Raw genomic sequence first — 72089 nt, 5'->3', positions numbered from 1 at the left:
TTGTTCCCTAAATGCTCATACCCTGTAGTGTTCCTTAGTACTCTATGGTGCTTGCCCTAATCCATAGTTACATTTTGGCTTTAATCTTGATTATTGATGTTCTGATTTGTATCTGCCTTATAATCATGGCATATTCATTCTAAACTTACTCTACATAAAGCTTTGAAAACCCATCAGGTGTCTGTGGTCATTATACATCACAAGTATTATTAAATGTACTGAATGTGTAAGGTATTCTACTCCCTTTTAGGTATCTTGTTACCTGTCCACTGCTAGCTCCTGATCCATCAGGAGTAATGTGCCTGAGGTAAGTCAGGTACATGTATAGTAAGTGGTGAGAGAGTCACCCCCTGAATTACTCATAGTAGCGTGTAAGACTCACCCGGTTCACGCAAACTCAGTCGTCAAATACACGCCAGGGCCCAGTGCGTGGAAATTGGTAAACTAGTGACCCGGGTGACCTGCGCGCTCTATCACTAGGGCACCCTGCACTCAGGGATGGTGCAAGCTGCCGCCTTTCAGTTGACTCAGCTGAGCTATCTTTAGAGTGGCGCGCACCACTTCTCCAAATTTGACACCATTCACAGCCCTGTACCTCCAAAGAGTTTGCCCTCCATAGGAATTGGACCGCCACTGACTTCTCAATCATCCTCGGGCTTGAAAACAAGTGACCCTACTTTTCCGAGCCCTCTCCTTCAACAACAGACACTCTGCCTGCAGTGCAATACACCCATCCTCTCTCTCATGCGTTTAATTAAACCAAACTTCTACACTCCATTTGTAACTCACTCTACACACCCTAGGTGTCCCGCATGTAATCATTTTTCATATATCTTTATTTCAGCAATTTTTAGCCATAAAAGATGTTCGAACATGTTAAAAAATACAGTGTACATAGGTGACAAGTAGGTTCAGTTAAAACAGAAGTAAATTAACAGCAGTACAGGAGCAGGTAAGTATCTAAAATACATCGTGCAAGTTGTTGTATAAAAATCCTAGGAATTACGGTACATCCATTTTATCATCTGTAACAATCAATTACAAAATGCTCATGTAGGTAGTTTTATGCAGTGATTGTTAAAAACCTACGCTTATGCCACATAGCTGCAAGAATTGTTGCTACAGCAAATACAATGGAACTGGTTAACTCTGTTTTGAATATTCTGTAAGCTTGCATACAATGAGTAAATCCCAAGTTTTTACAGACAGGTATGAGCCAGCACCTTCTTGACTTTTGATAAGCCGGGCAAAAAAACAAAATATGCAAGTCATTTTCTAGTTCGCAGTTACAACCAGGGCAGTTTTTTGGAGAAGATGGGGACCATTTACTAGTAAGGGCTCTATTTTGTAAGGTGCCATATCTCCATTGTAAGTATATTTTTCTAGTTAAAATAGGGAAAATGTCATCCAAGACACACTCAAAATGATAAAAATCTTTAAGTTTTAAAAGGATTCTGTTAGGGTGCCGATCTGAGAATTATGTAAAACAGCGGTTAGTCTGCTATCATAAAATAGTCTGGCCAAGTGCTTACGTGAGACTGCGTTACAAGCAGACTCAGGGTCAGGCCAAAGTGATGGTATTCCCAGCTGCCCACATACTTTCTTAATATACATGAGCCATGGGATTTTCCCTACATTGGGTAGACTTAAAATTTCTTGAAGTTCCTGCCTGTAGTTAAGGAGCTTGGGTGTTGTCCACAGTCTCTGCCAGAATCTTAACGGTTTAAGGCCCAGCTCCTCGCCTATCGATCTGAGGCCCAAATCGAGCCTCAGGGGTAGGAGAGGAGTACAGATGGCAGGGCCAACAATTGTCTGAGGAATTTATTTTCGGTGGTAATAATATCTGATCTACATGAGTAGCCCCAAAGTTTGCCGCCATAGATTACCGCCCCCCTTGCCTGCATTTTATATATCTCCAAGGGTGGATCAATGGGTTTCATGGTAGATGTGTTGGAGAGCTTGAGGATACCCCCTGCAAGTTGGGCCAGTTTTAGTTGGGATTTAATGTGTTGGGGTGCCAGGTCATGCTCTCATTTATAGTTACCCCCAAATATTCGAAAATCTGGACCCTTTCTAATCTAGTAGTGCCTATACTGGGGTTTGGGCGTGTAGTTGCTGGAGGATTAAAAATCATGAATTTGGTTTTGAGGGCATTTATCTCCAAGCCCCGTTCAACACAAAATGCCTCAAATCCATCCAACACAGGTTGAATTCCCATTGGAGATTTTGACAGCAGAAGCGTATCGTCTGCGAACATAATCGCAGGCACCCTGCTGCCAGCAAGTTTAGGGGTATCGGTGTTCGGTACGCCATTCAAATGGGTGATTACCCCGTTGACGTAGAGGCAAAACAGGGTGGGTGCCTAAACGCACCCCTGCCTTACCCCCCTTTTAACGGGGAATCTGGATGACAACAATCCATTCTTCCCATACCTAACCCGTGCGAAGCTCTCCTCATGGACCCTCATCAGTATATTCAAAAGTTGAGATGGAATGCCCAACTCAAGAAGAACAGACCAGAGTTTCCCTCGTGGGACCAAATCGAAGGCAGCGCGGATGTCCACGAAGACCGTGTATAGACTGCCATCCTCTATCCTGACAGTTTTCCAAAACAATAAGGTCAGGCGGAAAATGTGATCTGTGGTGGATGTGTTTTTTCTAAACCCTGCCTGGTAGGGACTCAGAATTGAGTAAGCATGGGCGAATTTTGCGATTTCGCGATCCGTGAATTTGGGGATTTGCGAATTCGCGATCCGCAAAATTTGCGAACTTGTGCGAATTTGCGGATTTTTTTATTTTTGTGTGTTCGCGGGGCGCTTTGCGTGTTCGCGGGGCGCTTTGCGTGTTCACGGGGTTTTTTTTCGTGCAAGACCGCGATGCGCCCTCTGGTTCATCACTGCCACCCTCTCGTTTTTTGTGCCCTTCTGCCCTCTGCCCCACTCGTTTTTGTGCCATTCTGCCCCCTGCCCCACTCGTTGTTGTGCCCTTCTGCCCTCTGCCCCACTCGTTGTTGTGTCCTTCTGCCCACTGCCCCACTTGTTGCTGTGCCCTTCTGCCCTCTGCCCCACTCTGTGACCTTCTGCCCTCTGCACCACTCCTGTTTTATTTTAGAATGGCGCCAGAAAGCTGCCAGCGCCATTCTAAAATAGTTACTAAGTTAGCTTCATCAGGAAGCACTAATAGATAAAATAAAGCAGGTGCTGGAGCACCTGCATTTTATCTATTAGTGCTTCCTGTTGAAGCTAACTTAGTAACTATTTTAGAATGGTGCTGGCAGCTTGCTGGCGCAGTTCTAAAATAGTTACAAGCTTGAAGCTTGAACTTTTGCCCCCCGGATCCGTTCCGCTCGCGGATTTTAGGCAAATTCGCGGGAGTTCGCGGATCGCGAATTTGCCGAAAGTCCGCGAGCGGAACGGATTTTGCGCCCATGCTTAGAATTGAGTAGTCATCAATCCAGTCCTGTAATCGATCTAAAATCAGCCTGCAAAGATCTTCTGTGGCACATCAATGAGGCTGATAGGCCTGTAATTGGCTGGCAGCAGAGGGGAGCCCTTCTTGAATAGAGGGACAATCTCTGCGCCCAGCCAAGTACCTGGTACCGCCATTCCTCTCAAGACTGCGTTGAAGATGGTCAATAGGTATGGGGCCCATATCTTGGATTCGTGCTTGAAGAGGTCGCCCAGGAGTTTGTCCAACCCCGGGGCTTTTCCAGCTGCAAGTTTGGATATTGCAACACAAACCTCCTCCGTAGTAAAATCGATCACATCAGGTTGTGAAATAGATTTTAGTAACGTCCCCCCTGTGTCCCCAATTATCTCACCATTATCCGCCGCATACAAGGCACGGAAGTGGTCCTCCCACACTTCAGCTGCTATGTTTGATTCAACGGCCGGTAATGGTTCGCCAGACCCTGTATTCACGATCAACCAAAATTTACGCGAGTCTCTGATCGCGAGGGCAGCGGTTAAATTAACCCACTTGTCGTGGTCCCATTCTGCCTTGGCACAGGTAGTTAGACGCTTGTATTCTATTCTCCTGGCCTGTATTTGTAATTTATTGTTGTTTTGCTTCAGAGTCAGTACTAGCTCCGCTTTTGCCTTTCTGCAGGCGGCATTACACCATGACATTCTGTTACCCATCGCGGTCCGCTTGATCACACAGGGATTAAAAACCTCTGCCAGTGTACTTGTTAGATCCACGTGAAGGGCCCAAAGCCTATTATGCAAGTTTGGGGAATGTGATTGTGTAATTAAGGCGCCAACCTCTTCAAATACAGGCACAATCCGGGCATATAGCTTGCAAACATCCTCGGGGTGAGCTGCTAATTTATCCCACTTGACTCTACGTCTATTGTTGGATAGAGTCATCCTCATATCGGGGTCATCACAGCCATTATTGGTGTCTTTGCCAATTACGGGAGGGACATTCCCAAGATTAGCGCATTGTGATCGCTCTCCACTCTTGGGCTGACCTAAAAGTCCATAACCTTGGGCCATAGACTAGTTTCGACCAGTATATAATCTAGCCGCGACTCCTGTCCGGGCTTATTAAATGTACACTTTGGCGGGATGTCAGATTGCACACGCCCATTACAGGCCCTGATTGAATGATTGAGTGTTAGTGCCGTGATTTGGACGGCTAGGGGCGTCCAAGACCTAGGCGAAGCGGCCGCAGTTGCTGGTATTGACCAGTAGTCGTCTTCTTCCAATGTTGCACCATCCCTCATACCTGTTAACGGCTCAAAGTGGCAGTTCAGATCACCCCCTACCAGGAACGAGGTGTCACTAGAGATGGTATGTGGAAATAGGGACAATTCCTCGATAGTTCTTGACTCACCTGTTATATTAGCAGGTCTAGAGTATACATTAACCAGATCGAGCTTAAAGGCGTTAGGCCACTCAAGGACCACACATTGGACATCGTCAGACATAGTAGTCACTGACTTGGCCTTGCATCCCAGGGGGAAGCCCACCTAAATGGTGAGGCCCCCTGATGGGCGTCTCTTTCCCCCCCCCAGCGAGACGGTACATTAAATGAGGCAAAACCACCACGTATTTGATGCTCTCTGGCCCATGTCTCCTGGAAAAGACATACGTCATTCTTATCTATGAACGATCCCCACTCCGGACAGGCCATATTATTGGGCAAGCCTGCCAAGTTCCAAGACAGTATCAGCAATTATCCTGGATTAGTACTGCTGGTGGTGCACCCTATCGGGACCCTGGAGCCTATTTCATTTGATCTAACAATGGTAGAAGTGTCCAATGAAAGGGGTAGGGTGTTTAGGTCTGGAGCCGAGTTAAGTTGGTCTGTGATACCAGAAGGTAAGCAGACCAGTGGCATTGTGAGATTACTAACTTCCAGATTACTACCTTGAGTCCTGACCACTTGACTACCAATGGGGCTCCTTCTAGACGTAGTTGGTAAGTTATTAAGTCCGTCCGTCAGCCTGGGTCCTAGGGCAACCCCATGCTTTTCCTGCAGTCAGACGATCATATCAAAGCAGCTGTACCGATTATAATTTGAATAATGGGTAGGCAAGTGGGGATAATCAGACCTGTCCCTATTCATCCTGCTCACCCCTCTAGCTTCCACTCTCACCCAGCCCGCCTCCGTATCTGAATTATAGCACGGAAGAGCAGGTGGGTAAAAGTAGGATAATGGGAGTGACTGGATGGTTGGCGCAGAATCGCGATACGGCCAGTCACATGTGTGGGTCACAGTCCGTGGGTCCCTGAAGTTGATCAGGATACCGTCACCATTAATGTTTTTTGTCGTTTGGCCCACCCAGGACACCCTTCGAACTATCAGGATCTCACTGCAAGTTTGGACAGGAAGCGGTCTGTTTTTATTCAGCCAATCAGCAACTTTATTTTTGAGTGACATAAAAGATTCTCTAGCCGGATCTTTTAACTCAGGGACCCCCGTTAAACCACTACAAGAGGGCTCGCATCTGGAGGTAAATCAATTATCAGTTTCTTTTTTGGGAAGCTACTCTCTTGTGCTTCTGGCATAACATTTGTGTTAAGCTTTTTAGCCAGTATCAGGGCACTAGCAGGAAGAAGAGAAGAGGAATTCCTATTAGTACACTCCACTAAGGGACATGAGGTTAATAAAGGGTTATGATTTAATGATAATCCCCCCCCTCCCTGGATGTTACATAACTCCCCGCCCACCAACATAATCTTGTCTGTTTTCAGGTAGTCTGCAGTAGCGGATGTGACCTTTGCGATTTTTGACAGCCTTAACTCTATCTGAGCAAGCCTAGCTTCTAACGGGTTGAGTAAGGACTTCAGGAGGGCAACCATATTTTCAGTAGATAAATCCTCCCTTTCCGGTGTTGTGATACTAGTATTTGACTCACCTGGAATTGGTGTAGGCGAGCTTATTAATGGGGGGGTAGCTAGTTCAATAATAACTATAGGAGCCTCCTTAGCCTTGCCCGAAGCCTCCTTAGCCTTACCCGAACCCACGGAATCAGAATGGTTAGAATGTTTAGCATGTTTAGTCTTCCTCCCACCAAATGTTTGAGCTCCTCGTTTCCTTTTTGGTATTGCCCTCTCCCGATTCCCCCGAAGCTGCCGGGTATTTGGCCTTTCAGGACTATCAACTGGCAGAGTATAAACCGAGTTAGATAGCAAATTAATCTCGGGTATAGAGGGTAAAATTGATCCACTAGATGGTGATACACTACCCACGATACGTGGAGTCTCAATAGTCAGTAAATTATCACCACGCTCAGAGACTATATTTACATACAAATTTGGGCCTCTCTCAGGTGTACTTGCGTCCGCTATATGGCCCAGCAAAGATCTCTTAGCTGTGGCAATTTCTTGGGAAAGCCGCCGCTCCATCAAAGTTATTTCATGAGATAAAAGTGAGTTGGCTAAATAATAAAATTGTCCAATGTACCTGCTACGGAGCCACCCGAGGTCAATGCTTTGCTCCTGCTCTCCCGTCCAGCCATTCCCCCTGCTTAAGGTGTAGCAATGCTTAGGGGCTGGCACAGAGCTACTCCACGTCCAAGAGTTGCCCGGCAGAACAAAGAGGGATGGCCCGGTCTGCTCTCCTCTGGTCTCGAACGGGCTCAAACGGGCCCGCCCTTGGCCCGGGCTTCACCTGGCACGCGCCCGCGCGCGTTCCGTGAAGCGGAAGACGTGCACAAGGATATACAGCGTGTGGGAGGGGCGGGAAGAGGCACACAGCATCAGGCGGCGAAGGCTGCTGGTCCTCGCAGTCCCGCCAGTGGAAACACACTGCCCCAAAGCTCACAGCCACAACAATCACCTCCGCGAGCGGCTCCCGCGAAGCGGGGGCTGCGAGGCGCTGCTTTAAAGTCCGGCGTGGGAGGGCAGGAAGAGGCACACAGCGTCAGGCGGCAAAGGCTGCTGGTCCTCGCAGTCCTGCAGGTGGAAACACACTGCCCCAAAGCTCACAGCCACAACAATCACCTCCTTGAGGGGCTACCACGAAGCGGGGGCCGCGAGGCGCTGCTTTAAGTCCGGCGTGGGAGGGCGGGAAGAGGCACACAGCGCCAGGCGGCAAAGGCTGCTGGTCCTCGCAGTCCAGCTGGTGGAAACACACTGCCCCAAAGCTCACGGCCACAACAATCACCTCCTCGAGCGGCACCCAGATGATCCTTCCATTTCATACTACAAAAAACAATGGATGGTGGATTTTCTATAACGATCTGCACATCAGTATATGTTCTCTTAGTCAAGATCACTTTAGTCCCAATTTAAAGATCAGGAAGGTCAATAAAGAGTGCAACCTCGGCGTTTGATGCATATCCACCAGGGGCATCCACAAAGTCCTCCTGTCCAAATCAAATTCGGGCAGTAAGTCACCATACAAAATATACTACACCGGTGCACATCCAGAATAGTCACTTTTATCCTTTGTGCAGTTTTAGCACTTTCTTGTCCATCAATATTGTTTTATCGAAATTGACCTCCAGTAGTCATATGGTGTTGATAATTCAAATTTTATTTTTCAATCGATAATGATCCACAGCTGACGCGCGTTTCGCCCCATTCGGGCTTCCTCAAGGCTCTTTTCTTCGCGTGTCACACAAAATCCCTTGGAGAATGCCGCTAAATTTGTCAAATCCAATATTTCCCAAAGTGAAGTTCTACTGCTATGTAGTTCCAATTATGTCACCAATATAAGGCCTAGAATGTAGGTCCTCCACCATTTTTTAGAGTTCCGTTCCCGTTCCGCGGAACGGGAACGGAACTCTAAAAAACTATCAAAAAGATGGAACTTATTATGGCTCCATAAATCATTCTATGGTGGAGGACCTACATTCCAGGACTTATATTGGGGACATAATTGAAACTACATAGCAGTAGAACTTCACTTTGGGAAATATTGGATTTGACAAATTTAGCGGCATTCTCCAAGAGATTTTGTGTGACACGCGAAGAAAAGAGCCTTGAGGAAGCCCGAATGGGGCGAAAACGCGCGTCGGCTGTGGATCATTATCGATTGAAAAATAAAATTTGAATTATCAACACCATATCTCTACTGGAGGTCGATTTCGATAAAACAATATTGATGGACAAGAAAGTGCTAAAACTGCACAAAGGATAAAAGTGACTATTCTGGATGTGCACCGGTGTAGTATATTTTATCCTTCCATTTCATATCAGACACTCCTTCTGCAGTACTCAACACACATCCTTAGTCCAGCGTACAACTGAACACGTCTTCATCAACAGCGCAGACCCATGCTACTTTCCCCAGCTCAAACCTACTGCCAATTCAACTCTACCCTTCTCCCTCAGTTGCCACCTTTCCTCCATCCCTATACACCCCCCTATATAACATTAACAACTTAGCTTCTCCAGACCCAACCTTAGGACTCTGATCACAGCACCACTTCTGCTACTTTAGTTCTCTTCAACTTTTAGGCCTCACTCTAGCAGTAGCTGCTGGCATTACGGGCGGGTGGGGGGGTGGTGGAAATGGGGTTGTTGCGCCGCGGAGGGGATGGGGGAGGCAGGAGGGGTTTAATGGAAAAAAATATATATATGAAATAAAAGTAAATCTTTACATCTTTACTTACTGTCCCGCTTTTGGATAAGTCCCAAGACTCCCGACTCCCGTCGTCCTGCGTTGAATTCCTGGCTGCAGCGCTCTTCATCAGGAAGGCAGCCTCCCTCCCCTCCACCAATCACAATGCTGCAATGGCAGTGTTGTCATTGGTGAGGCCGCGCCCCACCCAGGTCATTTTCTCTATGTATGCTGCAGCATACATAGAGAACAGGGAGAGTGGGCGGTGTTGCTCGAGGGCAGGGTGGAGTGGCTTGCCCACTGTTGTTCATACTGACTGTTTGGGCGGCCTCAGGCTGCCTAAACAGTCAGTATGAACAACAGTGCGCAAGCTACTGCCCCTGCCCTCGAGGAGGACCGCCCACCCCCAACCAGGAACTTCTGCTTTCTCGCCCTGCGAGAAGGCAGAAACAAATGGTAGTTATTACCTTTTATGTTTCTGCCTTCTCGCACGGCGAATGCCCAAACGCCCCTATAGAGGAGCCGCCTCTGCTCACAAGGTTGTGTAGTTGTTAAAGCTGTGGTATGTACTTGCATCAAGTGGACAACTAGAACTGCTGTGGTTAGTGCATAATTTGTGCCTAGCCTATTGTGTAATCCATTATGTATGTCATGCCCTAAAATATGTTATGCAGTCACGCAATAATGATTCATAGTTCCACAGGTGTTTGTAATTTAAATTATTTATTTGAATTAAGCAGTAGAATGCCCATGCCATTGTACAGTCAAACATTTTATTGTTGTTTATCATTTTATTGTTACTTATTTGATTGTTTTATAGTAAGATTGGATCTATTTTGATTTAACTGGAGAAAAAGAAGGCCTTCACTTTCCTACTGTATTCAAGGTGAGTCGCTATGGTTCAATTTTTTTCGGAAAGTGAATTTCATACTTAAAAATGCTTGAGCACAAAATGTAGGTGTTTATCTGGAGTATAGTGATCGTTTCTGAAAATATCTCTTACATTTTAATTGTTAAGAGTAATGGTCCCTTTTGATTCATTACATTGGCTTTAATGAAGAGATCGTAAACGTAGATTACAAGAGGAAGCCAATGAATGGCCTTGAAAATGGGGGAGATAAGCTCCCTTGGATTTACATGTCGAAGTTGGCTTGCTCTGTTGTTCTGAATTATTTGATGAGATTTCCTAGTAGAAAGTGGTATGTTATGGTACAAGATATTGGCATAATCCAATAGCGATAAGATATACAAAGCAGTTGCCTGGATTTTCTCTGGGAATATTCCTAGGTGCATGAAAATGTAGAATACCATTCTTATGGTATTGAAGGAAGACTTAGTCCCCTGGTTAATTTGATGGTTCAAACAGAGCTGTGTCTATGCCAATTCATAGGTTTCCTACTTCTTTTCATGTTTTTGGTGGTTTTCTAGTTTTTTGGGGAAACTTGTCAATGGATCATAGTTATTCCAGTCTCTACAAGTTTGAATCTGTGTTTTTGATGTGTTGTATTTGAGGTGATTTCTTATCATTAGTTCAGTAATGGGCAGCAAGGGCGGTAAAGACCCAGGGCCAGTTGGTGTCCTATCGACTGGTTCAAGGCTAACGTATCCCTGTGGGGACCTATTTTGACTAGGGACTTAGGGGCTTGTTCCGGTTCTGACATCCTGGACTCATGTTCAGTGTCTGGCATCATATCTATCTTCAAGAAAGGGGACCGTTCTAACCCTGCTTGTTACCACTCTATTTTCTTAATCGATTCACCGTTAAAAGTTACAAGGAACATTGTACTGGGTCCTCTCTAAGAATGGGCCAAAGTTTCAAACATCCTTTCAGTCCTCCAGTACGGTTTTCGCAGAGGGCTGGGAATAATCGAGCAGGGGCTCAATCTCAACCTGATATTACCAAATACACCTTAATGAAGAAGGGCCAGCTGTATCTAGCCTTTGTTGACCTGTCAAGTGCATTTGACTGTGTCCTTCACAGCCAATTGTGGGCTATTCCTTCTGAGATTTGGGTGGGCCTATCGATAATTGCTTTATTTAGAGAACTGTACTCCAGGAGAAAGGCTAGGGTGCTCTTTGGCAGCATGATCAAATGCACTGGTGCCTTTAAGCTTGAAAGATGGGTGAGACAGGGCTGCTTTTCAGAGACTTTTTTTCACCCTGTGCATCGATAGCTTAGGTTCTACACTAAGTGACAATCGTAAAGATGTCGCTGCTCGTGCAAGGTGCATTCTTTTAAAATCCCACTTAACCGCACTTTTGTGTTGTGTTTACCTAGCGCCGTTCTGTTTTAGACTTTTAATTTCATTGCGTTCAGAACTCTGTGTGTTCCCTACCACTCTCTGGTGCGCCGCAGCTTTGCTGCGCAGAGAATCGGTTCCAACTGTCATGTAGTTTCCACTAATCAGCAGGAACTGCCCGTTTGGGTACAACATAAACTTAGCATGGTACCAGGCTGATTCCATGCTCACACGCAGCATGGTGTCCCTTCGACCAGCTAGCTCACATTTCAACTGTTAGCCCCCATAAACCTAGACAGGGAGCGAACACTTCTGGTAACTACTGAACATGACAGCCATGTCCCTTCAGAACTTTTCACTCAGTCACTCATATTCTCTTTTGCTCAGAGAAATATACAAAGAATACACAAGGGGAAGGTTTCAATATTTATTGAACTGTAGTTATTCTTGTATAGAAGATATGTGTTGCAATGATTAATAGACGACAGCAGCAGATAAAAGTTAATATGAGTGTCAAAACAGTGAATAAAATGAGGAGTTCCACCATCTTCTTGAGACAGCTTATATATGCATACATATACAGTATTATAACAATCCAGCGTACGCCTATAATGCAAAGCCTAACCTATGTGTCTAGGATGTGAACGGATGGTCTGCCAAGAAACCTCCTTCTGGATGATTTACCCCTTTCCCTGGTGGGTAAAAAATGTGGGACCCTGTCTTGGTCACAAACTGGACACCCCTCACGGAGATGTCAGTCAGCTGCTAGGTAAAAGCTTCAGCTTGCACGGACACCTCGTAGTCAGAAGAAGTGTCTCCTCTGACTGTGTCCAGAAACTAAAGGATATATATAGAAAGTGGTACCCTTGCCTCGGACTGAGATTGTGATCAACCTGCCTATTGTTTTTATTCCACTGATAGTTGCTTTGCCATAGGGGCGTAATAGCAAAACACATTTGCATCATGCATTTAAAAGCCTTGCACTCAATGCCAAGGCAGTGTGATAGTATCCAAATGAAGTTCTTTTGTGTCAGCAAGGTTGGCGGTTCTTTGCCCATGCGTCATAAATGCAAATGTGTGTCATTGGTCGATGTGACAAATGGAAGGCAAATTTATGTAAGAACCATATACTTGTAAATTGGCATTATTTCCTCCCAGGCCTAATTCGGGCACATGACACAACCACTCCTCACTTCATGTGGACCACTAGACCGCCGCTATCTTGGGCAGGGCAATAATCTAGACGCAGGGCTCTTATCAGGAAGCTGTATTTAAGTATCTGCAGGGCGCGAACACACAGCACTGCTCAGGCAGAGTGCCATCTTTTGATATTCCACTTGACCTTACTTTTGTGTTGTGTTTACTTTGGGTTGCTCTTTTTTGGACATTTGGTTTCATTACCCTCAGAACTTTGCAAGTTTCCTACCGCCCTCTGGTCCGCCGGGCCTCATTGCCATTTGCTATAGAGATAGTGAGTTCCAACCACTCCTCACTTCATGTGGGCCACTAGACCGCCACCATCTTAGTTAGGCCGGCAGTCTAGATGCTGGGCTCTTTCCAGGAAGCCATATTTAAGCAGCTCTAGGGTGCAAACACGCCGCAGGGATGCCACTGGCACGTCAAAGTAGACTACCTGGCAGCATGCCCAGTAGCACTGAGTGGAAGTACTCCTTTGCTAAATTAAAACCAATCCGTTCGGACCCCATTGAAGTTAATAGCCCTTCATTATCCTTAATCAGCAATTTCCAGCTTTACAGGGACCGACTACCTGTAAGAAATGCAGATTTTCCTGCTCAGGCATTTTGATTACGCCAGGATGTGGAGAATCAACAACTCTACAGAGTTTTTTCCCTGCTCCTCTTGAAGAAGTTCCTAAGCAGAATATAGATGGATTATGCTGTAATATTAAATCAATGACCAAGTACTCTATAGAAATATGGGATCTCATCTCACTGCCCCAAGTTATGCTTCTTTACCGCGACATGGCTATGTAGTACAGCACTCCCTTGAGTTTCATTGGTCATACCAGAACTCTACTCACTGGTCATATTAGATAGGGAGGAGTTTACGGGAGGGAGTGCTGCTATCGCCTCCTTGACTCTTAAGATTGAGTTGACAACACCTTACTCACAGATTGGATTGAGATGTGTATTGTTAAAATCTCAATCTCTGTTACAAAAGTCTGAAGGGGGGATCTGATCTATCGCCCACCTGGCCCTAGGAAAGATTTTAGCCAAGCATTAATTGATCAAATTGCGCCTCAGATGCTAGCTTCTGATAAGTTCCTATTGTTGGGTGATTTCAACTACGACAGTGAGAACACTGATGACCTAGGAGTGACTCAACTCCTAGCAGACATGGAGACATGAGGGCTTAAGCAAATAGCGACTAACGATACGCGTTTGGCAGGTTGCATTTGAAACTCATTTTTACTAATGTGGCGGAAGTAACAAGCAAACCCTCTCTTCCCCTCACATGGTTGGATCATTAGCTGATCGAGTTTTCCATCCCACATAAGAACACTCCAGTAAAACCCAGGAAAGAGGTCAACGGACCTCAACATTCATGGAAGATAGTCACTTCTGTCTCTTTCTCTGAGGCCTTTAAGGCTATCACATGGACATCCTATATGGATAGTAACATTGTTTTGATTACCTACCATGACTCCTTAATAACTACATTCAACCAAATAGCCCCTTTTAAAAAATCTGTATCCAAATCTCCTAAAAGTCAAGCACCATGGTATGCAGACATTCTGCATCAAAATTAATCAAATTGTAAACGTCTTTAATGTCAATGACGCCTCACAGAATCTTCTGCGGATAACGTAGCATATCGAACTATGTTAAGCAATTATCAAAATAAGATCGAGGCAGCACGGAAAACGCACATTACCTGCACAATTGCCAAGCGGGCTATTCCAAAAATGAATTATATAAAGTGTTAAACAGCTTTGTGAAACCACGTGCCGGCATCTCTTCCATTCCGGCCTTCTTAAAACTCGGTGATTCCTTAGCTGACTACTTTGAAGCTAACATTAACATCATCTACAAGAACTTTCTATCCAGCTTGGAACGACAAGAGATGGATCCTGATTTAAGGCAATTCCACCCAAATGCCACTGCTGGCTTGGGTGAATTTTTAACTCTGCTCCGTGGAGCAGGAGCAGAAGATGGTAGCCCTGCCAAACCAGGTTCCCCTCAGGATTCTTGTACCCCTATTATAACGGCCAGTTTAGCCAATCATTGGCCACCATCAGTAACGACTTTGTTCGATCTTTCACTAGTCACTACTAAAATGCCAAATTACTGGAAGTGTGCCCAAGCATCCCGCTTCTTAAAAAGTCCTCAGCAAATCTCAAAGTTCTCTGTAACTGTAGATGGATCTCGCTGCTACCTCTGCTTGCAAAAGCTCTAGAAAGCTATATTAATAAACCGTTAACACACTTTCTGGGTGAGCATAAGATTTTAGACTGCCCACAATTGGGCTTTAGAGCACTACACAACACAGAGACTTCATTTCTGGAAGTCACTGACAACATCAGACTCTCTTTAGATGCAGGAACTCTGGTCATGCTACTATTACTGGATCTATCCGCGACTTTCAACACAGTCTCCCTCTCCATCTTAATCCACGGACTACATGAAGCAGGTCTTTATGGCAGAGCGCTACATTGGCTCAGAGACTTTCTTGATAACTGCACCCAAAATGTCTGGCTCAGCCCCTTTAAATTGAGAAAGATGTACACTAACAAGGGGGTTCCCCAGAGTTGGTGCATGAACCCAACATTATTCAATATCTAGGTAGCCCCTCTGGCGCTAATGGTGAGACTATACGGTGTGGAGATCGTGTCATATGCAGATGGCATGCAATTCCTCATCTCCTTTGGACCCGATCCAGATGAAGGGAAAGCTCAATTTGTGGGCTGCATGAAGGAAATCGCTGTCTGGATAGCCAACAACTGTCTCGAACTAAACAGTGAGAAAATGGAGTGGTGGCCTGCTGAACTTGGTCCAGGCCTGCTCCTAAGCAAGTGGTGAAAAATCTTGGAGTAAAAATAGAGCAATCATTATCCATGAAAGATCAGGTTAATGCTATGTGTGGCACTTTGCTTTGCTACAGTGAGGCTCCTAAAAAGTTTTTTCCTGACTCCCGTCCACTTCTAGATAAACCCTTGTCTAGGATCTGATAATCAGTAACCTGCACCACGGGAACACATTATTGGTAGCAACAAATGACATCTTGCTTGCCAAACTGCAAGTTGTGCAGCATACAGCCGCATGGCTGATCTGCAATCTACCTCATCGGTCATCCTCTGCAGGGCCGGCTCTAGGCTCATGGTGGCCCTGGGCAGGGAGCGTAGGTAGGGGGCCCGGAAGAGGGGGTCCGGGCAGGGCGGAGCGCGCTGGCCAGTAAAGAGGAGAGTGGCCCCAGGCCGCCAAATCCTTGCCAGGGGCCACCACGCAAATATGTATCCATCCTCAGAGGATATTTATTTTAAGGATATATATTGGCGTGGTGGCCCCTGGGGTTTTGTGGCCCTGTGCAGGTGCACAGCTTGCACATGCCTAGAGCCGGCCCTGTCCTCTGCCCCATTCTAAAAAAACTGCATTGGTTGCCGATCAGAAAGCAGGCACATTTTAAGCTCTGCTGTCTGACACATAAAGTATTAAACAAGGCCTGTTCCGCCTAACTTCAACCGAGACTTAGGGCCTGATTATGAATTTGCAGACAGGATTACTCTGTCATAACTGTTACGGATATCCTGTGCACAATATTACAATTTCATTATAGCCTATGTAACTTGTAATACGGCGGACAGGATATCTGTCACGTATGTGACGGAGTATCCCAACCGCCAAACTCGGAATCAGGCCCTTCACCCTTATCAGCCTTCCAGACAGCTCAAATAAAGCTCTCTTACAGATTCCATGCATTCCACGCATTCACATATCCAGATTTGTGGGCAGATCGTTCTAACAAATGGCCCTATGTCACTGGAACAGACTCCCTCTCTACCTTTCTGCTCCCTCACTATCTGCCCTGATTGTATGAATTTTAAGATGATGTTAAAAATGTGGCTGTTTTAGAATGTACCAATTCTTCTGATCATCACAGCGCTGAGATATTTCTTTGGAAGTGAAGTTGTGTGCTATATCAAGAACAAGAAATACATATAATAAATAAGGATCTCCCCCAAATTGGTCATAGGCCAATCCCTTGTTTGCTGTACGCTGACGATGCCGTCCTTCTGTCACATACACCTTTGGGCCTATAGGGACTACTCACTTGTTTTATTACTGCCTGAGCGTGCCTTGGCCATCAATGAAAGCACCACGGCCCTTATTTATGAGGCCTTGCGTCAGTTTTGCGCCGCCGGTGCGTCACTTTTTGTGACGCACCAGCGGCGTACAAAATGCGCCTTGTTGCGCCATATTTAAAAAGTGACGCATCTAGGTAGATGCGTCACTTTTTAAACCCCTGCGCCACATTATACCTGCGTCAGGTATAATGTATGCAGAGGGGGCTTTCTCCCCCAAAATGCCTCGTAATAGTGACGCAGTGAAATCTATGAGATTTCACTGCGTCACTTTTAGGATGCTGTTGCGTCAAAATCTTGCGCCTGCCTCACAGCAGGCGTAAGACTGACGCAAGCCCTTTCACATGGGGCTTTCCGCATGTGAAAGGACGCATTGCCGGAGTTGCGTCACTTTTGTGACACACTCCAGCAATGCATCACTTTTGCGCTTACAGATGCGTCAGAAATACTGACGTATCTGTAAGTCCTTGCGGCATGATGCGTCATACATTAAATATGACGCATCATTGGTGTTGCAAGGAGTGCGCAGTGAAAAGTGACGCATCGCTGTTTTTACGCAGCGATGCGTCACTTTTCATAAATGAGGCCCCACGCTTTTAATGAAATGTTGGGGGAACACACGGAAGTGCCGGAATCTTCTGGCAGGTGATTCTAAGTTAAGTTTTGCCCCTACATTCACTTCCTGGATATGTTATTTGACGAACATGGAACATGGTCTCCTGCAGTGAACTGGAAGCTGCACTTTACTAAATCTGTAAATGCGCTTTTAAAGTTTGCTGCCAAATTAGGCGTGAAACCTGCGAGATATGCTTACTATTTATATTGCAAAATGTTTCTCTGTTGCTCTTTACGGGACTGGCATCTGGGGCTATGCTGACAGTAACCATCTTCAGACGGTTGAGAATTGCCTCCTTAAGAATCTTTTATCTGTTCCCAGAAGCTGTTCCACTACTGTACGCCATTCCGAACTGGGGGTAAGGTTTTTAGTCGCCCTGATTAAAATTCAGCCAATTTTATTGTGGCACAAGATAATGACCTCTGATATACTATTTTAAATCAATCACTTATCGATGATTGTTGTAGGTCGAATGACTTCCATCTTATACCCTGGTTTAAATTTGTTAAACAGTTTGCATCAGATATTAGACATGCAGGCTATTTTACCACACCAAAACTCTACACATAGGGGTCGATTAGGATGGTGGAAGGATCTCCACCACCAGCCATGTGGTGGCGGTCCTTCAGTCCACTGACCGTGAATTTCCCCCTGCCAAATTAGAATGTTGGGGGGAAATTGTTTCCTGACCGCGGTGGACGGAAAGACCATCTGCCACTTGTCCACCATAAGCAATCATTCAGATTGCCTGGCGGACGGTCCAGTGACCATAAGATGGTGGCGGTGCCTAGCAGGAACAGTCCACCCAATTATGATGATGGCAATTACTGGCCTTTCCATGGCAGTGATGTCGCCATGGAAAGGCATGTGAGGATTACTTAGGGGGAGCCAGTTGTGGGCCCCCATGTGTTGGGGGAGGTGAGAGTGCACTTGGGGGGTAAGGTACCCCCCTACATTTCACAACACTACTTGGCAGGCACTGTGTGGTGCCTGCCACGTAGTGCAGTGAAATGCACAACATAGTTTTTCGCTTCTTGGCAGGTGATGCTGTGAGCTGCAGCCGCTGCAATGTCAAAAACAAAAATACGACCACCATGGTGGCGGCTGCATCCTGATTTGGTATGCGGGACCGCCGCATGTATTGCGGATGGTCCTGGTTTACCACAGGATGGTGGACGGACTCCAGTCCGTCCGCCATCCTAATGAGCCCCATAGTTAGTAGAAATTACCGTAAAGGCCAATCCAGAAACTGCTCTTGTGCATGACAACAGTTTCAGGATTGGCCTCGGGGCAGTGTGGGAGCCTGTGCCTGCAGTGGAGAGGAGCAGAAGAGCGCGATGCTGGAATGAGACAGGTAAATTCTTTTTTGGTTTTATGTTTTTTATTTATCTCCATCGTCCCCCATCCACCCCCAACCTGATTCCCCCGTCCCGCCTCTTTTCCCTGAAACAAGCCGTTCCTGCTTAACTTGTAGTGTAGTTCCTATTTTCCCTATAGGCCCTGCGCATTGGAATAACATAAACAGCAGTGTAGACGTAGGACTGAGGTCTTCTAGGTCTCTACTGACTATGTTAGACTTAATTTAGGTTTGCGCCAGCTAGCTCAGAGGTCACTGGAAACTTTCTTGACTGAATAGGAAGTGATCAGCTTCCCTGGCTCAGACAAGAAGGGATTCAGCTTCCGACAACCGCATAAACATGACAACTTCGCTCCTCAGAATAAGAGTCAATCTCTAGAGTCATGTGAAACAATAGACAGCTATTTCACTCAGTCAGAGGCGCGTTCTTAGTTTCACCAGGGTGCAGAGAATAGAGAGACGGGCGTTTTCAATAAAAGATATTATTTATTGAGCAGTCTTCCTTCTCATGCAAGAGAAATGAATTGCCACAATTGCAAGACTTGTTATTATAAAAAGTGCGTACAGTAAAAGGAGTATTACGAAATAATACTGTAAAAGCATTGATATGGTTTCTTAGCCATAAGATAGTTAAAATGAATAAAATATATACATTCATATATACATTGGCTAACGACCTCAACTGGTGCTTCTAACTACGCCTACCCCGGTGTACCTGACCTAAGCCTAATACGTGGGAGGGAGTAAGTAAGTAGCAGTTTAAGTTAAGTTGGTTTTGCCAAGAGTTTGATTCAAGAATTCTCTCTAAGGGTTTAGTCAGCACCGTACCTCTGGAATAGAATGTAGGAGGTCTGATATCTCCTTCTCAGGACCCGATATCCCAGTCACCCGCAAGGGTAGGCTGGAAACGCCGGAGCTGGATTTTCTCGGCAGGAGAAAAGACAGCGTCTTTCTCAGCGCGTCAAGGAGGAGGGGCAGCTTCCGTGGGCTTCTCGCATCTGCTGGGCTATCTGCAAGGGGACAGCTGTTCTGCTCCTGTATTCACCACCACCGTGTGCTTGCTTAAGGCAACGTTGGTATATTTATACCTGAAAGGTGCAGAGTTTGACGTAGGTTTTTGGACATAAGACGTCAATAAAGATGTCACTAAGAACTGGCCGTTCTTACAGTGCTCGCAGGAGTTCTATTACTAATCAAAACAAAGCAAGCGGGGCTTTCCCAGGTTGCTGGGGGTTTGGTATGTCGAAAGAACTCGGTGTGCTCTCTAGGAATCTAAGGAAGTGGCTTCTGCTGTGTCATGGACTGCAGAGGCGAGTTACTGAAATATGGCTCTGATTATTATGCCATTATAGGGATATTTATTGATTATAGCCGTATAGGGGCATAAGGTCACAATATTGATCGGGTTCCTAGATAAAACACATCACCCACTCCACGAATTTATGTCCATCAATTACTAAAAACTCAAGCAATAAGATGCACGTGTATTCCTACCCACCCCAAAATACATTTTGCATTTGAAATGGTGTACATGAAATACATAAAAATGATAATAGGTACTGTACGTTTTTAAGCAGGGTAATCATTCAAAACATTTTTGCATATATATTCAGTTGAACGATTTTGCGAAAAATTACACATGAAACGTCTCTCAATACAGAAAAGAAGGGCAAGACTATTTCATCATATATTAATACAATTGCTGTAAAATGTGCTAGAGGCTGAGGTAATATTTTGTCTCTAGATCTAATAAAAAAAAGAAGCTCTGTCCTTTATGAATAGTTCTACTTTAAGCAAAGTACGTGTGCCAGAAAAAAGGTAAATATTTTGGAAAAAATAATTTCATGGTGAGCGGGGCAAAAATAGTTCCAAACACTTTTCAGTAGCTTTTGTTTATCAAAGCTGAAGGCCGAATTCAGAGTTCATGAGAACGCTGTGTGCCAGATTGTTTTCCAAAAAGTTATTGTTTCTGTTCAGGGGAGAACATCATTTCAGACAGGCTCGCAAAGAATTGGTCTACATAATCAGGTGACAGTTCAACCAAGTTCGATAATGCTGTAACTTGGCAGTTGTGAGAATTATTGCTATCATCGATTTCAGGATCAGCAATGCTCACAGAAGGTCGTACCTGGGTGATGTTGCTTTCATTTCTTGCTTCACTGCCACCACCTAATCGTAGCGCAGGAGTCTCAACGAATGCCGTCATCAGGATTGGTAACCGCTGGGGACAACACGATGCGTGAGCCGTTACTGGACTTAGCAAAGTATTGACATCCATTGGTACTGCTGATTGTAGTGCAAGACAGGTGTCTAACACGCATTCCTCTCCGCATAGCATACATCGAAGCACAGGTAAGATGCAGGTCTGCCATATAGGTCTAAATGAAAGAAACCAGGTCATATTCAGATCTCTTAGCCGGGCTAGTCCAAGGACTCTAGTTATGCGGTCCCGGTAGCGTATTGCTAGGATCGTTTCTTCCATCCTTGCCGGAGTCATGTCTGCGTTTTGGTTTGCCATATCGGAGCAGGAGGGTCAAAAATAAAATACCTGCTACGAGTCCCAAAAGTAGTGTTAGGCCGCCAAAGACCGAATGGACAAAATTGGGAAAGATGCCCAGGACTGCTTCGAATGGTGTTAACAGTCTCGAAAAAATTGTCTTAAATACATTCGAGATACCACTGGCATTCGACATATTTAGGATTTGGCTGAGCATTTCTGTGAAATGCACCGGGTAATTTGTTGATAAAAGTGTATGTATCTCTGCAGTTGTCCTTGCAACTTGGAGATCATACGTCTCTTTTGATGACGTGATGGGCACTGTTGTCTGTAAAAGCACAGACTTCATTCTGCTTAAAGTATCAATTCGTATAGAAGAGATATTCAAAGGAGGCCAAATCGGAGCCACTGAGTCTCCAGGGCCATTTGGATACAATGCTTGCATACAGCAAGTGACCATGGAGCTGACGCTTAAGAGATATGCTTTCCCTAGCACCAAGCCACAACAGCTGTGATCCGTTATTAGAACGTAACTCCCGTTAGAAAGTTGCCTAAAGAATGGCTCTATCTGTGTTGCAGGTGTGCCGTGCTGGTTGCATGAAAGGTTATTCGAAGTACCCTCACAGGCCCCATGCAAGTTAATACCTTGGCACAAAAGTATACCGCTTAGTGATTGTTTACACTCATTACCACTAAGAAATACATTTTTGTTGTTGTCACTATAACATGTATGTGTATAAGGTAATTTCCATGATGACTTAATGTATCCTTTACCCAACCTTTCATACTGGCCTGCCGGTATATACTCAAGGCAATTTTTAAACTGGAAAGTTGTTATTGGAATTGTGATAATCCCGTGTATTATCCATTCAATGACAGGTCTTTCTGACATTGTCAATGGTAATCTCTGAAGTTTTTTGATGCTCAGGATTGTATAGTCTGCTCCTTTTTGTGCCAAACTGATTTGTTTATCAGTAAGGTTAAAGATAGAGAACAATGACGTTGTGTTGATTAAACGCCATGGCACATAGCCTGAACGGAGGTTTTGCAACGTCCAGCCTAGCTGTACAATAGAACGTAATTGGGACTGGCCATGTTGTAACATTAGCATGTCCTGGTCTATTATATCAATAGCAGATGATACAATACTGTCCAGTGAATATATTCTGGAGGACAGAGTCATTAACCCATTGTCCACAACAGAAAGTGATTTTCCCAAATTAATACGATCAATTTCTCGTATTTTCTCTGCTGTTTCAATTTGAGTCTCTTTCCATGCCTCGTTGTAAGCAGCATATATACTGGCCGCTATGAAACATTTTTGACGCTGTTTGCGTGGTCCCATTATGAAATCTCGCAAGTCAGCACCATCTTTAAGTAAAGACAAGTGTTGCTTAATTTGTGCCAGTGTGAATGTTTGTAGCCATTCAAGGCATAGTTTCCCTACACTGTATGTTGTTACTATCCCTGGATGTTGTCTCTGGGAGTATCTAGGGTCTGGTCTGGTCATTTTTAACCCCTGTAATTTGCTCAGGAATCTGTCTTGACAGTTATTCGTGTCTGTAGGCCAGATTAACCACTTTTTCCAATCTGGATGTGTTCTGTTTACATTTAAGATATGGGATACGTCTACTTCAATATCTGTGGTTGCATTATCAGGTATTGGCTTTGGAATAGACGGTTTGTTAAGGTCTTTAATCTTGGCTAGACCAAGACAGGTTGTTTGTTGACTAGTGTCATTCAAGAACATTATTTGTTCTGGTATCATGCAGGCTCGAAATAATGCTTCTAGGCCTTGTACCTGCCAATCTTTTGTACCCCAGATGGTTTTTGTTTCAATGTTATTCTTCCAGAAATCAAAACCAAATGTAATCATTTTTTCATAAAATGCTTCTGAATAGATCAATTTAGTATTTGTCAGCATGGTTTTTGTCCCTGTTTTATCTAACAGTTTATAATAAAATGTTTCTGCATTACTTGTGTTAAACCCTGAGAAGTATTGGAATTTCTCATAGAATGTTTTTGAACTGCTTTTAGGTGGAGTAGCACAATGTTTCCATTGGTTATATCCAAAAACATTTCTAGGTTGAGCAGATTTATGTAAATAGTGGTCTGCATAATGGGTAAAGCAGTACATCTGTTCATAATTAGATGAACCTTGCAAATAATCATGTTCTGTAAATTTTGCTGACAAAACTAAATCCGACATCATATTATTTATACTTTCAAAATCCCAATCATCAGAGAATATACTTGGTTTTACAAAGTCACTCAATGAAACCTTAAACTGATGAGGATATTTCAAGAGCTCGACCGGGCCATATATTTCGTAGTCAGTTTTGTCCCAAACTACCCCGCCGGGTATTGGACTGGCTGTGACATTCCCTGATGATAGTTCTCTTTTCTCGATGTGAGATGATTTGTGAGGCTTCAGAACTAAGTTGATGTTCTGACTTGCTGTGTCCATTGTACTGTAATAAATTTTCCGAAAATTAAAACTAAAATTAGGCATAGTAGGAGTATAAGTACCCCTGATACAATCCAATGCTCAATCAATGGTGCACTTAGATATGCTTCTGTGAGTTGATGAAAGAGTTCTGTTGCTTTTTAGGTCTCGGCTAAAAGACGCGCGTAAGCGCGTCTCCGCCGAGATCTTATGTCAGGGACGATGCTTCCCAGGAGACAGGGTCTGTCGCGCGCTTTGCCTCTCTGGAGGCGATTTCCGCTGGCCACGCGCTCGCGAACGCGCTCAGCTGCTGTCTCCTGGGAAGCAGATACACCACACGCGCATGCGCAGAAACAGCGACAGACACACACGAGCGCTCATGCACGCACGCACCCACACATACAGCGAACCCAGCGTCGCATGCATACACACACACACGTGCACCGAGCATCCCCCCCCACCCCTCCGTCGTCGCACCCCTCCCCTCCGCCGTCGCACCCCGCCCCCCACCCCTCCGCCGTCGCGCACACACACACGCAGACATACAGGCATTCTCTCCCCCCCCCCCCCGCTCCGCTCACCGGTCAAAGGCCCTCCGGACACGCAGACATACAGGCATTCTCTCCCCCCCCCCCCCCCCGCCGCTCCGCTCACCGGTCAAAGGCCCTCCGACCGCGGGGCTCTCCCTCGGTGCTCCTCCAGGCACTCCGTGGGCGCGGGCTTCACAAAACGGAAGTCCCGCCCCACGATAGGTTTCGTTTTCTCAGTCCCGCCCCACGTTAGGCAAATGAAACAAGTGCATGCTCTCTCCCTGCAAATCAAAGAAGTGCAGGCTCGCTCACTGCGAATGAAAGAAGTGCACATACTCAGTGCCTGACAGTGCCTCAGAGTTTAAAGCGCTGATTGTACACCACTGAGCACGTGCACAGGAAAGCTGTCTTCTTCCACAACAAGGAGTACATGCATCACACCTCGTCCTTTATCAATAATAAATTCACCGCCGTGCAGCTGCGCACTGCATGTTTCCAGGATCGGCTTGCAGTGTAGTGCAGTGCGGCCTCGTGTGCACCAGTATGAGCTCAGGCCACTATTAAGCCAATAATTCAACACCTCGCGTTCCACATTGCCATAACCCACGCGCCACTGCAGTTAACCAGCGCCAGCACAGAGACCAGTGCAGCGGGCGATGTGAAACCACACAGCTGGACCGCCAGGCCGCACACTCAGTACTCACTGCCAGCACCCTCCTCACTTCCGCCCGTGCCCCCTCCGCCGCCCTGCTCCAGGGCACCCCAGTACTTCTCAGCGCGGAATACCCTGGTGAATGCACGCCACTGCCGCCAGTATTGCGCGGCTCAGTGACGTAGCGAGGATTCCACGGACCCCGGTGCTACCGCGCCTGCTGCGCCATTCCCAGCAGCGCCCCTGCTCTCACATAGAACTCAGTGTCTGGAAGCGATCACGAGCAGTGGGATGGACAGGCTCGCCCAGGCTGGCAGTGTCCATACCCGTGGTGCCCAGCTCCAGAATGCAGTGTCTGGAAGCCCTCACACGCCGTGACAGGCGGGCACTCTCTGCCAGTATCCCCTTGCCAACTGTCTGCTGAGCCCGATTAGCACTCTTTAATTAATCTGCGAGGCTGCAGGGAGGCGCTGACCTGTTCACACTCACAGTGACCCTGCCCCACCCGCGTCCTGCCCTCCCTCTCCAGGAATGGGGACTCCCTCTGGGGAAGCCCGCTCTGTGCCAGGCCCAGCCGCCAGACACACGGAGGTGGAGAACGGCTGCTGCCCAGACACGCAGGGAGTGACCACGGACACGGCTGCCAGCACCACACTGCGCACAGCGCGCCCTCCAATCACGCGGCGGCCGGTCAGGATGCGACCCTGCGGGCACCGGAGGGCACCCCGCGGCGCAGTCTGTGGGAGTCCCGCTCGGGCACTCCCTGCTACCAGCGCCCCCTGCCAGCTTCGAGCGGATCTTTAATGGTATTTAGAACTACATGCATACACCATCTTCAATAAAGTCATTGCACATTTTCAGTAACACCTAAAAATGCATTTAACATAGTGAAAAGAGGCACTGGGCGTCCACACAGAAAGCCAACACTCCCCACAGGGCTTTCATGAACTGCTGCCCCCTCCCGCCAGCAGCCCAACTCAGATTGAATCATTCCCGCCGGCAGGTTTACTCCGTCGGAGGCTCACGCTGTGTGCTCACTCACTGCCATGCTCACTCACCACTGGGCTCACTCCATATCAAGCTCTCTGATTGGACTCGCTCACCAACAGCCTCACTCCGCGCTGTCTTCAGTCACTGCAGAGTAGTGAGTGCAGAGTAGTGAGTGCAGAGTGCAGAGTAGTGAGTGCAGAGTGCAGAGTAGTGAGTGCAGAGTAGTGAGTGCAGAGTAGTGAGTGCAGAGTAGTGAGTGCAGAGTAGTGAGTGCAGAGTAGTGAGTGCAGAGTAGTGAGTGCAGAGTAGTGAGTGCAGAGTGCAGAGTAGTGAGTGCAGAGTGCAGAGTAGTGAGTGCAGAGTAGTGAGTAGTGAGTGCAGAGTGCAGAGTAGTGAGTGCAGAGTAGTGAGTGCAGAGTAGTGAGTGCAGAGTAGTGAGTGTGCAGAGTAGTGAGTGCAGAGTAGTGAGTGTGCAGAGTAGTGAGTGTGCAGAGTAGTGAGTGTGCAGAGCAGTGAGTGCAGGTGCAGAGTGGTGTGTATTGGCAATGTAAATGACAATGCCATTTATTTATGATTTAAAAAAAAAAAAGAAATGTCATGAGCAATGCCAATTGCTCTACCTTTAATGATGCCGAGACCATTGCATTGCAAATGCTTGTTCTTTAAAAGTCTTTGTTGCTTGCATCACTTCAGGGTCGCTTTGATCTTCAGAAAAGTTATCGAAATTGATGAAGTAGCCAGATGCAGTTCTGTCGATTGTTGAAATTGTTTTTTCAATTTGCCTTTCATTAGCACATTCTGATGCTACATCATTGTAGACTGGTGTTTCATGACAAACTGTTTCAATTTGGGTTTCAAGAGGCACAAGTTCCATGGCATTTCTGCATAGTCCTTTTTTATTCACTGCAGGTTTATCAAATGTGATTAGTCTTTCAGTTTGAACCTCTTGGATACTAGCAAATTTGGGTATTCTGTTACTTCTTGGGAGTCCACTGGGCCTACTATTTATTATAGGCCACATGATTGTGGTTTTACCAGGTCGATGGATACAACTCTGTTCTCCTTTTTACCAGCAAGGGGCGGTAGTACTACTGATCTTGTTGCGTTGATTGCTAAGACAGGTACTGCTTTTCTGTAAGAAGGCCCAAATTCCTTCTTCACCGCTATTTTCTCTCTGACCAGATCCCCAATCTGTGGAATCCAGACAGGTCTTGCTGGGACAGGTGGTGTGTCTTCAGTGGTGGTTGGCTGTTGCTTTAACTTTATGTTGCTCAGGGCTTTTCTTGTTTCATTTAAGTCCTGTAAAACAGCCAAACGATCTTTTATGTCAAAGTCTTTTTTCTTATCTTCTACCACTGAAGCAAGACTATCTAAGTCCTGAACATACATTCTAGTTCCGAACAATAGTTCGTACGGGCTGAAACCTTTTAGAGAATTTCTTGGCAAGTTGTTAAGACTACGTTGGACACTTGTTAAATGCTGGACCCACCCATCACCCGAACCTAATACCTTTGCCGTTATAGATTGCTTTATGTCTCGGTTTTTTCTTTCCACTACCCCGTTTCCCTCAGGATGGAAGGGACAAGAGAACCGCAATCCAATGCCCATGCTGGTCATGGCCTTCTTATAAGCTCGAGAGCTAAAAGCAGGACCCTGGTCAGAATGAAGCATGGCAATTGCGTATGTGCCGATAAAGACTCACAAATCTTTTATAACAGTTCTGGCATCAGCCGAGCGCTGGGGCCACATCCATATGAATCTCGTACAGGAGTCCACTGCGACCATGATATATTTGTAGTTGCCATCCGTTTGTAGGGGACCACAGTGGTCCAGGTAAACACATGCTAATGGTTTATCTGAGATGAGAAGGGGTATCTGCGCTGTTCGTTTCACTGTTGATACTTTCATTTTTTGGCATATTTCGCATTCTAGCACATATTTCCTAGTTTGTATTCTCATGCGGGGCCACCAATATCTCTGTTTTAATAATGATATTGTTGCGGAAACGCCAGCGTGTGCAGAAGCAAGCCCTTCGTGTGCCGCTGTAATTAGTCCTAACCTGTGTTCCATGTTTGGAATTACTCTATCCCCCACTCCAGGGATTTGAGCAAAAGGAACATTATTCGTATCTGTTAAATATGAGTACTTTTCTGGAAAGCCTTTTGGGAGTGTTTTTCTATCATCTTTTACTGACGCACTGACAGCTTGTAGTATATCGCTGTCTATTTTTGTTTTGACCGGGTGATAGCAGCTACGGAAGCCATTTGCACAGCTGCCTTCGCGGCTTCATCAGCCAATGAATTCCCTGCAACGTGAACGCCATCACGTTGATGACTCAGAGTGTGTATCACGTGAGTCTTTTGTAGTTCCTTCTGTAAAAGAACTACTTGTTCCCAAAGCATTTTATTCTTGATTGTGCCACCTTTTGCACCTTTGAACCCGTTTTCAACCCAATTCTGCAAGTATTCATTATAAGATTGAACGCAATAATATTTTCAAGCGCCATCTTAAATGCTAGTAGTGCAGCTCGCTGAGCTGTACAATCTCCTAGAGATTGCGTCTTAGTGACCAGTGGTCTAAAGTTTCCTTTGTGCCAACGACCTTTAACACTCGCGCACGCAGCACTGTAAGCTTGTTTACCCCCAACTGCGGGTTGTGCTGATCCGTCTGTATATATGATACTTCCATATTGTTCTAGAGGCAGGATTTCAATTGGCAGAGGACATTCATATTCATATTGTAAAAATTCCTGTGTCTTTAGGTTAGGATCAAATTCATACACTACGTCTGTTGCAGCAAGAGATTTAACCCATTGGATCCATCTTGGATGCAGAGCTTTAGCATTTGGAATGCTCGCTTTAGTCACCGCTTCTAAAGCAGGTATAGGTGTAACGATTATTATTAGTTTACCTTGTGCTAGGGCCCTTTCTTTTGCTACGGCAGTCTGAACCGCAGTTAGAATTTTTTCAGTTGAACTGAATTTTATTTCAGCTTTTGTGTACAAATGTGATTTGTAAGCTATTGGTACCGTTTCTCCCTCATTAGAGGTCAGGTACGTGAATCTGCATCTTCCTGGGATGACCCGGATTACAAGGTTGCGTGTATTGTCATGTGTTTCTAATTTTAATTTAGCTAACATGTCTGTTTGTAGTGATCTCAAAATTTCTGTGTGTTTTTGAGTCCAGTTGATTGGTTTAAAATCAGGTTTTACTAATTCGTAGAGAGGTTTAACCCTCTCTGCATAGTTTAGAATGTAAGTTCTTCCGAAATTCAGGAAGCCTAGAATCGATTGTAAGTTCTTCGGCGTTTTCGGTGCTTGGAGTACAGCGCACTACTCTAAGAAGTTGTCCGCTAGGCTTTTCCCTTCACTTGATAATTCGTATCCTAAAAATAGGACTGTTAGATGGGCAATTCGTGACTTTTTAAAGTTGAATTTGTAACCCTCTGCTGCGAACCCTAGTATTATGGTGTTCACTCTTTTCAAGTGAGTATCCAAGTCGTCGTCAGTGAGATAGATGTCATCGACATAAGATAATGCCTCATCATCATACATTTGTAGTAACTCTGTTACTCTGGCTGAGAATAGTCCTGGGCTGTTCTTGAATCCCTGTGGGAGCCTACAGAAATTTTTCTGTGACCCCATCATTGATAAAGCGGTCAAGTACCTGCTTTCTGGTGCAATATTTTGGCAAAAGAACCCATTAGATATTTCTAATGTTGTTTTGTATTTTTTGCGAACTATGTTATTCATTAGTGCCGCACTGTGCGAATTTTGTACCGCGAGTGTTTAATGTTTTGCAACATGAGTTAAGGTGTCTGTAGTCCAAGACTAGATGATACGAATTGTCCGGTTTGGAGACAGGAAACAAAGGATTGTTCATTTGAGAGGTGCATATTTCAATTACCCCTTGGTATTCAAGTTGATCTAAAATCTCCCTGACCTGTTTTTTAGCTTCTTGCTTAATTGGGTACTGCCTTTGTGCAGTTGGTTGACATTTTAACTGGATTTTGTGAGGAGGAGAGTCCTCATCCCATCCTACATGATTCTTATATAATGCAGGTGCCTGGGCTACTGCCCATTTCCTTGCATATATATATTTAGTGTGAATTGGAATGTGATTTGAGAAGGCAGGCATAATCATTTCTTCGCCATGAGGGCACTCCCTGACAAACTCTGGGGGCCAATCTTTCTCGGCTAACAGGATGTCATAGCCTTTTGAGAGGTTATCCCAAAATAGACCCCTTATTTTCCTAGTCTTATTTCCCTCTATACGCAGTGTTATTTCGTATATCTTATGAGGTTCGCTAACTCTGGTATCTGCAGTTTCTACTTGAATGTATTCATTCGTGTCCCCTGTCTCCAGATGACTCATCAGGAACTTGCGAGCTATGCTGATTTCTGCTGCGCTGTCTAGCATTGTCTGTGCCCACTCTCCGTTTTTCAGCTGTGTCCTCAGTATTCTCGGCATGTTCGATTACTCTAATACTGGCTACCTTCTTTTTTGGAAATTGTAATTTTTTACTTTGAGCAGGTTCCTTGTCTTTGGACTTGGTGTGCTCTTCCCTTGGATCTGACCGTCTACTTCTTTCCGATTTCTGCGAAAAAGATCGAGAGGGACGTGTATCAATACTTTGATATCTATCAGGCTTTTTCAAGTTATCCCTATTTCTAAGGTTATTTCTTTTCTCAGAGTGCTCCCTCTGGGGAGACTGGTGTTCTCGATTTGGAGTTCTTTCTCTGCGTCGAGGAGACCTTCCTCTGGACTGGAAAACTTTTTCTTTGGGAGTGGATTGTTTATTTCCATCCCACCTCTTTTTAGAAGTGTTTAGATTATTTTTAATAAATAATTTTTCAGGATTTTGAAGTAGTTGGGGTTTTACTGGCTTCCCACCCAAAGTATCTCTACCTAATTCTTCATAGCATTTTTCTATTATTCTGGCAAGCTCAATTGGTTGATCTGTTATTTCTGTTTCTTTCAATTTCTGGCGGATCGCCACAGATGCTGCTTCTCCTTTTATGTTGGCTAGTAATATAGCCGAAACCTGCTTGAAGTCTTTCAGTAATTTCATACCAAGAGTTAAAGCAGGTTCTGGACCATATTCATTCTGAATTTGTTTTAGCACATCTGGTATTACCGCCATGGACGGAACACCATGCGTTTTTGTGTAAATGGAAGCAAAGACTGTACCCCAAGTGTCACAGTCCTCCACATGTGGTGCAACCCCCATTGGAAGGCAGATAGTCAGAATTCTGTGTTTCTCAATAGGGGTAGTATTAGGGGTAGTATTCGGGAATACTGCCTCTATTTGAGTAATTTTCTATGCTAACCAGAAAGGGATTTGTTCCCGTTTTGCAGGAGTTTTTCCAAGACATGATTGTATGTTTTGTGGTGTTATTTTATTTGTGTTCCCCTGATGAGGGGTTAGCTGTGGAATATTAACAGCTGTTTGGACTGTTGCAGTCCGCATTACATATTGGACTAACTATCTGTGTATTTTAATTAATAATATTAGCTGTGCTAAAAGCTCTTCTTTTGACATTTTTTCAATGTCTCGATGTGGTGTGTAGCTGGCTAGAACCGGCCACGTTGCTCCTGGTCTACCTAGTGGACCGAGCCTGGTGATGTGATTATTATGTTTTAGGGCGCCTTTAAACCAGAGCAGGTGCTCTTGGTATTTTAATGGGATTTCAATCTCCTCGAAAGGAGCGTACTCTTCCGGTGGTTCCTCTATTTTGTAATAGTGAAACTCGTGTGTTGTAGCATTTGCCGTCGGAAAGTTTATCCAAGAATAGAATACCTCTGTCTGCCGATATTCGTGTGCCTCTATCACAAAAATGACTGTACCATCTCTTGATGACAGTCTGTTTTCTATAAGTTTTGAAGTTATAGTTTTTCTTATGTTTGCCGGAATGAGGATGGCATTCTGGTCATTCTGTAGTTGATTTGCTAATATAGCAGCATCCCTTTCCTCATCACTATCTGGCATTTTACTGTCAGAAAGGTTTTCAAGGAAACAAAGATTAGGTGCACAATATTTTGGAACACTGTATCCTTCAACGTTGACTAAACCAGAAACTCTACATAGGAATCTCTTCCTACTAAGTTCCGGCGGATTTTAACCTTTCACCCACTCCAGACGTCTATTGGAGTATTTACGGGAGAAAGGGTCTGTGTGAAAAAGCACGACTGAGTTACTCTAACGTCTTGCGTTAGTTTTATCGCCTTACCAAACGTTGGGCGCCATGTAGTGTAGTTCCTATTTTCCCTATAGGCCCTGCGCATTGGAATAACATAAACAGCAGTGTAGACGTAGGACTGAGGTCTTCGAGGTCTCTACTGACTATGTTAGACTTAATTTAGGTTTGCGCCAGCTAGCTCAGAGGTCACTGGAAACTTTCTTGACTGAATAGGAAGTGATCAGCTTCCCTGGCTCAGACAAGAAGGGATTCAGCTTCCGACAACCGCATAAACATGACAACTTCGCTCCTCAGAATAAGAGTCAATCTCTAGAGTCATGTGAAACAATAGACAGCTATTTCACTCAGTCAGAGGCGCGTTCTTAGTTTCACCAGGGTGCAGAGAATAGAGAGACGGGCGTTTTCAATAAAAGATATTATTTATTGAGCAGTCTTCCTTCTCATGCAAGAGAAATGAATTGCCACAATTGCAAGACTTGTTATTATAAAAAGTGCGTACAGTAAAAGCAGTATTACGAAATAATACTGTAAAAGCATTGATATGGTTTCTTAGCCATAAGATAGTTAAAATGAATAAAATATATACATTGGCCAACGACCTCAACTGGTGCTTCTAACTACGCCTACCCCGGTGTACCTGACCTAAGCCTAATACGTGGGAGGGAGTAAGTAAGTAGCAGTTTAAGTTAAGTTGGTTTTGCCAAGAGTTTGAGTCAAGAATTCTCTCTAAGGGCTTAGTCAGCACCGTACCTCTGGAATAGAATGTAGGAGGTCTGATATCTCCTTCTCAGGACCCGATATCCCAGTCACCCGCAAGGGTAGGCTGGAAACGCCGGAGCTGGATTTTCTCGGCAGAGTTTGACGTAGGTTTTTGGACATAAGACGTCAATAAAGATGTCACTAAGAACTGGTCGTTCTTACAGTGCTCGCAGGAGTTCTATTACTAATCAAAACAAAGCAAGCGGGGCTTTCCCAGGTTGCTGGGGGTTTGGTATGTCGAAAGAACTTGGTGTGCTCTCTAGGAATCTAAGGAAGTGGCTTCTGCTGTGTCATGGACTGCAGAGGCGAGTTACTGAAATATGGCTCTGATTATTATGCCATTATAGGGATATTTATTGATTATAGCCGTATAGGGGCATAAGGTCACAATATTGATCGGTTTCCTAGATAAAACACATCAAACTCATAGTTCCTTGGGACGAAGGGAAAAGAACATGTCTGGCCTCGCATTCCAAAATATCGCAAGTCGATGTTTCTAATAAATGCAGGTCTATTTTATAGATAGATGGATTTGTAAACCAAGATTGCCAACTCTGGTGGACGAGATACCTATTTCCATATAGCAAAGGGGGATAAAGAGGACCCACAGACAGGTAAACTAGTTAGTTTGAGCCAGTGACAGTTGCTGGAAGTTGGAGTTGGAATTGCAGATAGGCCCTCGGGGAAATAGGCCGTGGAGTCTCATAGCTGCTCTCTGCCTGGGCCGCATTGGCCTTACTTGCCTGATAGACTGAGCAGAGAGAGAACATCCCCACCACACTGATTAGGTGCTAATTTTTTTAATCTTTATTTTCTGTTTTAAACATGACACCATAATAGTTATTATGGTGTGAGTCATATCACCACACTGGTACTATACACAAACCATTTTACACAGTCTTTTAATTTTAAATTCTTGCATATACTTATCTAGTTTCAGATGAACATATTCTCAAGGAGATGACTGAACCATTCATTTTATATTCCAAGACATACTCAAAAGATCCATTATTCATGGAATCAGGTCCTACCATCTCAAATCATCAACCCCTCTCCTCGTCATCCAAGACACTGAGGGCCTCATTTAAGCACTTTTGTGCCGCCAGAACGTCTCTGTTTTGATGTTATGGTGACGCAGTGTGCCATGGCATGCTTATAAAGCCAAGTAAAGCCACTTTACGTGGCTTTTCATGGCCTTATAAATACGTGCCCCACTCATGCAGAAACCTGCGTGAAAGAGGCTTTCCATGGGTGTTGACGTGGGTGTTCCCATGCAACTCCCATGGACCCTGACACATTTCCAGATTTACGAGAAATCGTATACCTGGTAAAGGGTCAGAAACTAACAAGACCCTAGGAGTGGCATTAGGGAGGCACAACTTGGAGAAATGTTTTAATTTTTCCTTGTGCTTTCCTTTAAGAAGGAAATCACCTGAATTTATTGCTTTTGTGCATGGAGGTGTTCCTTCCTGCACAAAATCAATCAGCCCGCAACACAAACATATTTGCACCATGGTGCAACGGTGCCTGCGTTGGGGCACAGCTCCACACCTGAGTCTTGTCACCGGTCTCATTGGTAATATTTGATAAAGTCTTTGCGTAGTAAGCTATAGGTGCGGTGCAAACGGTTAGGTAATTATAAACCAAACCTTCGGGGAAAGATTAAATCAAATGTTAAATGTGCTTTCTGCATTTAGGCCTGTAATGCCGTTTTTTTTGGTGGGGGGTCGGGGGGTCGTGGTTCTGTATGCGTCAGTACTACGACTACAAGAGCATCAGAAAACCTAATTATACCTGATTGTACATGTGCAAATGAAATCATGAAACAAAGTAATATGAGTGTCATGCTTTTCTGCACTGCCGTGAAAGTGGCACAGTTCACGCCGAGTATGTTTTTGAGTAAGCATTGCTTTGCTGTATGTTTCAGAAGCAACCAATCTACATAGCAAAAGAGTTAGCTTCAGTGTCATTCAACAGGATGTCTTGTGCCATGCGATGGTTTCTAATGTGAGAATCATCCAGTAGCCTGTGTGCCATTTAGATTGTTTTGGTGATTAACGGAATGGAATTCATTTTGGAAAAAACACAGGCTTTCAGGTCGAGTGGGTTTGTGTGCCCTGTTTAATGAATCCAGCAATAAATACATGCTCGTGCTATAAAGTACATGTAAACGTTAGAGTAGATTGTATCCCAGGAGCAGGGTCGTCTGGTACTCTTTGAAAGTGGTGGGGCCAGTGAAGTGCCCCACCACTTCCCACAAAAACGAAATAAACCCCCCCTTCCTCCAAAACCCCAAAGTAAACCACCCCCCTCCAAAAGCCCAAAATAAAATACCCCCTCCCTCCAAACCCCAAATAAACACATAATACTGACTACAAAAGAAAACAGAGCCACCACACTTACATGCTTTACACATATCAAATAAAATAAAATAAAACAGCACTTAACCTTGGGCTGCGCATCCTCCTCAGTGTTCTTCTCCATCACCAAAGAGCTCCCCTAACCAATCTAGATGTAACTTGAGAGAAGCGTCTGGATTGGATGGAGTGGGCTGGGTGCACGCTCCTTCAGACCCTGGAGGCCTCCACCCATCTGTCTTAAGACAGCAGTGTGGCAGTGGCGGTTCCTCCGCTATGTTGGAGGTGCGCCGCTAACCCTGCCGGCACCCCCAAAACATGAAAAACAAAACCATAATAATACGGGTTCAAAACACATTTTGTTATCATTTTATATTTCTTCTACATGACTTGTGTGCCGAGTCTTGGGGTGGGGCCCCTGCTATCAGTGTGCATGATGGTTTGGCCGGCCATTCAAGCCATCATGCGCACTGAAGGCCTTCCAACCCGAGCTGCGTTGCTGGGTTGGAGAGAACAGGCAGTCTCCCAGTCTGTCTGGGAGCAAAAATTCATGGTGCTTAGGTCAATCCTGAAGCTGCTCTCATGCTGTGAGAGCAGGGTCAGGATTGGGTGCAGGGCAGTCTGGGAGCTTGTGCCTGCCTGCTGTGGAGAGGAGCAGAACAGCACAATGCTGGAAGGTGGCAGGTATGTTCTTTTTTTCTCCCTCGACCCCATTCCTTCCCCTGTCCCACCTCTTTTCCCTGACATGAGCTGCTCCTGCAGGGTGGAGAGCTTCAAAGTGCGCATGTCACTTTGGCCGGCGCAAAACGGCTTGCCAAAGTGACATGCACACTTTGGAGTATCCAGTCGGCCCTGCTTCAGCCCTCCTCTGCTGGCAATCTGCAGTGGAGGACACGCATGGGCTATGGGCTTGGGGCTGGTGCTGCTGCAGTCAGCACTGGGCCAGTAAAAATAAAATGGCAAAGGAATCTTTTTACTGGCATTTTTTTCTGCGTGGTTTGCATCGGGTGATGGGGGGTAACGCTCCTCTGCTCACGAGAGGAAACCACTGATGCCCAAGAGTCACTTCAGTAATGAATGGTGGTTTACGTGAGGATAGTGATCATCAGTATTTTCACTTAACACTAGTGATTATGCATATTCATAGCTATTGAGGTTGGTTGTGGGTAGACTAATTTAATCCCAGAACCATACAAGAAAGAGGAAAGCACAATGTTCATTTATGGAGGTCTAAATTAGCTCCCAACAAGCGGTGCAATTCTTACACACTCATCTCTCAAAGTCTGGGAACTGCTTCATTTGTCAGTTGTCATTTATCCAATTATGATTTATCTCTATTTTTGTTTTTCAGCAAATCAAAATCCCAAAATATTCCTGTCGGAAATTTCCCCTTTCTGCTCTCCCACCAGATTGTTTTGCCCTTATTTATAAGTTACGCTGAAGGTTGGTCTGAAAAACCCATAGGGTAGGGTGCATAGTATTTAAAAGTAGGGTATGTATTAATGGTTTAAATTTCGTGCCATTGAAAAATCTCCAAAGTTATTTTTCACTGTGGCAGGGCTGGCTTTTCCATAGGTTTTCACTGGTTTACACTATTACATCTAATAAGGGCTGAATTTATTTTGGGATTAGCTAGAAAAATATTGCAAGGACTCATTTGAATATTAATTTAAAATACAACGGAGAGATCAAGCAGGAATTTATAATACTGTTTTGGAAATTACACTTTTAGAAAGTTGACATTTTTCTGCCTAAAATCCAAAGGCTTTCCTGCTAGGGTCCAGTTTTCACTTGACCCCTGATGGCTTTCCTGTGGAGAGATGTGTATTGCTCTCAGACAGTGGGCAAAGGACTCTTGATGTGAGGAGAAAGTCTGCTACCTAGACAGGAGGGCCTAGCGGCTGTACCTAGCCCGTCCTGAGCTTCAGTGCATGCCTACGCTATCACGGGCAGATTAAGTTCATGCCTAGGCCTGCTTCTCTTTGTCTCTCTAGTCAGGCTGACTCCAAACCCAGTGGAAGGGGAGGAACTGGCCAGATTTGATTTAGGGAGTCTTACAGGATTACCCTCCACCCACAAGCTGGCACTTGGCATACATATGGACCCCACAAACCTCACCTAAGAACACTGCTGGACCCGAGAAGAATCAGAAAAAGGACAGCGCTCCTGTCTGAAGACCCTGAAGGAAGATTGTACCTGTTTGCCTTAACTCTAGGATCCCAGAAGTGACTCCAAGGTCAGTTGGCTGACCTCTTGTTTGAACTACAGGGACTTAGCATGCTTCCAAAGGCTCTTTCCAGGTTTCCAGCTGACCAGCCCCAACTGTACCTGACCTGGTCCTCTCTGCTAGCCCCTGGGGTAGCGAGCCTTGACCCCCAAGTACTGTCCACGTGGTCCTGGGCCCGTGGTTGTGGTCAGAGAGTACTTCTTCCTGCCTAACTGCAAGCTTAACCAGGTTTAATGTCAAACCTTAATGCCAACAAACTTCATTGATGGCTTCACTGGAATTGACACCGAGCAGCATCCAATTGACGGCTTCACTGGAGTCGACGCTGAGCAGAACCAGATCAACCCAGACAACCTCCATTAACAACTTTACCAGGTCCATCGTTGAGCTGCCACCGATCTACCGCGGAACCTTGCACAGTGGCTTCCAGTCATCATTGAGCCATTCATCGGACCCAGCTTGCCGCTTGCTCCGATGATGACTTGTCAAGGACAACGTTTTCTCTAGAAAACTTTCTTAGTCAGAACCCACTGGGATGAACCTGGTCCCTGTGCCTGATCAGTGATTCATTGCGATAAGCCTGAACTTTTGACCCTGACCTGGTCTAGCGCAACCAGATACCAGCAGTTCGAACTTTGTCCTTTTTGGTGATATTTTTAACTGAAACATTAAAAAATCATATTTCCGGGTGTACTTATTGGATTTTTGTGATTTTCCTTTCATTTTATTTATTACATAGTATCTATTTCTCTAAGTTCGTTTGGGATTTTTCTTGTGTGGTGTTTTCACTTTATTACTGTTTTGTATTTATGTATAAATGTCTGAAATGTTTTGTGTTCCTTTTTACACATAAAATCTTTGCTTGAATAACTAAAAATTAGAAATTAAAAGGGTAAAAAACACCCAACAGACCCAAGAGTAATATTGGTTTGTTTTTTCCTTCAGTAGAAGGATAGAAAAAAGTGTGGTTGGTACTGCTTGTTTTTCCCTAGATATATATGGTCCAACCAACCACATGTCCCAGGGCCTGACTCCATTCATTGTATCAGCATATGTGAAGGAGACATAATGACCTGATGCTAGCTCATATCTTTGCATGTGCACGTGAATGGGATGTGGTGAACCTGGAATACAGCCTTAGACACCCATAGCAGAACTATGGGTTAAACAATGCAGGGGCGGGTGGGAGGATCAGTGGACAGATGATGGGATAGGGAAAGTAAATTTTTTTTTTAAAACCACTTACTGTGCTCCACTTATCCCCCAACTCCCCCAACTCCGCCCTGCCTCGCCACTATTACCTGTGTCCCAGTCGTGCCTGAATAAATGGCCATCTGAAAATGGATACTCGTCAAGCATACTTCTATCTAGTGTACACAACAATGAAATGAACTTTGCAGTAAATCCCATTTCACCAATGGGGGTGTGAGAATAGTAGCTTTGGTTTATGCCTTTAAGATGGGATCCACCTCCCTCTTTATTAGCAGGAGGAGGACACCATCCAAGTCATCAAGAAATTACAATTTCCAATCCACCTCTGCTCTCCTCATTTAAAATGATAACAATGTTTAATAAACATTTTGAACCTGAGAAGACTCTGAATCAGTAAGAATTGTATGAAGCAACCGTCTGACAACTGCAGTCTCTGTTTTAAATGATGTAGTACAGAGCATCCTTTTTAACTTGCTTCACACTTGTAATGTCATAATGAGTACATATCATGTCACCTCATCCCCAGGGCCGCAGCTACTTGCAGAAAAAGTAATTAACTTCCAGCGAGGTAGGAAAGGCGACGTGCACTCATTCTCACAGGGGATGCAAAACCATAGTCATTCATGTGGCAAGAATGCAATCACTGTTAATTGTAGAGGAATCAAGCGGGGAAGCCCACAAGGACAAATGTACTATAAAACGCAGCACAAGACTGCTAGACAGCTGCATCTTCCACTGCAGGTCTGTGAGCCTATAATCTCTGAGCGGAAAGTAATCAAGATAACACAAAAGCCCAACAAGAGCATTTCAAAGCACCTTGTCAGTGAATTGAAATTTCAAACCCAAATACAAATGCATCAAATCAAATATATTAAAAAATACCACTGAGTTAACAGTACTCGTGCGCAATACCTGGAGGAAAGTCCAAGAGCTCACGAGGTGAAGAACCACAGAGCTGCCACATCTAGGAGAGGTATTAACTTGGGTCAAGGATTACCTTGCACAACGAATTATTTTCATCATTTTCAAAGAAATGGAAGAGAGGCTGGAGTTAGATGAAGCCCGAGTGTTGGACCTGACAGCCTTAGGGTAGTCTTCCTCCCAACATTTTGCCCTCCTTCCTCCAATGTCCTGACCTAGTTTTTGCTGGTACTAGGAGTCTGTGCACTTTACCACTGCTAACCAGTTCTAAAGTGCTTTTGCTTGGTCCCCGAAACATGGCCATCATGGTTAATCACCAATTGGTATATTTATTTTACTCATTAGTCCCTAGTAAAGTGGTACCCCCTGTACCCAGGAAGTTTGGGAGTTGGGACTTTTTCATTACCAGGACAGGTAAAACTTAAAAGTACATGTCCTGCCTTTTTAATACATTTCTTCCTGCTCTCTGGGTTGTCCAGGGCCTACCATAGGGGTAACTTTTTTGTATTTAAATGGAAGGTTTGCGCCTACCAAAAGAGTTAGTTGAACAGGTCGACATGGCAGTGTAAACTGCACACACAGGCTCTGCAATGGCAGGACTGAGACATGGTTACAGGGCTACTTTAGTGGGCTGCGCAATGAATGCTGCAGAGCCACCAGTAGCATTTAATTTACAGGCCCTAGGCACATGTAGTGCCACTTTTCTCAGTATCTATAAGTAAGTTTTAAGGAGTGAGCACGAGCACTTTAGCACTGGTTAGCAGTGGTAAAGTGCACAGAGTCCTAAGGACGGTAGCTGTCGGCTGACAGTACAGTAGTTGTACCCAGTTGAGAAAAGTAAGAGGCATTCCCATATACCCCAGTGTACCCAGCAAGCAGTCCCACTCCAGGGAGTCGAACGCCTTGGTGGCATCGAAGAATACTGCTACTGCCTCGCAGGTAAGATTAATATCTTGTAGGACGGCAGCCAGGGTCCTGAGATTGTGCGATGTGGCACTATTGGTGAAGAATCCCGCCTGGCCGGGCAACACCAGTCGCTCCATCAGTAGGTTAAGGCGGGTTGCCAGGACCTTTGCCAATATTTTAGTATCGCAGTTTTATAGAGACAGGGGACGATATGAATCGTACAACAGTGGGTGGGGATTTACCTGGTTTAAGCAGTAATTGTGAGCTTCATTTGCGAGGCCACTGTTTCGGCCTACCTGAAAAGCAACTGAGAAAGCTAGATAGTCAACAGAACATGGCATGTAACTTAAAAGGTGGTCTGTGGAAGTTTGGCCATGTTTCAGAATGTCAATCGTTGGTTGCCGATTAAGCAAATAATCCACCCCCGAAGTAGTTTGACTTTTGCAGAGTGCAGTTTTTCATACTGGTCCAAAGTTCCTGTCAGATTTGATAATTTCTTCTATTTTCAACTCTCCTTCTGGATTCCGGGCTCTTGTGTAAATCTCTTACAGTAAGAAGACACGATGTGGTGGGAGATGTTTGAGGGCCCACATTATGTGAAGCTCTCCTGGCAGCTGCGTTCGATATTGGACTCTGATGGGCTTTATAACTCTATGAAGACTTTCCCTTTCTGCTAATATCTATTTTCTGTTTAGGTGGTGGGCCGCTGTTCTCTAAGTACCATGGCGACTATGTGCTCTACAAATACATAAATAGGGCAAATGAGTTCAGAAAATTGCAGTCTCACTGTTCCTAAGCTTTTTCCGCCTTGCTTACTACCAACCACGTTTACTGGATTTCCCCTAAAGCTTTGTTGGGCAATCTCTTACTCTTCTTTCAAACCCTCCATTCTCGTCCTTTTGTTCGTTTCTGGTTGTCCTACTAATGAATTTGAGAAAATATTACAGTGCCAAGAAGACCTTGAAAAATGGAGACACACACAGGGGCACATAGAAACAGAGACTGATGTTTACAAATCCTGAGGTTAGATGGCACAGACACTGAAGGGAAGGGAGACACCGGAAACTGGTGACACGAACAGAGACTCACTGCCACCTGGGCATGCAAACGTCACTTAAAAAAAAAAGCACCGAGCCGGCAGGTTAAAAAGTAAGACTCGTTGTATTATTTTACTCTGTTTAGAACACGTTAGCATTTCACCTCAGTTTTGCTGTTCAAAAGTGACAGCCATTTGTGTATAGGAAATGGTGCCTACGACCATGTTATTCCCTCAGTCCCTTTAATTATATTATAGTCGCTGACAGTTTAATGTTTTAATTCTATTTGAATGCTATTAATTAAAGCTCTCATTTGGGAAAATATAAGTTGGAAGTGTATCCAGTGTTTTTATTCCACATTTCTGGTTCTTAGCCACCTAGGGAGGAGCCACGTTTTCGCCGGATTTGATTGGGCGAGTATGGGATGATGGGAACTTAGCTGGCTTTATGGGTCTGACCACTGCTTGGCCAAGTAGCAGACACATGCAACTGGTGCACTTAGGCGACACAACAGCGGCTTCCCAAAGGTGGATTAAAGACAATTCCATCTCTGCTCGGCTGGAAGTAGGGGGCAATCAATTTATGTGGATTTCACCAGCAGTGCTCAAGAGGCAACATGCCTGACCGTGACGTAGCAGAAACTTACAGTACACATTTCCCAACAATTCGTTTGTTCATGTAATTATTTTGAGCAGGGCCTGGTCCATTGGTAAACATGCTCTTGGATTTTTTGACTTTCTGGAGCCAGAAACAACTGATATTTAATTTGTTATGATTAAGCTCCTGGAAGCTGGAGTGGTGTTCTAGGTAGATTTTTATAGCTGGTCCATCTTCAAACCATAAAACACACACATGTGCTCATAATATTATTCTTAAATTCATAAACTGACACTTTCCTTGTATAAACTTCTACGTGTATTTAAAAATAGGTTTATACAACACAAGTCTTTGTTTATAAATTCAATAAAAAAAATTATGAGCCCATGTGGACACTAATGTTTTTGACTGAATGTTAAATAATCTAGCGGTTGACCTGTAACTAGAAATTAAGGGCACGGGGACTTCATACCCCAAGATTGTGGTCCTGCTAGCTATGGTAATTATTGGTTAGTTTCTTCGCAAATGAATGGTGCTCTGCTGAGTCAGCAACATGCCAAAAGCAGGTTAAACTGACATTAAAATTACAAAAGCAGACACTGAAAAACGGACAGAAAGATGATAGCCTGCAAGATAAGACATTAAATACTCATTACCTCCACTAAGGGATTTTATAAGGCCAAGAACCGTTGGGTAATACATCCTATTTTGCCACAACAGTAAGTACATCGTCCAGCACTGTTATAAAAGTCTTCTCTGTTTTCTGTTACAACTACTGACTCTTCAAAAAAAGTCAGCATAGGCCCTTCTGCCGAACCATGCTTCTATTTTGAGCACATTTTGAGGAAAGGATCAAATCCATTATAGCAACCATCAATCTGACAAAGCTACCGCTTACTCCGCCCAACGATTTCATCCAGTCCTCCCATCCTGAGACCCAATCCTACTGTCACATTGGACACTCACATTGTGAGTCTAAAATAATTTCCCCCTCTCATGAGTATAGAACCACGGTTCCTCTGGGTTTCCAATGGCTGCTGCCAAGGGTGATATTTAAGATAATTACTGACTACCACCAGTGTCCTTTTTTTTGTAAGTTCTTTTTATTTGGTTTTCATTGTAGACATGCGAAGGACAATACCATTATCAATTAAGGTTACATAAGATCTTATAAATGCAGTTGGGCACATGGCCATATTATCTGTTGACATTTTTACAGTCTACCACTGGTGTCATGCAACATTTAATCAACTGCTCACTCACAAACGGGGGTATTTCCCACTAACTCAAACATTGCAAAATAAAACAGTACTTCAGAACTGAGTAGACACCACCCATTCCCGACCGGTCTACTGGAGCAACTAATATTCAGGTTCCGTGTGTCCTCGGGGATCACACCATTCTGCACCTTTGCCAGACTGTGGTCAGACATCCCCATAGAGCTGATCAGTGCTCCTTCAGTCAATTGATAGCCTGTGTCTAGCACCCAAGTAAAATGGAAAGAGTTCTTTGGTTGTATTTTCTTTCCCCCAATAGTTGATACTGTGGATCACAAGCTTCTACAGAAGCAGAATAAAGATCTACAGGTTGGTGGCTTATGCATTCCTTTTCTCTTCCACATAGATCTAACTCACTGGCAGTGGTTCTTTTCTCGTCAGAAGTTTATCCTATGCGTAGCGTGCCAGAAGGGTGTTGAACTTTTTCATACAGTTATTGATAAAACACGTTGAGAGTTGGGGCCTGCAATACTTCACATATACTGACACCACACAAATCCTGCCTCAGCTGTATGACTCCAGCTGTGAACTTAGACCCAAGACAGAACATTGTGTGATTGCGACCCATGCCTGAATGCACGAAAATTATCATCCAAAAAATTAAACTGAGGAATTACGAATGCACAAGCATTTCTGGTTATTGGAACCATGGTTAGAATTCCTTACTATAAAAAATGTCGATGTATCTATTGATAAAGACCTGTTTATGGGCCCTTTAATCAATGTGGTACTCACATCTTGCCAGTATCAGCTACAAGTATTATAAATAATCATTCCTCTACTCCAAGAACACCCACGAGGCAGTCATGATAAATTGTCGTATTGACTATTACAGTGAGTTCTATGCAGGGTATCCACAACATCAACTTTCAAAGTATAACATATGTAGAATGCTGGTTACATGCACAGCAGCAAGAGACACCCTCTCCATCCACCTACAGCAGACCCAAGACCTGCTGACCTTCAGAAAACTCCTCAAGACCTAGCTTTTCAAGCAGTAGCAGCATTCCCCACCCCAGCGCCTTGAGACCCTCACGTGTGAGTAGTGCTCTTTACAAATGATATGATTGGTTGATTGACTGAATATATTAACCATGTTATACAACACCTGAGTTGGCTCCCTGTCAAATGCTTGAAAAAGTAAATTGTTTTAGAAATATAAAACAGGTCTAGATTTCTGTTAGACGTAGTTGTCCACTATCTACCAACATGGATACACAAAGCCAATTTGAAGTGCAAATGCACTGACATTAGCAAAAGCCAATAGCAACGACCAGCCATGTCAAAATAATCGAAAATATTGTTTTTCCTATGCAGAACTCTATGAAGCCAAAACACAGGCGAGTGAAGCACAAATAACTGAGTACGTAGATACAATTGAAACTCCCTCATTTCCCCAAAAGGAGAAAGATAGGCTAGACGAGGATTTGACCCTTGAGGCCATTAGCCGGCAGAAGTCGGGGAAAACACCTGGCCCTAATGGCTTACCTGCAGAATGTTTTCAACTAAACAGCAGCCTGCTGGCCCCGTATCTTTTGCGCATGTTCAACGCGTTGAAAGACGAAGGAATTCTCCCCAAAGATCTTCGAATGGCTACAGTGGTAGTGATTCACAAAGCGGGAAAACCTCCAGAGGACTGCGGGTCCTATTAACCCATACTGGAACCGTTGGCTTGGGTCATTAGAGCCTATCAGGAACTAGGTGCTTTGTGGGCGAGTCCCGCCTCCTAGATGAGGAACGCATATCTTTATATGCAGATTATATCCTCCTGTATGTTACGGCACCGACGAGACACTCGCCAAAATTCCGCAAATATTTGAAGACTATGGTCGACACTCTGGCTATAAGATCAATTTGTAGTAAATCCACCCTATACCCAGTGGGCCTGCTCACGGTTCCCCAGACTTACCCTAGCTGTCTACAGTCCTTGACGGAGGGTTTTTTTTTTTTTTTTTTTTTGAATTTGTAAAGCGCATGGTTACACTTACAGTGTGTCCCCGCGCTGTCAGAAGAGCCATCTGCTCCGTCAGACAACGAGACGGGCTAATCTTTGGGAAAGAGGAGTGTTTTGAGCTTGCTACGGAAGATGAGCTCTGATGTTTCCACTCTTAAGCTCAGGGGGAGAGAGTTCCATTTCTGTGCTGCCAAAGTGCGAAAGGATCTTCCTCCCATTCTGGCTTTCTTGTGTCTGGGGACAGCGAGGAGGCCTGCTCCTAACGAGCGGAGATGTCGAGTGGGCGTATAGGGGCAGAGAAGGTTCCGGAGGAAGGCCGGGCCCTTGCCATGTACGATCCTGTGACCGATACAAAGGACTTTGAAATCAATTCTTTCATTGATCGGAAGCCAGTGAAGAGTTTGTAGGGATTTTTTTGAGGGGGCTCTTCTGGGCAGCCGGAGGACCAGGCGGGCGGCAGCATTCTGAATTGTCTGCAGTCGCCGGCGGCTAGAGGCATTGGCCCCCAGATAAAGGGCGTTGCCGTAGTCCAGTCTTGATGTGACAAGGGCGTGGACCAGGGTCTTCCTAGATGATTCTGGGAGCAGGTCGATGGTTTTGCGGAGTTTCCGCAAAATCGAAAAGCACGTACCGGCTACCCGTCTAGTATGGTAGTTGTAGTCCAGTTTTGAGTCCACCCATACTCCCAGATTCTTGACCTGATCACTAGGGGTAGGAAGGGGCCCCAGGGTCTGTGGCCACCAGGCAGATGACCAGACTGAGGGAGGTTTTCCAACAATCAGCACCTCAGTCTTGTCACCGTTAAGACGGAGGCAGTTCTTCGCCATCCATCCCGCCATATCCTGGAGGCATGCTGAGAAATTAGCGGCAGCTTGTTCAGCAGGTTGGGTCAGAGCGACCACCAACTGTGTGTCGTCTGCGTATGTCACTACTTCTACCCCATATCGTTCCGCAGTAGAAGCCACGGGGGTGACATATAAATTAAAAAGGGTTGGACTGAGACTTGAGCCCTGCGGCACTCCTTGACCGAGGTCAAAGGTGTCGGAACGTGCTCCTCCTTGCTCTACCGAGAAGCTACGGTTGGTGAGAAAGGATTCCAGCCATAACCAGGCCCTGCCTGTCACCCCTCCTTTCTTCAGACACTGCAGCAGCGTATGGTGTGCTACAGTGTCGAAGGCTGCACTGAGGTCCAGAAGCACTAGTGCTGCCACATGTCCCGCATCTACGTGCCTCCTCAGTGCCTCAGTCGAAAAAAGGAGGGCTGATTCTGTGGAGTGGCGTGCTCGGAAGCCCGATTGGTTGGTGTGCAGGAGGCCTCTGGACTCTATGTGCGCGGATAGTTGTTGGTTAACCAGCTTTTCCGCCAGTTTAGAGAAGAAGGGTAAGAGCGAAATGGGGCGGAGGTTACTGAGCTGGGATGCACTGATGTTGGGTTTTTTCTTCAGAGGCAGTACGACTGCCTGTTTCCACCGGTGAGGGACCTTTCCAGTGTTAAAAGAGGTAGATAGAACGTGGCTAGCATAGGGTGCCAGATGACTCATGGCGCTGGCCAGGAATTTGGCAGGGGCAGGATCGTGCGGGGAGCCTGATTTAATGCCTTTAGCAATGGCTGTCAGGAGGTCTTCCGACGGAATCTGGAATACTGTGAGGCAGTCTTCGATCGTTGCCTCCCAAGCTGCTTCTTCATGAGGAGGAAGAAGGTTAGAGCCGGTTCTGGCATCATCCGGGAAACTGTTGTAAATGTCGCGTACCTTTTTGTGGAAGAATTCCGCGATGGCGTTACATGATTGTGCTGATGTGTCAGCCTGCTCTAAAACAGGGGGAGGTGTAGTAATCTCTTTATAAATCCTGAAGAGTTCCTTGGATGAGCATTTAGCACTATCTATTCGATCCGCATAGAAGGTCGCTTTGGCTTTCCTAATTTGGAGGTGATATTCTTTTAGGCTGGCTCTGTATACATCTCTTGCCTCTGGTGAGTAGTTCCTTCTCCAGGCGCGTTCCAGCCTCTTACAGGCTGCCTTGGTTTCTCTAAGGGTTGTACTGAACCAAGGTGCAGTTTTAGTTTGTCGCTCCGGGCCCTTATTGGCCCAAGGGGCAGTAATGTCCAGGGCTTTAGTGATGTGTCCGTCCAGGGCTACGCAAGCTCTGTCGACGTCCACTCCTAAGTCTGCGGGGGAACCGTTTAGTAGGAAGTGATGTTCGAAGGAATCCATGGAAAACCTGGCCCATTTTCTTTGTAGTTTATTTGCGCAATGGTGAGTTTTTTTATGATGAGTCATGACTAGGAAGTTAAAAGGGACTAGGAAGTGATCTGTCCACAGCAAAGGGATGGGAGTATCCTGTTTCAAATCCTCCAAGTTATTAAAAATGGGGTCAAGAAGGTGCCCCTGGCGATGAGTCGGGAGGTGGGAGGCAGTTATTAATTGTAAGGTCTGCAGCTCTTGGCACAATTCTTGGGCAGCTGAGTTGTTAAGGTCATCAATGTGGAGATTAATATCCCCTAATACAAGGAACTTCCTGTATCTCATAGCCAATGGGGTGACGTTCTGGATAAGACTTTCCGTAAAGTTTCTGCTACTTCCCGGAGGTCTGTAGATTAGTAGGCCTTTGATGACCGTATTTTTATCAATATCGATGGAGAAAACTCCAGTTTCGCTATCTGTTATAGTGACAGGTTCGAGGGTGCATGTCATATTCATTCTATAGATTATGGCAATGCCGCCTCCCCTTCCCTTAGGTCTATCCTGCCTGCAAATTGCATATCCAGGGGGCAGGGCCTCCCTGACTTCCGGGTCTGAGTCTTCGTCCAGCCAAGTTTCAGTAAGGCATAGAAAGTCCCATTTGTTGTCAATTATGAGGTCGAATACTTCCAGTTTATGCTTTTTGAGGGAGCGACAGTTAAGTAGAGCGCCACTGATTTTTCTACTGTGCTCTGGTTGGACGTTGCCGTTGGGCGTGCTTGCTTTAAGGTGTTTGTTGAGGGTGAAGCCACAGTTTTCACAGGAATTGGTAGGACTGCTGAGATCAATACTGTGCTCACATACCTTAAGGTATTTGGTGCGAAGGCTGAGGAGCTCCTCATTGTCGTAGCGGTTATCTGGGGGGAGAGGACCAGGGGGTCCGGCCCCGTGCCCCGGTCTGCCGCGGACGGGCGCAGACGGGCTTGCCGTAGGCGCGCCTTCGGCGCGCAAACGGCGCTCCCGCTGCGCTCGTCCGCTGCGCTTCCGTTGGCAGCACATGATATAGGCGGGGGAGGGCGTGGCCTCGAAAGTGGGCGTGGCCTGTGCGTCGCCGGGGAGGCGAACAGGGGGTCGTTGCAGTCGTCCCAAGGACGCTGTTTGGTTTTTAAAATGAGGAAATGTGAAGCAATAGGCTTCTGGTGAATTTCACAGAGGTAAAATCAATTTATACAGTTTTTTAAAAATCGAGTCTCCCGGCGTCTGCCAGCGGAGCTCAGACACTTCTGGCGGCGGCTTCCCAATGCGCGCGCTCTTAAATGCAGTCACGAAGTGGGCGTGGCCTCGAAAGTGGGCGTGGCCTGTGCGTCGCCGGGGAGGCGAACAGGGGGTCGTTGCAGTCGTCCCAAGGACGCTGTTTGGTTTTTAAAATGAGGAAATGTGAAGCAACAGGCTTCTGGTGAATTTCACAGAGGTAAAATCAATTTATACAGTTTTTTAAAAATCGAGTCTCCCGGCGTCTGCCAGCGGAGCTCAGACACTTCTGGCGGCGGCTTCCCAATGCGCGCGCTCTTAAATGCAGTCACAAAGTGGGCGTGGCCTCGAAAGTGGGCGTGGCCTGTGCGTCGCCGGGGAGGCGAACAGGGGGTCGTTGCAGTCGTCCCAAGGACGCTGTTTGGTTTTTAAAATGAGGAAATGTGAAGCAACAGGCTTCTGGTGAATTTCACAGAGGTAAAATCAATTTATACAGTTTTTTAAAAATCGAGTCTCCCGGCGTCTGCCAGCGGAGCTCAGACACTTCTGGCGGCGGCTTCCCAATGCGCGCGCTCTTAAATGCAGTCACGAAGTGGGCGTGGCCTCGAAAGTGGGCGTGGCCTGTGCGTCGCCGGGGAGGCGAACAGGGGGTCGTTGCAGTCGTCCCAAGGACGCTGTTTGGTTTTTAAAATGAGGAAATGTGAAGCAACAGGCTTCTGGTGAATTTCACAGAGGTAAAATCAATTTATACAGTTTTTTAAAAATCGAGTCTCCCGGCGTCTGCCAGCGGAGCTCAGACACTTCTGGCGGCGGCTTCCCAATGCGCGCGCTCTTAAATGCAGTCACGAAGTGGGCGTGGCCTCGAAAGTGGGCGTGGCCTGTGCGTCGCCGGGGAGGCGAACAGGGGGTCGTTGCAGTCGTCCCAAGGACGCTGTTTGGTTTTTAAAATGAGGAAATGTGAAGCAACAGGCTTCTGGTGAATTTCACAGAGGTAAAATCAATTTATACAGTTTTTTAAAAATCGAGTCTCCCGGCGTCTGCCAGCGGAGCTCAGACACTTCTGGCGGCGGCTTCCCAATGCGCGCGCTCTTAAATGCAGTCACGAAGTGGGCGTGGCCTCGAAAGTGGGCGTGGCCTGTGCGTCGCCGGGGAGGCGAACAGGGGGTCGTTGCAGTCGTCCCAAGGACGCTGTTTGGTTTTTAAAATGAGGAAATGTGAAGCAACAGGCTTCTGGTGAATTTCACAGAGGTAAAATCAATTTATACAGTTTTTTAAAAATCGAGTCTCCCGGCGTCTGCCAGCGGAGCTCAGACACTTCTGGGTTCACTTATCTTGGGCTCTATATCACTACTGAGGTGGCCACCAGCCTGGAGCATAATAATAAATGAGTCCTCTTAAACTTTCAGGAGGATGTCAAGAGGTGGAGGAAACTCCCATTGACGATCATGTGTAGGGCTGCCATGTACAAGATGGTCACACTCCGTAGCTACTTTATGTGTTACAGAACACCTACTGTAAAATACCAGAGACCATTTTCACATCTCTCAATGACGAGCTAAGTCTACTTGTCTGGAATGGAGCCCGTCCACGAATATCGTTGCAAAAAAATCCATACAATGGGGGCCCGGCCCTCCCTGATATTAGAGCCTATTATGGAGTGGCCCATCTCATCGTAATTAATTAATGAATGGATTTATGCTACGCGAGACCAGCCCACATATGCATAGGAGCGACTACAATTATGAGATCATTCAAATTTGCACAACATCTATGGAGGAAAGGGTAGTAGTCGCCTTTTGCCAGCAACTCAAAGAGTACTGGAGTTGTGGAAAAGTGCGCAAAAGATCATGAATTGGGACAAGAAGCCTACGTGGGAAACCCCTTTGTGGCAAGGAATTAAATTAACTGAAATCAGGAAGCTTAGAGGCTTTAGGCAGTGGGATCTGATAGGGACCTCCAAATTGGGGGATGTTATGGAGAAAGGTACTTTGGCACCATTTAGCGCACTCCAAGCCACATATCAACTAAGCGACACCTAAAATTATGCCTATCTTAGGTTACACCATGCATGGCGGGCGAAAGGATTAGACACTGCTACACTGTCGGAATATTCCACCTTAGAGGGCAGAGTACTGCAAGAAGATATTCCTACCAAGGCTATCTCGCTGATGTACAAGACATTACTTAATAACATGCCCGACAAACCTGGTCCACTCTGGACCAAATGGGAACTCACCACAGGTCCAGTGGAAGACATTGACTGGCAAGCTGTCCTCATGTACCCACACGAAGTGGCGATAAAACAGAGACTTCAACTTATTCAATATAAAATTCTCCACAGGACTTATTTTGACCAAGCTACACTGCACAATATAGGGAGAGCAGACACCCCGGAGTGTCTTAGGTGCCATACAGAACGCGGCACATTCATACATACCCTGTGGGAGTGTAGCTTAATCAAAACATATTGGACCAAGATACTGAGGGAATTTAATAATATACTGGAATCTCAACTTGAGTTGGACGCTAGGTACGTTCTACTGGGAATCCCTACAGAGGTTGATCTGCCGCGTAATAAACTCACGCTTGCTAATTTGGCGTTGGTTGTGGCCAAGAAGGACATAGCTAGATACTAGGGTGTCCAACAACTTTCCACGCTCCAGGAATGGAGGATTTGTACATGGTGGTAGAAAAGATAACATACAAGACGAGGGGGTGCCCCAGGAAATTCTGAAAGATTTGGACACCATGGTTAGAGTATTATGGCCTGGAAATGGAAGACGAGGAGGAGACATCGGATTTGACAAAGGGAAGGGCGGGGAAGGCGGGGAAGGCGGGGAAGGCACCCTGAAAAATGGTGTTTCGGACTCATTGGGGCCCATTAGGATGGCTGGCGGATTGCTGGCGGTGGCAATCCGCCTGCCATCCGCAACTAAATTACCCCCGGCATGTTAATATGGCGGGGGGGACCGTGGTGGACGGAAAGACCGTCTGCCGCTTTTCCGCCCCGGTCGCCTTTGGGCCGGGGCAGAAAAGAATTAATATGGTGGCGGGCCTATTAGACACCGCCAGCCATATTACAATGGGCTTAGTGAGATGCCTTTCCGTGGCGGCAAGGCATGCGGTCTTCACTCTGGGGGCCCCTTGTGGGCCCCCAGAGTGAAGGGGAGGTGGGGGGTGTACACAGGGGTACCTTTGGAACCCCCCAGCATTTGCATAATCAAAGCGGCAGGCACCATGCGGCGCCTGCCGCTTCTTGTATGCAAATGCATACATGCATTTTTAGCATTCTGGCGGGCGGTGCAGAGAGCACCACCCGCCACAATTTTAAAAATGAGGGATGCGCCCTCCACTGTGGCGGGTGCATCCTAATCCCCACCACGGGACCCCTGCCCTTTTGGCAGGCGGTCCCAATCCCCGTGAGGATGGCGGGCGGGCAAAGTCCGCCCGCCATCCTAATGACCTCCATTGTTCTTGGATGTAGATAAGCCATGATTGATCTTCCTTGCATATAATTGTATGAAACTTGTATCTAACGTCATGCTCTCTTACAGGGAATACAGCGCAATTCTTTGTATCCCTCACCACTTCCTATTGAGCAACATCCAATGTATACCATGTATTCACAGTTTTTCAAACTATATGATATCATTTAAAAATCTGAATAAATACAGTTTTTTTTAAAAAAAAGAAGATATTGTTTTCCTACTTACAAGATGGCCTCCCTTTCCATGACACAAAGTGTGTTGCATCATCACATTGTGTCACAGAACATGGTGGACATTATGAAAGTGCCCAAAATACTGTTTTCAATACAGTTGAGATGTCCATCAAACTAATTTGTGCAACAAGCATCGCGTTGTCAAATCATGCAACACAATGGCTATTTTGAAAGTATAGAAAATAATGTTTTCTGTACTTTCAAAATGGCCACTACGTGGTAAAATGCAACATGACTGCACAATTAATGGTACACCACACAACACAACGTGTCAGCTATCTCGAAATAATGGAAAACATTGCTTTCTATATTTGACATTATTTTCTATACATTTCCAATCACCACGATTGGCTTTGCCAGTTGTGGTGCATTTCAAAATCATATGGCACTCGCAAAGCCAACAACAGCTAAGATCATGGTGCTGGACAGAAGGGGAGGAAGGCAATGCGAGAACTATTGGCTTTTCATTCAAAACTTTATTTTTAATTTAAATAAATGCATAAAATACATAGATAACACAATTCATGCAATGCAGGATGCAGTCCACAAGATACAATTACAGTGCAAATTAGAATAAAATTGAAATTAAAATTATGCTGCATATGGATAAAACCTTTAAGAAAAATTGCTAAGTCGGGGGCGTGGCTTGGCGGGCGAAGATGGCGGTCGCAGCCTTGTAGAGCTCCCGCCGGCCCGGACTTAATTCGATCATTTATCCTGACCCCCGAGCCCGCTGTTGATACCCAGTGTTTGATTTCGGTCTGGGGAAGTCTCCTGTCTACTTTGGTGTGTCGATCCTGCATTTCTTCCCTTCCTGTGATCGGAGGGAGGCGGCGGCGAAGTGCGGCCTGGTGGCCGGCCGGAGACCGGGGTCCTCGAGTTTCGCGACGCCTGGTGGCAGTTGCGATCTGACGGGTGCGGGTGGCATCCGCTGCTCCGCCCTTGGCTCATCTTTCTGGCTGTGATCGCCTGGAGATTGGGACGGTGCCACTCGCTCCTAATCATCGGCTCGTCCCCTGTGTGACCAGCGAGCGGTGACGGCAAGGCGTAGCCCCGTGACAGCCTGGAGACTGGGATCCTGGAGCCCTGAGGCAGCCGGCGACGGACTGGCGGACGGTGGTGGCATTCGATCTGCCTCTCCTGGCCCGACCCGCTGGGTGCGGCTGCCCACAGATCACGGCGCCACTGCCTTTTCCTGTACTTTGGACGGCCGCTCGTGGTGGCGAGTGCGGGTGAGGCCTGTCCCACCTGGGTGACGCCGGGACCTCGATTTTCGCGACGCCGGATTTGGGAGGCCGGCCCGCTTTCTCCTCTGGGGCCTCGTCTGGGTCGTCCCATCCAGGACTTGTGTCAGTGCCCGACAGCTCAGGGGTGGTGTCCGCCCTGCCCAGCGTGTGCCATGACCAGGGACAGAGGAGGTGGCCCGCCTAAACATGGCCCCATCGACAAATTCACTGGGCAGAGCGGCGGCGCGGGGGCGGCCGGTGGCAGCGGTGGCCCTGGGCCGGACAATGCGGCTATACTGGCGGCCATCACCCAATCCCGGGACATGCTTGATGCCAAAATTGGGGCCGTTGGGGCGGATGTCACGCTCCTGCGCCAGGACCTCCGCAACGCGGTGGAGCGGATCACTGGGGCTGAGACCCGCATCACAGCGACCGAGGCGGACATTGGTGGCCTTAAGAAACGATTGGCGGAGGTGGAGAGCATCCAAAAGACACTGGCGGCCCGCGTGGAGGATGCAGAAGGGCGCGCGCGGCGCAACAACCTCCGCTTCATTGGCTTTCCGGAGCGGTGCGAGAAGGACAGTATGGAGCGGTTCTTGACCGAGTGGCTGGAAAGCTGGCTCCCCGAAGGGGCGCTGTCTACATGCTTCGTGATTGAGAGGGCCCACAGGGCTCTGACCCAGCGGCCGCCGGAGGGCGAGCGCCCACGACCTGTCATCGCCCGGCTGCTGAATTATCATGACCGGGATGTTATCCTGCGGGAGGCGAGGAACAAGGGCTCACTCGCCTTCGAGAATCATACTATCATGATTTTCCCGGACTACACGAAGATGGTACAGCAACAGAGGCAATCCTTCATGGACGCTAAGGCTAAGCTAAGGGGCCTCAAGCTCCAATACTCTCTCCTGTATCCGGCCCGCCTGCGGGTGATATATCAGTCCCGGACCCATTTCTTTGATTCACCGGAGGAGGTGTTCCGCTGGACCGACGAAGCGGTGCGACTCAGGCCTCACGCCCAGCCGGGGCTGGACCCGGGCAGGTCCCAGGGATCGTCGCCGGAGCGGACGGATCGCCCGAACAAGAAGGGCCGCCATCGGCGGTCTCGCTCCAAGAAGAGGTCGGCTTCTGCCAGTGCATCGCGGTCGGGTGGTGCCAGGGACTCGGAGCACTCCGATGCGGGCAGCTGAACATTGCCGGGACTGAACACACTCTGTATGCTGAATACTGAACTGCTCTGCTTTGGCTGGTGAGACTGTTTCATTCTGTCCTTGAGATGCCAGTCGGTTCCCATGTGAGGACTCCAGTTATTGCCATGGGGACACAGTGGGGCTCGGGGGGTACTGTTTGTGGGCCTCAGACCCTCACGGATGTGAGTGTTGTTGGGGGGGTGGTGTGTGTGTCATGATGGGGTTGTTGGGATCCATTGGTATGGCGGGCCCTGGGTCCTCTGTTCTGGACCCGGGTCTCTCCACGCCGCGACAGATACTTCAACGTTCTCTGAGGTATTGGGGTGGTGGGTGTGGGGTGTGGGGGAGAGTTCTGGTGTTGCAAATGTTGGGGGGGTTCTGGGTTGGGGGGGGGTTGCTGAGTTCGCGGGCTGGAGGGGTGGGACCACACGTGTCTGAGGTTTTGATTTTAGTTGATTTGCGGGTTGCGCCAGGGTGGGAGGGGGGGCCGGATTCTGGACTGTGTGTCGATAATGGCTGATACCGCGACTGTGTCTCCTCCAAAGACGCTGCGGGTGGTGACATGGAATGTGCGGGGTATCCTGGATAAGATCAAGCGTGGGGCTGTGCTGCGGTGGGGGAAGAGGGAGATGGTGGACGTGCTCCTGCTCCAGGAGACTCACATGCTGGGCTCCAAGGCCCTTAGCCTCCAGAGGTTTGGGTATCAACAGGTTTACCATGCTGGCTTTACGAGGGGGTCGCGGGGGGTGGCCATATTGGTACACCGTAGGGTGGCCTATGTTCATGAGAAGCAATGGATTGATCCTCAGGGCAGGTTTGTCTTTATCAAGGGCCTGCTGGGTTCCGAGCCGGTGGTCTTTGGAAGTGTATACGCCCCTCCCCCCCTGCAGTGGGCATTGTCTGAGCGGCTGTTTGCGCTGTGGGACGAGATCCCGGAAGTCCTGACCATGGTGGGGGGCGACTGGAACGAGGTCATGGATGTGGGCCTAGACCGCCTGAGACGAGCTCCTGTAGTGTCTGACCCCCCCCCGCGGCTGCTCCCACCAGATTGTGTGCGACTGTGCGTGGCCTGGGCTGGATTGATGTATGGCGGCATTTTCATCCCGCAGTGCGGGCCTTCACGTATGTATCGGCGGTGCATGGGTCCTTCTCGAGGCTTGATTATTTGTTTGTGCCGGGTGCCTGTCTGAGTCGTGTCAGGGATGCCGCAATACTCCCCAGGGGCCTCTCAGATCATTCCCCTGTCCTGGCCACCGTGACCCTCCCTTTTAAACGACAACCCTTTCGCTGGCGTATGTCCGCCTGGCAGCTGCAGCGGCCGGAGTACGTGACGCATTTACGCGAAGCGATTGATCACTTCTGGCGCGAGAACTTGGTGGGGGGTGTCGATGCAATGGTTGTGTGGGAGGCGCTGAAGCCTACGCTCCGGGGCATTGATATAACTTGGTGTGCGGCTGCTCGGCGGAAACGTCGGGAAGCCATTGTGACTGCCGCGGCCCGCGTAGAGGAGCTGGAGCAGCGTGGTCGGCTTGGGGGTGACGAGGGCGTCGTGCGGCAGCTCCTGCAGGCCCAACAAACATATGCTTCGGTCCTATATGAGGAGGCCCGACAGGCGTGGCTCGCCACGCGCAGCAGGGTGTACCAGTGGGGCGATAAGTCCTGCACCATGTTGCATAGGCTTTGCCAGGCAACTTTCCAGCCCCTAGAGCTGCCCGGTCTCACGGCGGATGACGGCTCGGTCGTGACCGACCCGAGTCTGCTGGCGGCTAGCTTTGCCCGCTACTACGAGGCACAGTACGCTCCTCGTGACCCTTTGATGGAGGGCGAGATTGCCTCATACCTGGACGACCTGCTCCCACAGGCAGTCCCTGATGAGACTAGAACCGCCTTGGAGGCCCCGCTTACATCTGAGGAACTCGGGGAGGCCCTTGGCCAATTGAATACTGGGAAGGCGCCCGGCCCGAGCGGTTATCCTAGCGAATTTTATAAAAAGTTCCACGTCAGTTGGGACCCCACTTTCGCAGTGCCCTGGAGGCGGCGCGGACTAAGGGCGAGCTGCCACCAGACTGGCGTCATGCCGAGATAGTGGTATTTTTGAAGCCGGGCAGGGCGCCAGACCGGCACGACTCTTACAGGCCGATCTCCCTTCTCAACATCGAGGCCAAGATCTTGGCGAAGGCCCTGGCGCACCGCCTCTTGCCCCACATTACCGACCTGGTCCACCCTGACCAGGCCGGGTTCATGCCGCGCAGGGCCACCAGGCATAATATCCGGCGGGCGCAGGCGGCGGTCGACGCCATGGGTGCTAGGGATGAACAAGCCGCACTCCTTCTTGCGGACATGGACCGAGCCTTTGATTCGGTGAGCTGGGCGTATTTGTTCACTTTGCTGGCCCGCCTCAACCTAGGGCCTGTCTTCCTGTCGTATATTCGTCTCCTCTACACTAATGTTACGGCGTCGGTCCGCGTGGCCGGCGCGGTCTCTGGGCGCTTTCAAATCGGACGTGGTACTCAACAGGGTTGCCCGCTGTCCTCCTATCTGTTCCCCCTGGCCATGGAGCCCCTGGCGTCGCGAATACGAACGGATGCCCAACTACGTGGCTTTGTCTGGAACGATGACCTGGCGGATAGGATTGCACTATATGCAGACGACGTCCTCCTGTTCCTCACTGATCTGCGGCGCTCGGGTCCCCGGGTTTTGGAGATCATGCGGGGTTTGGCGAGGTCTCTGGGCTTCACCTTAACCTGACCAAATCGACCCTGTGGCTTTTGGGTGGCGGAGTAGTTGCCGACCCATGGGCCGCCGACTTGCGTGTGGCGACAGATGGCCTGAAGTATCTGGGCGTCTTCCTCTCGACCTCGCGGGCCGTGGCCTGGACACGCAGCGTCTTGCCGGTGTGGGAACGGGTCCAGACAGATGTTAAAACCTGGTCCAGGATGCCCCTCACGATCTTTGGGAGGTCGGCCATCTTTAAGATGGTGGCACTGCCGAGGCTGCTGTACCAACTCCAAAACTTCCCGCACCCTATTGGCATGGAGTGGTTCCGCCAGGTGAACTCTGTGCTGAGCCGCTTCCTGTGGGATGGCGGTGCAGCCAGGGTAGCCTTGAGGACGTGCTTTCTGTCCACGTACTGTGGTGGTTTGGCCACATCCGACCTCCTCTCCTACTACCAAGCGTCGCACCTACTTGTCCTCAATGAATGGTGGTATGGAGATAGGAGTGACCCGGCCTATGCCCTGGAGAGACTTCTCATGGGAGATCGCACGCTCCACATTATTCTCTATTCGGCTCGTATACGCCGTGGGTTGCCGTCGGTCACTAAGGTGGTATTTACGGTGTGGCGGCAATCTCTGCGCCGCATGGGTTGGTGGGGCAAATTAACAGCTGAAACGCCGCTGTGGCACAATGGCATGCTCCCGGAACTGGCGGCCCTGGCCGGGTTTGAGGGTTGGGAGGCTATTGGAATTACACAACTGGGCCAGGTCGTGTCGGGTACCACCCTCAAGTCCTTTGAGGAACTCCGCGCGGAGTTCCAGATGCCTCAGTCCCAGTTCTTCCGCTACCTCCAGCTGCGGCATGCCCTTGCCCCGAGCATTGCCGGTCTTGACTCCCTGCCGGAGTTCAGCCCGCTAGAGGCGAAAGTGTTTATGGGAGACTTTGGTGACAAGAAGGTCTCTAGGATCTATCAGTCACTTGTTATTCACTGCTCCTCCACTCTCTGCTCCCTTCGGGAGGCGTGGGAGGTGGACGTGGGCGCCCTTGATGAGGACGATTGGAGGGAGGCGCTGGAGTCCCCGCGCGGCACCGCTATTGCGGTTCGTCTCCGCCTGATACAATTCAAATACTTGCACCGTGCCTATTATACACGTGAACGTCTGTGGAAGGCTGGCTTGATTGCGTCACCGGAGTGCCTGCGCTGTGGGGAAGTGCCTGGCTCCCTGATACATACGGTGTGGTCGTGTGGTCGCCTGGCTGGATTCTGGAGGGGCGTGTGGAGTTGCCTGGCTGAGGTCCTGGGTTGGGATCTTCCTCGTACCCACCGGCTGGGCCTGCTGCATGTCATGGAAGGGGTTGGGGGCAACGTGTATAAGCGCCATCTGTTGCTCCTGGGTCTGGTGGTGGCCAAGCGTGACCTGGCTCGGGCATGGAAGTCTGTGAGGGCCCCCCCTCTGTCTGCATGGAAGGCTGGGTTAGACTATTTCATGGGCCTTGAAAAACCAGTCTTTGAGGCGCGGGGCTGCCCACGCAAACATTTCAAGATCTGGAAGCGGTGGGCCGACTACCGTGGCCTGTCCTTGGATCCCCCAGCGGAGCAAGAGGAGGACATTTGATCGCGGTGACACTTCTGGCCTCGAGTGGCAGAGCCCTGGCTGCGCTATACCTGCTTCTTCTTTGTACATCTTCTTTGTGTTGCTTTCTGTACACGTGTGGTGGGGGGGGGGGTGGTGGGTACGGGGGGGGTGTAGTTGGGGTTTAGGGTAGGCTGCTAGGGCATCTTTAAAGCTGAGCTTCATTGGCACTTGCTGCATTCATTACTGTATATGTCATCATTGCATTGATACTGTTGTGGTGATCTTGGTGTGTGAAGATACCACATCCTTGATACTCTTATGCTCAATAAAATTGGTTGTGAAAAAAAATTGCTAAGTCAATAAATTAGATGGAAGAAAATGACAGTACAGAAGGATAAAAATAAAAGTTAAAAACAAAATTCATTGCAACCAATAAAAAGTTGATATGTTCATATGTGCTAGATATAACTATGCAGATCTAGCCAACATTAGAAAAACACAATGGCCAATAAACATTCAATTAATTCATTGGTGCTAAATATGACTAGGCAAATCTGGCAGACATTAGAGACTTAACACAATGGACAATTAAAATAAGAGTCTACCCCAGATATGAATTCATTCGGATAAAAGGCGCAGTCCATTTGGAAGCCTTACAGGTTTTTAACGCAGCTAGTAGAAAGGAGGCCATAATGAAACAAAACATACCGGGTTTCTAAATTTTGTAACATAGAAAGAGCCAGTGTTGGGGAGTGTAGATTACATTTTTTCAACAGAGAAATGATATATTGTTTCCTCACTTTTACTTAGAAAGTGCAAAAAAACAATATATGCAGAGTCGATTGAAATTACTTTTTAATACATGGGCAAGGCAGAAGTTGAGAAATTGAGAATGCGTTCATTGGATGCCCCAGCATGATCGGTATATAGTTTAGGCGAATCTGATCAAGATGTACCGGTGCTGGGTATTCACTACAAATAAGAGATATGATATGGCCCCTTGCTGTGACTGTGGTAATCCATGATAGGATGAAACAGAAATGTTCCCCCTACATCTATGCCACCTATCAGAAGCAGTTTTCGTGATAAAAAGCTCCTTTAACCTAGATTTGGTAAAACCTTCACAGAGGCTCGGAGTGTCATAAAGTTCTAAAAGCCCCAGTGAAGCAAAAGTATGTCTTACATTGGATAACAATTGGATTTTGTGGGCATGGTCTAGGGACACACAGGGCCTGATTCACAAAGGTAAACTGAGACGAAAGTCTAACTTTAAGACTTTCAATATCCGCAAAAGGCATTTATGAGTAGTAAAGTTAGATTTTTTATCTCAGTTTTGGGCTTCGTTGAACTTAGACCAACACTTAAGTCTAACTGAGACAAACATCTAACTTTACTACTTGTAAATGCCTTTTTGCGAATATTGAAAGTCTTAAAGTTAGACTTTCACCTGAGTTTACCTTTGTGAATCAGGCCCAATATATTTCAGGATCATTTGGTTCAAATTGACACTGTTCATTTTCAACAGAAATAGGCACAGGGATAGCGGGGCCAGGTTAATAGCATCACTGATGTAAGGCGGATCAGCTTCCTTGTGAGCACCAACATTGTTACAGTCTGTTGGTACTGATAACAGTTGCTTAACAAAGTTGTCTTTCACCACTTGCAAAGCTGCAGTATCCCCTATCCCCCCAGATCACTCCCCCATAAATGGCAATGGTTTTGGATTTAGCCAAATAGATTTTAATCATTTCCGGTAGTGGCTTACTGACCACTTTTTTTGAGAAGCGGAAGATTGCAGCTATATTAGTTAAAGCTTGAGATCTGATCTATTTTTATGTCCTACGCCGACAACACCCAGCTGATCCTCTCCCTCACCAAGGGCCGCCTCACCGCCAAAACCAACCTCCACAAAGGAATAAAGGCCATTGCTGAGTGGATGAAGAACAGTCGACTGAAGCTGAACTTGGACAAGACCAAGGTCCTCATCTTCGGCTCCACCCCCTCAGCCTGCGATAACTCCAGGTGGCCTACCAGACAGGGAGCAGCACCGGCACCCACCAACCACGCACACAACCTGGGGTTCATCCTCGACTCAACACTCTCCATGACAAAGCAGGTCAACGCCGTCTCATCCTCCTGCTTCAACACCCTCCGCATGCTCCGCAAGATCTACAGGTGGATCCATACCGAAACAAGAAGAATCGTCACCCAGGCCCTCATTAGCAGCAGGATGTACTACGGAAACGCCCTCTATGCTGGAGCCTCGGCCAAACTCCTGCACGCCTCGTCCTCAACATCCCTCTCCACTTCCACATCACACCCCATCTCAGAGACCTGCACATTTTTAGACAAAATAAAAAAAATTATGAAATGTGATTATATTATTTTAACCTTGCATCATTTAAGGCAATGTTAACTCCCACGCAGGAGCACTGTGCTTCGTGTGAAAAAAATTAAGTCCATGCTAGATGATGCAGGGACAGCGGTACGCCGACCCATTCATAGTAGTGCCTACCTTCCAATGTAAGGTTATATGAATGAAAATGATTCATGCTGGAACATTCTCATTTCCTATAAGAACAAGACGTGGCTGGCAGGAATAGCATTGGTGCAAACTTTTCTTACACTATACTAGTAATCTTAATAACCCTAAAAGGTGAACACACAAGTCGAAAGCAGCCACACCAATGCTCTCAAAAATTAGGAAGATCCCAAGAATAACAATCTGATGTCCTTGAAAGTACACGGCAGCCTTGTCACAATTGAAGAACAATCATGATATAATTATATGTGAAGGTGATAAAGGAGGAAATGTAGTTATTATGAATTGATCGGATTATGGCAATGAGATTATGACACAATAGGGAGTGGAGGGGAAGTATACTATAGAGACTCACAGTGTGATTCAAGAGATTACAAGGAAGCTCAATCTCAAACTTCAGAACTGGTTTCACAGCCAACTCCTTAATGAGGAGAAATACACTTACCTTAAAGTAAATAAGCCACTTCATCCATGCCTATGCACCTTTCCAAAATTAAAAGAGACATAACGATTCCATTCAAACATCACAACACAGTGTGCATGGGACCACTTTGCATACCTGTCCCACTTAGGGTGGGATATCAAAGTATTCCAAAAAGTGATGAATGGAATGCTTTAATTAATCTCAGCCACTGGTAATTACTAGGGGAGGCATCCCAATCTGTTGCGATTTTGCGCACCATATCTCCTCAGGTTGGACCCAGCTATAAGCTGTACTGCATGCAACTCATTCATGACTTTCTTATATTGATCTCTAGGCTACAGTTGCACCGATATTGACACGAAAGATGACGTATGATGCATGTAGAATTTTTTTTTTATCAAGTATGATAAACATTCAGACATAATAGCAAAAGAAGAGATGTCCGGTCAAATAAATGTGTGTGATGTACTAGAAGTTAAAGACAAAGTGGGATCATATAGCAACCAAAAGAATTGACACAGGGCTGGGAAACTCCCATCAGCCCACCCTTATGGCGGAATATCATCATGTGGGATACAGATAGTAAAGCCAAACCTCGCCCAACCCATCAATCGATGGTGCAGAGATGGATTTCTGAGGTGGAACTCTAGCCACAGTGTTATTCAAATGATGCTGATGATGTGCAGTGCAGTGAGGATATGTGTGAAATGTTAAAATTGGCTACTAGGGCAAAAAGTAAAGATTAATAAGGATTGTCCTAGTGTCAAAATTAAAATAACGCCTAATAGTCTGAAAGTATAACTATGTTCTGGCGCTGTGCAGTGAGGTCAACATGTTTCAGCCGAGCGGAACAAACTGTCCGGCTTTCTTCAGGACCCAGAATGGCTAGCTACTGCAAAAGGTGCAAGTGGGAAAATATGAAAAATATTGCTGTGCAACAAATGTTCAATTACTCCTACCAGGAACTTGGGTCCCCAATGTAATCTGGTGGAACATGGCGGCGGGCTGAGAGCCGGTCGCGGCAGCACCGAGGTGTCCGGATGGCCGAAATGAGTGCAGCACGATAGCGAGAGGTCGCTAGTCTCCCCTCGTCTAGGTGAGAGATAGACGCGTTTTTCTCCCCGCAACCGCTGACGGTAATTCTAAGCCGGCTCCTCTGCTTCTTTTCCCCGAGGAATCACGGCTGTCTCAGGAGGTACTGCAGCAGGCGGTGTTAGGACCTGCTGGGCTTTCGGAACTGGGTCGGCTCAGCGCGGCTCAGCGTGAGAAGAGACGCCTCTACAGGACGAGCACAGACGGAGACGGAGGTGGACAACCAGGACGCATGCTGTGTTTGCAGGGTTTTGCAGGTCATCCCTTAAAACGCTTAAACGCCTTTAAAATCGGCATTGCGGCGTTTTTAAGAATCCCCCAGTGGAAAGCAGTACCCAGCGGTAATCAGCGGTAAGGAGATATTCAAGGGGGGTTTAGACAGTAGTTGAGAGTAGTAGCCCCCTGCGCATTTCACCATACTATTGCACGATAAAAAAAAATAAAAAAAATAGTAATAGAAAATAGAAAATAGAAAACAGAAAATCTACAGACCACCTTTTCCTACTTTTACTGAGGTTGCAGCTGGCTAAGGCTGGTCAGATCACGGACCAGTGCACATTAACATTTATGCTGGAAGAACGCCGACGATGCCTATGGAGCAGATTTCGCTCTGCACTGTTTAAAATTAAACTCGGAAGCCTGGTAATACAATCACTTGAACAACATCCCAATAAAACAGACTTTGAGAGAAAGAAACTTTACTCTCTTGCAACAAAGGGTGGGGAGAGGGGAAGTAGAGTGGTAGAGACTCACGGGCTTATTACTGGGAGGGGGGGTTGCATGGATCAAACGCAGCCTGGTCTTCCAGATTATAGGACCACTGAAGTCACTGAAGGTATAGCGCAAGAGCCGGTTCTGTTGAAAGTTCCTGAGTTAGGAGGGCAAGAATCAATAGAAGCAGTTACATCTAGGACTATCGAGCAAGCCAATGTTGAGATAAGCTCAATTTCAGTAAAACAGGGACATATCCTTCCAGTAAGAAGAAATAGGTATCAGCTTAGATCCAGGGTAGGATTAAAAGAGAAAGGGGCTCTACAGTTTGAAGAGAGAGAGCGACCTATGCCATTAACCCCCTGCAAAAGTAAAAAGAAAAAGACTATTTCAGTCAAAAAGTTCAAAAGTGTATCTCATGAGGGCCAAGTGATGAAAAGTACTCCATCCCTAAAATCTTTCTTCAAGGTCTTGGATCAGGCTAAGCGTTCCGCAGTGCAGTCGGAGGGCAATATTGGCACTACTCCTTTAATAAACAGATACGGGGTCTTAGAAAATCTGGGCGATATGGAAAATGTGGATGAGGCTGAAAGTGTAACAGGAACCTCGGCCAATTCAAATAAAGTTTCCTCAATAGATAAAATGCGAGGAAACCAAGACACCAGACCCAAGAGTCAGGTTGTAACAGTTAAACTTGCACAAAGCAGCTCTAAGGAGGCAGAAGAGGAGACTAGGAGATTGGACGCAAGTAAAGATAACCAATCAGACTCAAGCGAGCAGGAAAGTGACCGACTAGGGGACCTTTTTCGATCCCTGAGAGGCGACATGATGTCGAAATTTGAGATATCGGAAGCCAATCAAAAAACAATACAGGACAGATTCGATGTGCTAGAATCTAAGCTAGAGGAGGTCACTTTGCGTACAGGGAAACTTGAAATAGAAGCGGCTGCTTTGGACAAAACGGTACACGAAAATAAAAAAGACATTGAACATCTTAAAGCCCAGAACAGATCATTGGTTATGGACATTGAACGGATGGAGACCCATGCTAGGAGGAATAACTTAAGGATCTTGAAAATACCTGAAGGGGAAGAGTTGGAGGACTTAAAGGGATTTGTCTGTAAACTCTTGAGGGACGGTGTTTTAAATGATCGTCCGGATATAAATTTGGAGGAAGAAATCCAGAGGGTACATAGAGACCCCTACAAGAGGCGTACTGACAGGAAAACTCCTAGGAAAATACTTATAAACTTTCAGACATACAGCGTTAAAGAGCTTATCCTAGGGCGATCCCTTACGAAAACAGATCTACGTTATAAGTCCAGCCCCTACCTTATCAGGTCTGACATTGGTGCAAGAACTGCGCAAAGACAATGGGAGCTGGGCACTAGAATGCCGGACTTAAGGTCATTGGGAGCACATGTCCAGATGAGATTTCCAGCCATGCTCAGGATTATGTGGAAAAATAAGACATATAGCTTCACACAGCCAGAAGAGGTCGACAATTTTTTAGACCGAATAAGAAGTGAGCAGGAGGAATAGGACTGGATAGATAAGCTGAGTACTTCAAGGAAGAAAATAATAAAAGGAAGGAAATAAATAAAATAAAAAAAAAAATAAAAAAAAAGGAAGGAAGGAAATACATTAAAAAAAAAAAAGAAAAGGGGAATGGTGGGGGGAGAATCTGAAAAAGCAAATGATTGTATAAGTAGGCTGTATGATAAATGGGGGACATGAAGATCTATTTGTAATTTAATTTGTCTCGCTCGAATACAGTAAACTGGTCAAGGGCACCACTCGGTTGCTCCGAAAGGCGAAGTCATCGCCAGGTATGATGGGGGGGTTCCTCAGGGGGGAGGGGTTCAATGGGTGGGGGGAGTCAGGGGAAAAAATAAAAAAAATCCTCATATATAAATAAATGTTTGACGTATAAAGGAATGGATGGGTACGAGCGTACATTAGAATTATGATTAATCCATATAAGCTTAAGGTTCTGTCATGGAATATCAATGGTATAGGGGAAAAAATAAAACAGAATAGAATTTGTGAATTCTTAAGAAATTCGGATGCCCAAATTATAATGCTACAAGAAACACATTTGGAGGCAGCAGTATGTGATTCACTTTTTAAAAAGTGTAGGTGGGTTCAAGATATAATCAGTTCCAGGCAATTAGGTGTTACTAGGGGAGTTTCTATTATAATTCGAGCAAACAGTGGGATAAGCTTTAGAAGCTTTGAGACGGATCAATCGGGTAGGTGGCTAGTCGCACAAGTATACATTCAAACTACCCCATATACAATCGCAGTGTACTATGGTCCTAACGAGGACAATCCGGTTCCGCTCTCCAAATTAGAACTAGCTTTATTTACGACAACTGGTCCTCTAATCCTAGGTGGGGATTTTAATCTGGTCTTCGACCAAAAATTAGATAGAACTTCTAGGGCTAAATACCATGCTCCCTTAAAATCACTTGCCATCCTGGATTTCTTAATGAAAGACTTTACTCTTGTAGATGTCTGGAGAAAAAAGTACAGATCTCAACCAGGTTTCACTTTTTATAGTAAAAAATATAAAAATTACTCCAGAATAGACCACTTCTTAGTTGACCAACACCTTCTCAAAGACATTAGCTATCTCTCCTTCACGCCCTCAGGACTATCGGACCACGCTGTTTTAGAATTGGTAATTAAACTGAATATAACTTCACCAAAACCAAGGTGGACACTGGAGAGATCATTTCTATTAGATAATCAGATAAAAGTAGAAGTTAAAGACAAAACATCAGAATTCTTTTTAATAAATTCAGGATCCTCCTCCTCCCAGATAGTATGGGAAACTTATAAGGCTTACTTGAGGGGTGTTTTAAGTTCTTTAATGTACTATAAGAGAAAAAGTATAAAAATAAAAAGAAAGGAAGACTTGGCAGCAATAACTAGAAAGGATCTCGAATTACAAAATGCAATTCTAACAAACTCCAGAGAAGTACATTTGTTAGAGAAGGAACTTGTTGACTTGCAGCTCCAGTTAAAAATTTCGGATGAAAGAATTCTTAAAGAAAAATGGGAGTCCAGCAGATTAAAAAATTTTGAGTATGGAGAGAAGTGTGGAGCTCTCCTTGCCTGGAAAGCTAGAGAAGAGAGAACGAGAAATAACATCAAAGCCCTGGTATATAGACAGTCAGGAGATTTGATAGAAACAGACGCAGAGATAAGAGAAGAAGATAGGTCCTTTATGAGGAGTCTCTACACGGAAGATAAAGATCCCACGGGGGTGGATTTAGAATCCTGGCTGAGTATAAAACATCTGCCGTAAATGTCCGAATCAGAAAAAGCATACTTGGAAAGTGAGATAACAGAAGGGGAAATTTTAGGTCAATTGAAGAAAATGAAAAGGGGGAAAGTTGCGGGTTCTGATGGGTTGCCAGTGGAGATCTATTCGGACAATAAAGATCAATTAATAACTCCATTAAGGGAACTCTTCAATCTTTTATTGATCCAAGGCTATTCTATACCTTCCTCATGGGGAGAAGCCATCATTACGCTTATACCCAAGCCAAATAAAGACTTGAAAAGAATAGAGTCCTATAGACCTATTTCATTACTGAACTCGGATATGAAGATCTACTCAGGTATTTTAGCCACTAGATTATCAAAGGTCATAAAATCTATAATCCACCCTGACCAGAGAGGCTTTATCCCAGGGAGACAGTTAAATGAACTAACGTTTCAAGCAATAGGGCCATAGATTATGCTAACGCTAAAAATCTCCCACTGGCGCTGGTAGCCATAGATGCAGCTAAGGCCTTCGATCAGGTCAATTGGAAGTATCTATGGGCCACAATGGCGGCTTTCGGGTTCCCCCAAATTTTTATAGAGGCGGTCAGATCCTTATATCATTGCCCAAAGGCTAAGGTCTTAGTCAACGGAATTTTATCTGAGTGGTTTGATATATCTCGAGGTACCAGGCAAGGTTGTCCTCTGTCCCCCCTTTTGTTTGATGTTTACATGGAGCCCTTTGTTTGTGGGATTAGAGAGGACAATATCATTCAACCATTTCAGCTTGGAAATCTGCCTTTGAAGGTGGCGTTGTACGCAGACGATCTTCTTTTATATACCTCTGATCACTCGGCAGCAATTCCAAGGTTATTTTTTCTATCGGAAGAATTTGGGAAACTGTCCGGGTACCAGCTTAATAAGGATAAAACAGAGATCATGGGGTGGAATAACAACACACACATAGTAGGTGCAAAACAGAATATGAGGTACCTGGGAATTTACTTAACTCAATCTTTAAAAGATATCACTTCACTCAGTTGGCAAAAGGTGGTTAAAGATATTAATAAAACTTTAACAAGATGGGGGAACTTGCCTTTAAACATCTATGGTCGGGTCAACCTTATTAGAATGACAATTCTTCCTAATTGACCTTTTTATTTAACTGCATCCCCTTATCATTCTCACTGAAAGACATTAACATTCTACAGGGTAAAATTGGATCCTTTATATGGGCCTGCAAGTCAACAAGAATCGCATGGAAGAAATTGAGGAGGGGTTTAAAAACAGGAGGGCTTGCCCTCCCTGACCTTTTGTCATACTGTCATGCATTTCATTTTAAAAACTTTAGGCTTCTTGCAAATAAGCTGGACGCATCATCACAGGGCCGCCTGTTTCAAGCCTTGTTAACTGATTCACCTTATGACCATGATTACTTCATTTTCACGTTTGGAGACCAGAATTATTTTTTTTAATTCGCCTTAAAATTTTACAGACTGCATTAAAAAATTGGGGGTTCATGAGGAAGACATTTAATATTCCCTATTACCACACACACTCCCCAATATGGGACTCTCCTGGTACACCTCAATGCCTCCAGGATCAACAATCACAACCCCTGAAAACAGCTGGGTTTAAAAAATGGGGGGATCTCTGGGCAGATTCGGGCCTAGTGAGTTGGAACACATTGGTACAGCTTACAGATGGACAGTTGACTAGGTTTAAATACTACCAGTTGTCCGCCTGGTGGTCCAGTCAAAATATGCAAAGGGAGGAAGATACAGATATTCTTGATGCAATCGGCAGAAGGGGGAAATGGGTAAAAGAGCTATCATTTTGTTACAATTTAATGATCAAAGAAGAGGAGAGTAAACTGTACTTGCAGATAATAAAGTTATGGGGAAATTGTATAGCTGAGCCCCCTGAAGAAGTCAGTAAGGCATGGTTAGATTCCTTTTCTCTTTCACAGAGGCTAATTAAACCTGCTAATTTAAGGCGCAACCACCTGTTTACGGCTCATAGAGTCTATTGGACTCCGGCCAAACTGCATAAGATAACACGAAACAACCATTATTGTCCCCGTTGTAATCATAATGCCGCTGATGATATCCACATTTTTTTGGAATGTCCAGTCATTCAAAACTACTGGAAAGCGATAATGGATTTTTTTGGGGATGTACTTTCAATAACTATTACGTGTTCTCGCAGATTAGTCTTCTTTGGTCTACTGAAAGACTATAATATCAAGAGTTTGGATACTCAATTCATTTTTTACATAATAGTTATTGCAAGGAGACAAATCTGCATGGAGTGGAAGTCAGCGTCTCCTCCTAGATTTGCAGTATGTCTGAAGTATTTAATGGAAGTGTGTAAAATGGATCAGGTTGGCCGCAGCGAGAACACTGAGAATGTCTGGTCTAAACTGATGGTCTGGATAAATAGGTGAGCAGTCCTGTGATTATGCCAGAGGTTGTGTCGGTCCTATCCTCCACCAGGCCTAGGGTGCCTAAAATAGGCCTGGAGGAGTAGGATAAGGAAAGCAGCCTACCTCTGGGAATTCTCTGTCTGCTATGATACTGTTTTCCATGGCGGACTCGAAAAACAACAGTATAAGAGGCAACAGTGAGACCCATCTAGAGCATATATATTCTGGTGGCATATATGAAGAAAAAAAAAAAAAAATTACTCCTACCAGGAACTTGGGTCCCCAATGTAATCTGGTGGGATTGAATTAGTTGTCCTTTCCTAAAAGAAAAAAGGAAAACAGTGCACAAAGTATATAATAAGGTTGTATACATATATCCCAAAATGACATAAAGAGACAGAACAGACAACACACAAAAACCGAAGAGAAATGTCTCTTCGTTAAACAGAAGGCTGTAGTCCTTCTGTATGTCAAATTCTATTTGATTAATAATTTTGTTTGATATCTTACTCACCCAGCATTATGTGGGAAATAACCTCACCTCGCCTGGCAACCGCTCGGGAAAATGAGGCCCGCTCTGTTATGTAAAAATGAAAAATGAGGGCACAGGCAATGTCTTATTTGTTGTGTCCAGCTAGATTGCTATATCATTTTTACTTTAAAAAGAACCCAGTTGTTACTTAAAGACATTCCCTCTATGAACAAAAAGACTGAAACTTTGCAGTAAGATTGCAAGTAGCATGAGATGGTCTACCTCTTTAACAATCAACAGTTCACTTATGGCAAAAGGCATATAAGTGAAACAGAGTAGGGATAAGTTAAAGATGGTGAGAATCCCAAGGTCTCTGTGTTTCTTAAAATAAGGGGAGGATTGTTCAAAGAGTAGCTGGCTAGAAAGCTCGGAGCTCTCTTAGTGTAGATCAATATCCTCGAAGAAAAACCGGGACCTCCCTAACTGTCGGTACCCCTCTCTGGCGTCCGAAAGGAAGTGGAGGTACCGCAGGGCGCGTCATCGCGCTCTTTATAGCGCGCCTAATTGAAAGATAGCTCCAATTAGGTTGTCAATTGCTGGCAAATGATTACCGCCCAGCTCTTGTTGCAGTCGCGTGGAAAACGGGCCACTGTTCTCCTCGAGCATGCGCTGTAGCAAAGTCCGATAGCGAAAGCACAAAGCCTTATGCCTGCCCAGTATATTAGATATAGTACTGTCAAATATAGGGACTTGAAAAAACTACACTTTTTAATTTTTCTAGAAGTAATAGTGGTACAGATAGTTGATCATACATCAAGGGGCCGATGAGAAAATCAATAGAAAGCCCTTTGATGTGAGATTATAAAAAGATCTGATGTCTGGGCATGACTTGAGCGCTGATATTTAACTATGTAATTCAGATACATGAGTATTTAAAAAGGGCTAGCAGATGCCATCATACCAAGGGGAAAGGTCTAATTACATGACCCTAGAATGTTTGTGGTGTGGTATTGAGGCAAACCTGTAGGTGGAATGTGACTATATTGATATCCGCGGTATGTCATCATTCAGGCCTTTACTGTCACTCCTCAGCTTAAAAATCCATTTCTGCTCCTTAACAAACAGGAATCTAGACACGTCACTGATATGTGGTGGGATAAACGGGTGTTCAAGGATCACCCGCCTCATATCTTCTGCCGTATGTTTGAGGGACAAAAAGTGATTGGTCAACCATGTGGATTGCTTATGGCATCGGATAGTGCTTTTATGTTCACTAATCCTCAGTTTAATTTTGCGGGTGGTATGTCCAATATATCTGAGTGATCAGGGGCAGGTTATCATGTAGATAACTCTCTCTGAGTTACAATTTGTATGTTTTTTGAGAAGCCAAGGTTTTCCCATTCCTAGATCCACTCTGTCTGTTTTGTTCGTTTGTGGACAGACACTACCAGAGCCACAAGGATAGTGGCCCTGGACTGGTGGCAGATTCCAAAGTGTGGTGGTACTGTCCATGATTTGTGCTCTTGGTCTTGTATGGACCAGGCTATCACTTAGACTGGGTGCTCTCTTGAAGGAGAATAGGGGAAATGGTACATTAGTGTCCGCTACATTCAAGATTCCCCAATGTCTCCGTACTGTTTTTTGGATTTTATTGGAGAGCACACTAAATGTACTGACAAATGTGAGTCTATCCAGCGGAGGTTTCTCATGCCGCCTGTCCAGAAGAGCCTCCCAGTTGTTATTGGATGCGCGTTTCCACGCTTTCTTGACCAGGTGTTTAGGGTATTGCCGTTCCTGTAGTTGCAGAGAAAGGGTTTTTGCGTGTTTGTCAAACAGTTCTGTAGAGGAACAGTTTCTTCTGAGCCGAAGGAACTGACCAACGGGAAGGTTCTCATGTAACGCTCGTGGATGATGACTATTAAACACAAGTAAAGAGTTTCTTGCCATTGGTTTGGTGTAAAGTTCACATTGTAGTCTGCCTTCTTCTGGAAAGATTAGGATATCCAGGAAGGGGAGATGCTCACGGCTGAATTCAACAGTGAACCTTAGATATTGGTTTCGTTCATTGAGCCATTTATGGCATGATTGAATCTCTGAGGGGGAGCCTCGCCAAACCAACAGCATATCATCTATGTATCTCTTCCATAGCACCACTTGATGGAAATAAGGGTTGCTATGGTTGAGA

The sequence above is a fragment of the Lissotriton vulgaris genome, chromosome 4_1 (assembly GCF_964263255.1).
Source record: "Lissotriton vulgaris chromosome 4_1, aLisVul1.2, whole genome shotgun sequence".
Lineage (NCBI taxonomy): Eukaryota > Metazoa > Chordata > Amphibia > Caudata > Salamandridae > Lissotriton > Lissotriton vulgaris.
Note: the sequence above shows the minus strand (reverse complement) of the source record.